The sequence below is a fragment of the Sceloporus occidentalis genome, unplaced genomic scaffold, assembly GCF_023333645.1.
Source record: "Sceloporus occidentalis isolate IW3139 unplaced genomic scaffold, rSceOcc1.0.p SCAF_2, whole genome shotgun sequence".
Taxonomy (NCBI): domain Eukaryota; kingdom Metazoa; phylum Chordata; class Lepidosauria; order Squamata; family Phrynosomatidae; genus Sceloporus; species Sceloporus occidentalis.
In genome coordinates, this window is record NW_028316982.1 from 224,001,488 (window position 1) to 224,073,576 (window position 72,089).

Consider the following 72,089-nt stretch of genomic DNA (forward strand, 5'->3'; position numbering starts at 1 on the left):
ATTTGAATTAAAATTACCATATTGAAATCAAATCTGATGTTTTTTAAATTTTTATTTGGTGTGCGTTGGAAGAGGGGTAGTCTTATACGGTGAGTATATCCCAAACTCTATATTTTAACTGGAAAAGTTGGGGGTCGTCTTATATGCCCAGTCGTCTTATATGCCGGAAAATACGGTACCTTTTTTATTGGACATGTGCTTGCATGAGTCCCAGGATAGTCCCTAATTTTAGTCATGGCACATATAAAGTAATTTTTTGAAGAAAGAAAGTCTTCTGATAATGCACAGAACATATTCCCGCTCTGTTTGGAATTTAGGGTCAGATAGTCCAGAACAATGAACGTGGCTATTATGCATTTTCCTCTCATTTCCCCCTATTTTATTCAAGATAATTCAGGTTTTAGGTTTTTTGTTTTTTTTGGTTTTTTGTTTCCAGTTTTGCTTTCTTTTTCTTTTAAAAAAATATCAACCATTTCCTTCTCTTTGTAACTTTTTAAGAGTTAAAGAAATCAACACTAACACAGAATTGTGAACATATATCAAAAATAAGTGCTGGTAAATGTAGCTGTGTTATCTTAATAATCTAAGTGGTTGATTGACATTTCTGTTTCCTGCATGTCTATTTCTGTATCATTCCTTTTCTAAGAACTTCTCCAAATATACTTAAAACTTAGAACTTAATTCATCTTTAAATCTGTTCTAACTCTTAATTTCCTCCATTTTAATTCCTTCATTTACTAACCAATGTTCTGACTCATTTCCTCTTTTTGAGGCAATAAGTGCCCTGTTACAGTCCTTAGCGTTTCTCATGCCTCATCTGTGTGAATTCACAATGAACCAGAAAATGCATACTTGGAATTAATTTAATTTAATTATTTGCAGCTCATCTCATGTTATCACCATTAGAAGCATTTCATAAAAGAAATACTGTATGCTTCTGGGGGATTGTGTACTCTAACAAGCCAGTTTGCTCTGGGATAGGAGCTTCGGTTTACACACAGAGTTTTCCTGCCATAAAGACTTCCACATACATTTTTAAGGAAGCTCTCCAACTGTTGCTGCATTTCATTGTAAAAAGGGTTGCCGATGCACAACAAGACTCCATGGTCCAGATCAGGATTCTCTAGGACACTATTGTGTAGGATCAATAGTGAAATCCAAAGTTCCACAGAGACTTCATTCTGACAGATGGTTTAATGCTGTAGTTAAGAGAGTTTGATTGGGACTTGGGAGACCTAGAGTCTCTTATATCCTTATCACATGAAGCCACCAAAGCCCAATAGCCCTAGGATAATTTTGGTTGGTGTCTCCAACATGACATTAGTGCTCTTTTGTGATTGTAGCATGAGAGATAATTTAAAAAACATATTTTTAACAAATTGAAAAAATCCATTAATAATAACCTGTCCTGCAACTATCTTGTGTGATTTGTAGTGTGAATCTTAAGCTTTTACGATGATTTTTGGATAATGGGTGTGCCAAATGACCCCCCCCCCCAAGCTTGTCAGCAGCCAAAACTTTGCTCTCTACTCCCCATGTGCATGCACACGCACACACACACACACACAGAGTAAAGAAAGCAAAAATAGACTTGCAGTTTAATAAAATAATTTATTGTCTCTTCCTTGCTGTTTCTGTTCATTCAATCATATTCACCATTGTATTGGGTTAGATCATATAGGCGGTTTACAAACCGCCACTTGGGACGTCCTCAGGAAGTCCCAGTTTAAAAAAGGGGCGTCTCTTCCAGACACCCCTATTCCTGTTACGGACTCTGTCCGTAACAAATGGTGGCGGTCGTTCCACACGGCCACCGCCATCTTGACGTAACGGACGCCGTGCGTCCGCACGTCGCGTGGTGCTAATGATGTCGTGAGTGCGCCATTGGCGCCTCGCTGTGTCATTAGCGCGCCACCAGAAGAAGCTCGATTTTGAAGCTTCTTTTTTGCTCTGTAAGGGAGCCGCACGGTTTGGCTGCGGCGGCTCCCTCGTGGAGCAAACAGCAGCGCCGAGAGACCGCCGCAAAGCGGCGGTTTGTAACGCCTTAGCTCTTTAGCTGCTGACTTTCATCTATTGTCAGTTAGTGAGGTCTGATGTACCTGAACTATGGGGGAGATGAATACACACACACACACACACACACACACGCAAATGTAGTGGGGGGGAAATCCCTTTTAAAGGCAATATGACCTATTATGATTTATATTTGGGGCGAGGGTCGGTGTGCATGCAAGTTACTGTCAAAAAGCTGAGAAGTATTGCAAATGTGTGATGTGGAAGAAAGCTTTTCTGTTTGCATCACACCTTCTAAAACAGTACTATTTACCAGGAGAATAGGCCAGTGTGATAAAGCCTGTAGTTTGAAAACAGATTACAACTCATTGAGTTTTCAGGGGCATCATTTGATGTCCTAGGTTATCCCAGGTAAAAATGGGAACAAAGCCCATATGTTTCCTCCTTGAACTCCTTGGAGGAAAGACACAATATATACTTGTAGCAAATATTTTTCTTTAACCATAAGAGCTGGGCAGAGATATTAACAATGACCTATAAACACTTTCTTCCTTACCTCCCCTTGGGATATGAATTGCTTAGTAAAGAGTAGAGCTATTTGGAAGAAACCAGCTTTGAAAAAAGTCTGTCCTAGCAAAACTGAAGCCCCACTGAAGTTGTGACTTGTCAAAGAGGCCTTCATCCAACCTCCTTCCGAGATATACTGTATCTTCTCCATCACCACCCAAGTTGTACTCAATGACTGGATAGGAAGGATGTGCTAAGAGGATCTCATCAATGTAGGGAAGGGAACTGGTTTTAAGCAAGTCATGGCTGCTACATCCAGGGCTATGTTGTTTTGTAATCATGGCTCCCTCGATTGCAAAACAGAGGCCTAAACCCTATTGTGGTCCTTACTAAAGTTGAATCCTTGAATTGATTGTGTGTTAAAAGGCCTTGGATCAAGGGTAGTTGATAATTCAGAAAGATGTGGTTCCCATAATAACATAACCTGTCTGCTTAAAATCCAAAACTCTTCTACACTCTGCAGCAAAAGAAGGCAAAGTGTGACTATTGACTACAGGTGTCCCTGGACCCCACTTTTGCAACCCTTAAAGTTTTGTGCCCAGACCCCAAAGGCTCTAAACATCTTCATTTTTATTCAAATGAAGGGACTTTCAGGTGAAAATTTCCTGAAAAGTGTGCCCAAAGCCCCCAAGTGTAAGCAAAAATAAAATAAAAACTTCCCAGCCCCCAAGTCCTCATCACCTGTTAAATACATTGTTTAACTTCTATTCCCCCCTCCAAAATAGCAAAAGGAAATGCCACATTAGCTGCCATTGCCATTTTGGAGAGGAAACAGATGGAAAGTAAGGTATTTTGATGTGTTCTGGGGGCAAAGCTTGAAGAGGGGTTTGGGAGAAATGACATGAGCTTCTGGAAACTATATATTATAAAAATATTTTTCTTTTTCTTTTTTTCCTCTTTCTTTCTTTCTTTTTTGTAGCAACCCCCATCCCTCCGTTTACTGGTACACTATGCAAAACTTTTTAAAACATTTTTAAAAAGAGTTTTATTAAACATATAAAAGGGTATACATATAAACATATAAAAAGGAAAACAAACAAACCATAGAAGCCATTATAATACATACTTCATCATATATACATACATAACAAACTCCTTATATCTTAAAAAAAACCCCATCAATGATACTAATACTGATCTCTCTCTCTCACTTCACATTCTTATCTTCTTTCCATATTTCTAGTTGCATCTCTTTCTTTAACCGTCCACACTTTCATCTTCTTTTCGTTTTTCTTCCCTTTTCCTTTGTTTTCATTTTCATTACTTTCTTTTCTTAGTCTTCTTGGACCTTCACTTTATCACTTCCACACACCATCATACAACTTAATCTTTCCCTTCCACTTCCGTTCCATCAGTACCAGTCATATTTATTTCTCTTATTGGCATCTTTATACAGAACTAGTATATGTTCACACTATGCAAATCTTGTGTAAGTGTGACCTACACACTTCCCTTGAATTGCTTCCTCTTTTCTCCCAACCCCACCAATAAGCAGCAACAACCTCCCCTCCCTGGGTTTGGAAACCTTTGTGGTGTTGAGAAGACCATAAGTGTGTGGGCTGAACATTATGTTCCAACTACTTTAGGTAGAATCTCAGCCAATTTTAGCTAAAACAACAACAACAAACAAACAGCCGCCCTGTTTCCAGGGATAGACAAAGTGTGGCACTGGGATTTCATCGATCCCTGCCCAGCTATTTTGCTGCTTTTGACCCTCCATTCACCATAGGCCACACTTTCAATGAACTCTAAAGGGATGAATTGTCTCTCAGAAATTCTCAAGACTGATCATTCATCTTTTAACTGAATATAGAAATAAACACCTCACGCACACTGCTTAACATTGAGAATACCCAATTTTTAAAAGCAGAAACACACTTCTGTCTGCTTCTGTTTTCTTCTTCATTTTTGGACATTTTGGCAGTCCATGAAGCTTCTAGAAGTTCTCTTGGGCACCCAAATCCACTGCTGATGCCCAGCCCTGATTTACCACATTACTACACTACACTCTTATAGTGCTGCTATTCCACTAAAGTGGAATAGCAGTGCTATAAGGGTGTAGTGCTATAATCTACTTAGAGATTCACAATGTACCCTCCATTCTGGTAGTCAAGGTCTGCTGTCCCAGCCTATGATTTCCACTGCCCCTTCCTAGATTCGTCCCATTTCACTTGCTACCTCTCACTCCTGGAACCTTCTTCCCCCACAAACAAGGATCATCACTTCTTTAACCAGTTTCAAAACTAAGTTGAAGACTATATTGTTCAGGGAAGCATTCCCAAGCATTGTGTGACTATAGTTTTTTGTGGGTTTTTCGGGCTATGTGGCCATGTTCCAGAAAAGTTTCTTCCTGATGTTTTGCCAGCATCTGTGGCTGGCATCTTCAGAGAATGTTTTGCTTGGAAAAAGTTGGGTGTATATATACTGTGTGAGCCTGGGAATGCAGGAGTGGTTTGCATGTGTATTGTTCTGTGCTGATGGCCGGCCTCAGGCTGGGAGGCTAATGCAAAAGAGGATTAATGTCTGCTAACTGTGTGACTGTTTATCTGATTGTTATCTGATATTTGATTTGGTATTTGATGTTTGATGTTTTTAATTTGTTGCCTGCTTATTTTATCTAATTCTATGTTGTATTATTATCTATTGTTTTATTTGTATTTTGTAGAATGTACGCCATTGGCAGGTTTCATTTTTATCAATTTTATTGTTTGTATGTAAAGCGTTGTGTAAATCTACAGATGTATATACATATAATAATAATAATAATAATAATAATAATAACAATAACAATAAAACGACCACATACCCAATGTCATGATCCCTCCACCATTTTCAAATGTGGAATTGTGTTTGGAGAGAGTGGCTTGCTTCTACATCAAGCTGTGGTTTTATGAAAAAAATAAAGAGACTTTCTGGATCAGACAAAATGCCCAGTCTACTATTCTGTTCCTTCAGGCCAACCAGACACTTCAGAGAAACTGATAAACCAGCAGTGTCCTCCCACTCATGTTTGCTAGCAATCAGTGCTTAGAGGCATATTACCACTGATAGAGGAGGTACTATATAGCCATCATGTCTAGTAACCATTGACAGCCTTATCCAATAAATATTTTACGATATCCCTTGTTAAAGCTGCCCAGGTTGGTGGCCATCTCTCAGATTACATAACTGGGTTTCATAGTTGAAGTATATACTGAGTGAACAAACATTTATGTCCTGAAGTTATTCCGAAAGAGGAAGAAAGCCTTCTCGCGATATGCTTTATTCATACTGTGTATAATTTTATAACACTTTATCATGTTCTTCTTACTCTCCTTCCTCCTAGACTTTAAGGATTTAAGTGCTGTAATCTTTCTTCACAGGGGAGTTGGTCCAATCTTTTGAATATTTTGGGTGCCCTTTTCTTCATCTTTTCTACCATTGCAATCTCTTTTTTGACATGCAGTGAATAAAATTGTACCCATTATTCAACGTGTGGCTGCATAGATTTCTATAAAGACATTATGATATTGTCAGCTTTATTTTCAGTTCCTTTCTTAGTGTGTCCCAACTTGGAAATTGGCTTTTTCACAATGTATGTTGGAGTTCTGAAAGGGTAGGGGGCACATATAAAGGATTCTGAGACATTTGTTTTCAGAACACAGAAGATATATTCAAAAAATTTCCATTGCAAGTGAAAAGCCCATCTTCCCTTACCTTAATGTGCATTAAATCCAAAGCAAAAAGTTTACCCAATCTCAGTTGTTTGAAATACACAGTGGAAAATGAGGAGAAATATAGGAAAACTGACTGGCTTTATGTTCTAACGTTAGGTGGAAGAGAGGTTTTCCTCCACTCAATTGTCATTCATTTCTGTTTGCATACTTCATTTTATTCATTGAATTCAGATAATTAATCAATAAGACATGACAAGACATGAATTGTTCTGTATTAATTTGTGTCTCCTGGGACATTCACAGCATGTATCTAGTTTGTTGACAGCAGAGCTAAAAGTGAATAAATGTAAAATGGCCTAGTATAATTCATTGCAATGAAATAGTGTGCCTTATGATGTAGCTTGTTGTATATAGATACCTCTTTTTGTCATCCAAATGTCTCTGTGTGTAATAACTACTGACAGACACAAAGCTGTAACCAATATTCATCGTTCAAGAGTGCAATATTATGGGGTAATGGTTTTATTTGCTATGACTGATAATGTTCTGATGTAAAAGTAATTCTAAATCTAGGGTGGATGACTGCTTTTGGTCGAGGAACTACTTTTGCCTTTCCTTGAACTTTGTGGATCCTACTCTCAAAGGCTATCTGGTGGCAGCTATGAGCCATAGACATGAGCCATACTGAACCATTGAAGCTGAGGCTGAAGAGATTATCAGATGGGGGAAAGCAGGGAAGAAAAAGGCTCCCAGCAAAGTGACGTGATGATGCTGAAGATTTTCAGATGATGTTATGCTTATTCAGGACTTAACCCATGAAGATCCAGGAATGCTCCAGCAACAAACAATTCCCAGGACTTCCTCATGATTGGTTTGTTGCTGGAGCATTTCTAGATCTTAATGGGTTAAACCCTGGATAAGCGCAATGAATCTGAAAATCTTCAGCATGATCATACGACTTTGCTGGGAGTAGTATTTTACTCCCACTCCCCCCCCCCCATCTGATAATGTCCTGAGAGTACTTCCAGAAGAAACATTTTCCCCTCCCCAGATCCCTCCAATGCTGGGCACAACGTAGGATCCTTAGTTGAAACAGGGATGCTGTTGTATGTACTAGAAATCATTAATCCCTGTATGTGAAGGATTACCACATGGGCACATTTTTATGCCCTCCATATGTAGTGTGAAACTGATTTGATCTATCTAGATCTGTAACTTCAAAGATTTTAAGCAACATTTGTGTATGCTCATTTTACTGTCTGATTTATTGTTTAAACCACCTTGAAAAACCAGAGGTTTAAAATGTCAGGGGTTAAAGTCAGCACATTGGGAATTGCTTAGATGTGTGTGTGTCTGACCATGAGCATCCAGCACTGGAAGGACAAAGCTGATCAAGCACAACTGATGCTCATAGCCTCAACGACACTCTGGTGCCTGTGTGCACCTATGCCAGGATGATGAAACATCTAGCTGGATTGTACAGGGGGACATTTTAGAATGGAACACAGGAAGTCACTGGGTTTGGGAGACCGCATGGTCTGAAGGCTATATAAACTCAGGAGCTTCCAGTGATTGCTTTGTAGGTTGTAGTAGGAGTTGGTATTCGTTTGTGATCTGTATTATAGCACTGTAAATAAAGCACTTTGGGAGACTTGGCTTGTCTGGTCATTTATCAGCTGAAGCCTGGCATCGGTTGCTGAGAGTCCCCGGGAGGTTCCTGCATTTCTTCAGTTCCAGGAAGATATCCAGCTGCTGTTATCTCAACTGAGGACTGAGAACCACGTGTCTGAATTTGCCAGTTTACTCTGCCGTATGCCAGTATTGGCTACAGGGCTCAGTTGAGTTGCTGACATAAAAGGAATGCCATAAATACGACTAATAAAATAATAATGGGATGGCTTTTTAAAAAATAATAAAGCAAGTTTTTAAAATAGAAATTACATAAGATCCTAATTAGAGAGTTCTCTGAAGTTGTGTCTTCACAGTGATCAGACTCCATATAGACAAAAGATGTTCAAAAAGGGTAGCTTAGCAGTGAATAAATGAAGGAAAGCAGTAAGAATAAAACAGGGGGCAATGGAAATGGAGTAGGAAATTATTATTATTATTATTATTATTATTAACCTTTATTTATATAGCGCTGTAAATTTATGGTTCGTTTCTGAGCTAGGGGAAATTGTTTGTTTGTTTGTTTATAATATCTGCATACAGGTTTTTAGTCAAAGCCTCCCCAGGGCAATTCACGAAACTTTTAAACAATGAAAACCAAGTAATTAAAACAACATTTGAAATGACTACAACAATTAAATTAAAGCAAAAAGTGAGATATGTGTGAGAAAAAGTGTGCCCATTTAAAGCAGGCAGAGAGTGAACAGTGCATAAATCCTGGATCTGATAATAAAAATCATTAAATCAAAGATCATCGAGTTCAGCATCTTGCCGGTGGAAGAATCAACAGCTAAAGCATCCATAGGAAGTGCCCATGTAACATCTATTAAAAATACTCCAAGAAAGAGAATACACAGCATGCTGAAATAGTCTCTTCAACTGTTAAATATCTCTTATTGATCAGGAATCCCCCACCCCCAATTTGAATCCATTGGTTTAGGATACCTTGCCATTTCAATTGTTCCTTATTAGATTTGACTTCTAGATTGTTTACCATTTTATTGTTCTTTAATTAGATTCAATTGTGTCAGTTCTTAAATTGTGGTGTGAAGAAAAAAATAGTACTCCAGGTGATATCTGACTAAAGCAGAATAGAGTAACACTCCCCATATTTATGCAGCTTACAACTGCATTGTCACCTCACACTCTGGATTCGTAGTTTACCTTGTGATCTACTAAGACTTCTGGAGCTTTTGCACATATAGTAAGTAAGTAAGTAAGTAAGTAAGTAAGTAAGTAAGTAAGTAAATAATGCAGTCAAAAGAGGTGTCACTTGTCCAACATTTGCTTGTCTGAATTTTCCTGCCTAGAGGTTAAACCTTCCATTTTAAATACATTTTGTTTCTTTTGGCCCAGTTTGTCAATCTGTTAAAGTCATCTTGAATCCTAATTCTGTCTTCTGTGGTATCAGCCACTCTTCCAAGTTTGGTGTCATCTGTAAATTATAGGTTCATGTTCTGTATCGTATCATCCAAGTTATTTAGAAAAATGTTGAACAACACCAGAGTGAGGATAAAACCTTGTGGCATTCCTTATTTCATTTCTCTTCAAGATGACAATAAACATTTAGTATTCTTTGGGTTCAGCATGTCAACTGGATACATATCTACCTAAGAGCAGCATTGACTAGCTGATATTTTAACAAGCTTGTCTTCAAGAATATCATGTCAAAAGTCTCACTAAAGTCAGGATAAACTAACTCTGATCTACCAAGCTCTACCAAAAGTGAGAGAACAATTATGCTAACATAACATGTTCTGAAAGAGCCGTGCTGACTCTACCACAGGATTGTTTTCCAAATGTTGTTGTTGTTGTTATTAAACTTTATTTATATAGCACTGTACATACAATAAAAATCGATAAAAATGAAACCTGCCAATGGCGTACATTCGACACGACAATAACAAAATACATATAAAACAATAGATAATGATACAAGATAGCATTAGATGAAATAAGAAAGCAACAAATTAAAAACATTGAATATCCCATATCAAAGCAAATATCAACTAACAATCAGATAACAATCACACAATGCCTGGGTGATGTTCACAGGCATTCCAGCTATATTGTGATGAACACAAATGTTCACAGACTGACTATGTAATGATCTGATCTAAAAACTTAATGATTCCATAAGTGTAGGATAACCATAAAGAAGACTCAGAGGGTGTCTCCATAAAGGAAGTGAGTAGAAAGATAATGTATGTTTAAATTAGGTTGGCATTAAGATCTGAACTATACTGACTAGCAGGGTTTGTGCTTTGGATTTGTGAAGATGGTACACAATGAGGCCAATTGCATAATACTTATATTTGGAAGATTCAGTGCCTGTCAAGCATTTTGTCTGAGGCTGATGTCAGAGGTGTACATGCAATAGCACTTTTTTAGTTGTGAATGTGCATTGACACTGGAGGTTTTGTAGCAGCATTTTATTACTGCAAACCTATGTACTATACATAAGGGCAACATTTAAAATCAGGCTGAGATCAACAATATGATATTTGAAATATGAATTTTAGACTCCATCTTATAAGGTAGTATGATGTTTGATATAATTAAGGATAAACAAAATATCTCTGTTTTCCCCTTTTTCCACTACTAAGTTGTTTTGGCCTAAACTTTTTTTTATTTGAGTGTGTGTGTTAATCCTCACATGATAATTTTATATGGAAAGAGACCTTGTAGCACCTTTGAGACCACTGAAAGAATTTTATTTATTTATATATTTCCAGGATTTATATCCTGCCTTTCTCCACAATGGGATTCAAGAAAGAAGTTGGTAGCATGAGTTTTCGTAGACTTAAAAGCCTACTTCTTCAGATGCATGCATAACTCCTGGGCTGGCTATATATGGAATTGAGAAGCAGGGTTATCTTAACCCATTGGTTATTTTAACCCATTCTGTTCATTGTTGCTGTTGTTAATAGTAGAAGTAGTAGTAGTAGTATACAACCAACAGATTTAAAAAACATCATTATTTAATTATTATTTATTATTTAATACACAGGGCTTTAAATCTACCATCCCCTTAGTGTAGTGTAAATATCTATATGTAAACATATGCAATCACTCCTTCACATTTGTGAGGTTAGGGGCCAAGGACTTCCATGAAAGTGAAAAAACTGTATGTTAGCCAACCCCCAACATGAATGATAAAGAGTCCTTTCCCACCAAGAGCATCACCCATAACTCTCTTTGCAACCTTGAAACACATAGCATCCTTCAGATATCCAAAGTGCTTCCACTTTCAATCTGATATTAGCAGCTCCAGCTCCAAAGGATCCAACTTGTCTCCTCCTCCTCTTTCTCTCCCTATCTCCCTTCCAGCTATACAAAAGCAACACTGTATTTTCCTCACATTGACAAACTTTGTATTGTCTCCATGTCCAAATCCTTTCCAGTCTAAATCTGATGTTTGCAGCTTTCCTCACAAAGGGAAGGTATGGTGTTGGTTTTGTCTGGCCAGGAGAGAGAAGGAAAGAGGGGAGGGGAGAGAAATTGGATCTTCCCTGGGATGGGATTCAAAGGGACGGTCTGTGGAAATGAGGAGGGTGCAAAGTTTGGCAAAGCAGGGAAATGAACAGTGTTGATTTTGTCTGGCTGGGGGGAAGAATGGTGATGAGGGGGAGGGTGAAGCATCAGCTACAAAGTCACAGATCTGAAACTCATTAATGTGGAGGGATGACTGTACTATGCTGAGCAACATACCTTTTCCAACTTATTTATTAGTACCTGATGTGGGCATGGCCACTCTGTACAGTGAGCAGCCAGGTTGCAAGGAGCATCTGGTTACACCCACATAGCCAGACAAGGCATGATTTACAGAAGGACTCCAGTCGGTCTCAACTCTGGCATTCCTGGGGGATTCCAGCAATCTCAACATGGTTACGAGGGATGTAGCTAGAAACTTCTCCAAGCCTGTCTGCTCAACATAAAGCATAGAATGGCCATATGGGGTGGAACCACAGGCTTATCAGTAGGTCGGGGAAGGGCTTTGGACACTGCATAGGGATTGAGGAAATACCAAACTCAACACACCCTGAAAAAGGATGACAGTATGAGTAAGGGAAACTTACACATCTTGATGTTCCTACCAGTATTCCAGACACTGAGTTTTAACTGAACTGTGTCAAGGTTTATCTGATCCACCCAGCTCTTCTTTTCATTTCCTTCCCTAATGAACTTGTGGCAATAGTGATGGCAGACTGAGCAGTTTCAAACCAAAAAATATCAACAAGCAATCACTGTGCTAAATTCCTATTGCCTCTTTTGCAGCAAGAAATATTTGGATGGCCTCCATTCTGGGTGACAGTTTTGTGATGATTTTAACCATAATAAAATGAACCTTTCTAGCCCACCTAAATCAAGATTTGTGAACCAGATGAAATTCTGTCTGGAATATGACTCAACATATACAGTACTTCATCAAACTGCTAAGTTGCTGAATACAATGACATCAAGGAGACCATTGTTCTTTATCCTGTCCAATAGACTATAAACTCCCAATTTATGCTATCCATCAAAGGTGCTGATGCCATCCCTGGCAAGGGAGTCATTTTCAATCACAAGAGCAGCTCTTCTGAGGCTTTCAATATACTGTGTTTTCTTTCTGGAAGTTCCTCTCTGACTTAACATTCTGTGGAAAATTATGGCTTAAATCCAATTCTTGATCTCAACTAGAGTACACCAAGTGCATCAATAGAACTTACATAGGTGTTGACTTATCGGGTTTTCATGGATTGAGGGGTTTACTCAACTTAGAATTAAATGGATTAAGGCTTATTATTATTATTATTATTATTATTAAACTTTATTTATAAAATGCTGTAGGTTTACACAGCACTGTACATAAAATAAAATGAACCTGCAAGTGGCATGCATTCTAGAAAATGGAATATAATACAAAATTGATACACAATATCATTCAACAAAAATATACAACCAACAGATTAAAAAAACATCAAATAATCAATTAATGTCTGGGAATGCTTCCCTGAACAGAATGGTCTTTAACTCAGTTTTAAAGCTGGGTAATGAGGAGATGAACCATGCTAGAGAGGGAAGAAGGTTCCAAGAGTGAGTAGCAGCCAAAGAAAAGGAGTGGATCCAAGCTGGAGAAGTAAAAAATCTTGGCTGGGACAACAATCCTTGGTAGCCAGAATGAAGGGCGTGAGTGGGAAGATACGGGGAAAGAAGATGCTATAAGTAAGGAGATGACAGCCCATGCAGAACTTTAAAAGTCATCAACAAGAGTTTATTACGAATATTGAGAGGGAGAGGGAGCCAGTGGAGGGATGACAACAAAGGAGAGATATGATCGTAATGGTGAGCTGACATAATGATATGTACATCTGAATGCTGGACAGAAATCAAAGGATGGAGATAAGAAAGAGAAAGCCTCACCAGAAGAAGGCTGCAGAAATCCAAACACGAGACTACTAAAGCATGGACTAGAATCTTGGTAGAGGAGGCCGAATGAAATTGTCAAATTTTAGCGATGTTAGAAAGAAAAAATCTACATGTTTTAGCTATAGCTTCAATCTGGGTGATACAGGAGAAGGAGGAATAAAAAAAATGAAACCAAGACTGCAGGTTTCCTGCACAGGGCAAATAAAGATTTTGTTGTTTGGAGGAAAAACAAAAAGCTCAGTGCCACATCCAATGAGAAACACCGTCAAGACAAGAAGATACTTGCTATTCAAGACCTGAGGAAAGATCACGGGTGGAAAGATACAGTAGTTTTATTATTGTTAATTCACATCAAGTTAATTTTGACTTATGGTGAACTTATGAAGGTGAAACCTCCAAGTTCACCCTGCTCAGGTCTTGCAAATTCATGGCTGTGGATTCCTTGATTGAGTCTATTCACCTATAATGTGGTGTTCCTCTTTTCCTACTGCCTCCCACCTGCCTTTTCTAATGAGCAATATCTGCCCATGATTGTCCAAAGTACGACAGTCTCAATTTATTTATCTTGACTTCTAGGGACAGTTCAGATTTGATTTTTTGGGTGGATTTATCTGTTTATGTAGCCCATGGTATCTGTAGAACTCTGTTATAGTACGACATTTCAAATGCATTTTCTGCCTATAGGATTTCTTCACTGTTCCATTTTCACAAACATACATAGAAATCAGAAATAGTAATGGCATGAAAAAGCCTGACTTTAGTATTCTGTGATATATCTTTGCACGTCAGGATTTTCAGCAGTCTATCCTGACAGGAAAATCTGGATTGCCTTCGGGTTACCATGATCTGCAGCAGCCACATTCTTGTCTTCAAAATTGCCTTACATGCCAAGGTGAGTTCAGGAGCACTGGCCCTCAGAAGCACTGCCCCCCTCCCCAAACAGATATAGCAGGAGCCAACACTTGAACCATGTAATATTCTTCATCATTAAGAGGGACCACAGTGTTTCCCTCATAATCACAATCACACTGCAAAAGGAATGAAGCTATCCCTCATTAAATTGCACTCATAATATAGGAGATTATCACACAGAGGCTTAAAACATAGCTAAATAGTTCATAAAGTGCGATGATGTGATCGCCAGTTGTGCTTGTTTCCTGTTATTATCATCCCATCAACCTTTATTAGGCATCTCAATAGACAATATACAACAAACAATACAATACAAATTAAACTAAAATAGTTTACATGAATACTTTAAAAATTTATAAAAATTTTATCGTCCTTAAAATCATCTAACACTAAACTCTAACCATTAATTAATTTGTGCCAGATTTTTGTTGCCTCCATTAGAAAACTGGCCATCAATCGTGTAATCTGTACATTACAATCCTCAAAAAAATGTACTAGAGTTATATCCGTTAAGCAGTAATTCATTTCCAATAGTTTCTTTAACAATTTCGCTCTCGGTTTTTGATACAGCGGGCATAGAAATATAATATGTTGGAGAGTATCTGGAGATAGTACATATACATATTCGATTTGCAAAAGGGATCCTCAAATATCTACCCCTGGTGACACAGGAAGGGTGAATGTTCAGCCTTGCATAGAGGAAAGCTTTCCTCGAAGCCTGGAGGGACAATGAATGAAAGTACTTTGGCGTCTCGCCACAATGGGGGGGGGGGATGCCAAAAACAGAAGGGGAGCACACTCTTGGGGGAGTGGAATAAGTCATCCTATAGTCCCAACTCAATAAACAATCCTTAATTGTCCTGTTATTAAATCGTAATAGAGGCGCCCAGCTCATTACCCATAATCAAAATGTTCACAGAGCAGTCATTTCTTCAATAACGGGAACTTCCGTTATTGGAGAAATGGCCACTGTGAATGTTTTGATGATGGGAGAGGAGCAGGACACCTCCATTATGATTTAATAATGGGAAACAAGTGCGACCAGTTATCACACCAGCACACTTTATGAACGATTTATCCATGTTTTAGCCATGGTAAGCCTCTGTGTGATATTCTCCATAGTGTTGTAGTTCTACCATAATTTATTAGCAAAATGAACTAATTACAAGTAAGTAATTAAAACTAGTCACTTCTAAATTCTGCTAACATGATGTCCTGTGCCCAAAAAGTGAATAGAAGAATAATCTACTGATTCAAATATGTGAGTCATGAAAAAGACCAAATGAGAGTACTGTGCCCCAGGGTCTTCAAATATCTGGCTATAGATTAGACTTGATTAAATTAGATTAGATAGATCTGTGTATAAAATTTCCATCAAATTAAGTGAAGTTCTAGTCTTTCTTTCAGTATTATGAAGCACTTTATATATTATGATGTATTGAAATCTTTCAGCCTTTATTTAAGCATTTTCCCTCAAGCAAAACTGATTTGTGTCAATAATATGCAAAACTTTAAAAGGTTGTCATGGGATTTGGATTTCTATAAACTACCCTTGTTATGTGAATTACTTATTTAATTTATGTGTACTTGTGTACTTAACAGTGTGCATGCATGCATGCACACACACATTACTGATTTACATTATTGCTCAAGGGAATCCTATTTGGCAGGTTGTACAAGAATCTGTTTGTATTTATGACAATCCTTTGCTGTTGTCAGTTTGCCAGTCAATCTAACTCACCAATATGGTGCCAGATTTTTTTTTACCTTAATCACAAGCTTTCAATATAATAATTAGCAAGTGCTTCTCAAGTAATTAAGATAGATTATGTCTCCAGATTTTCCTTTCCTCTGCTAAGTTAGTTCTATAAAAACTCTTAGGCTGAGGTGAAACACATTTCTATGGAAAACTGTAGCAGCTAAGCAGAGAAAGAGTTCAAACTCTCATTCTGGAGGACAAAATTAGATAAGTTTCTGAACCAAAGGGAGAGAAAGACAAACAGTCTCTATGTCCTTCAAATTCTCATTTATCTTAAATATACAAAAAAAAAATCACAATAATTGCAGGTCATTGTTTGATTTCTTGATGGGGCTGGGCTGGAATTTATATTTGTATTCAGAGTCTTCTAATATTTGTATGTGAATTTATATTCCTGAATACCAATGCGCTGTAATTTTATGCTACCTTTGTTCTCTGAGCTTCATGCTCAGCTGCATCTGGGCCTTTCAAATGTACGCCAGAGTTTGACATCTTGCGTCCTAGATTTGTGGATGTATTTCTTCACTGGCAGCCAGGATGCCCACATGCACATCTTTATTACTGAAGAGAAAGCACTATGGAATCATGTAGCCAAGCCCTGAAACAACTATGAATGAAATACATTCAGACTGTCAAAAAGCACAAAGGATTGATTTTTCACTAATTATTACAATTTCAGATGATTTTACTACACATGTGGTGTGCATACACACACAGAGTATTATTTTAGTTTGCCTTTAAAAAATGAACCAACTCACTGTTAAGGATTCAATGCAAATATGGTTTCAGCTTTTAAAGATAAGTATAATAGATGGAAACTGGTGTTCACTAAGCTATGTACATGAATATAAAACAGATCATAGCCTAATACTGAGAGAAAAGTTCCAACTAAAATTTATACAGGAGAACAGAAGACTGGTGTTGAAATCTATATGCATAAATGTCATTTGAATTAAAAATGGCACGATCGCTATGATCTACCCAGACAGTGTTCATTTCTAAACCTGTGAAGTAAAATGATGAAATGTCATTATAATAAAACACATATATACTTTAATACTTCATGAATTCAACTCAGAACCTTTGAATGTAGGAGTCCCAGACGTCAGTGTCTGTTCCTGAGTCTCCCTGGGCATGAGAGTAAGGAGAGAAATATCAGAGGAAGAGCTTGGGTAGCATTTAAAAAAATAAATAAAAATAATGGTGTGCTACTGACTCTCATTCTGCAAACTCCTTTGAAATGACACTGTAGACTCCCTCAGGGGTCTGCTGGTTTACATATTGCCCTCCATCAAAATTTTTCCATCACTACATAGTGTCCATCACTATGGCTTGATGGGAGGAATATTCTGATTTCATTAAAGAGGCTTTCTCACCTCTTTCTATGTATCTTAATCATTATATCATAATTATATTAATTAATCAATTAATCAATCAGTCAATTAATTAATTATCACCAGGAAGAATGCTTTCCTAGTGTCCCATTGAGCAGTGGAAAACAAATCTCCCTTTCTGCAATCTCACTGAAGTAAATGCTATACTGTACCAAAAGTTACACATCATGCAAGAATACACAGCTGGAATCCCATTAGTCCAAACTAAAGTAGACCATACTCTACCATACTCAAGATAATAGGATTTACACCCATGTCCACCCTTCTGTAATTCCACTTATGCAACCATGAACTGATACAACCATGACCATCTGTTGACCAAAAAAAGCCCAACTGCAACTTTATACCAGTGTATGACATCAACAGGATGATTCATAACTTCATCTTTTTCATACAATTTATTCTGGCTAACTCTATTCTCCATTGCCATTGGTAAGATTCTTCCTCTTTTGTACTGCTAGATTTTTCTTAAATTTGCATATCTTGCACATCATTTGCATGTCACCCTGACCAATGCTCAGAAGCTAGTGTTACCAAGTAGCTGTCCTTTTCAGTAAATGCACTAACTCAGAAGAAAGTAAAATCATTATATGGAAGAAGAGGGAAGAAAGGGAGAAAAAAGGTCTTACAAAGTCATAGTAATTTCATAAAACTGAAACATCTCACAAACTACAGAAATGTATTCACTTACTTATCAGTCATATGACATCTGCGACTTAAAATCATCCTGGCCTTTGGCCTCAGGATTACTGTGTTGTAGATGATTCCTGAGCAGATGATACAAAACTTTTTGAATGTATCATTATTTCCCATTTTTTTGCTGTTATAGACACTTTTCTCTAGAGCATCCAGTTATTTGATTCATTTTGTATAAAGTTCTGCTCTTTACAGATACCAACAATTCTCCACAACTGAAAATGCTTATGAAATCCTATGGACTGATGCTTTCAGTGCACTGAGTGATGTTAGTAAAATAATGTAATTTGGCAACAAAAGCAGGTCAAAGAGTTAATCTGAAGTGCTGTGAAATAATATGCGCAGAAATGTGAATGCATTCCAGTGAATGATTATAGTCAGCCTGCCATTTCCATGGATTCTTCACCCACAAATTCAACTATCTACATCTTGAAAATATTTTTTTTAAAATATAAATTCCCAAAAGCCTTGATTTTGTCATTTTATACAAGGATCACCATTTTATTTTGCTGTTGAGTTTAGTGGGACTTGAACATCCAGGGATTTTGGTATCTATGGCAGTCCTGGAATCAATCCCCAGTGGATACCAAGGGCTCACTGTGTAAGAAGGGTATGAAGAGAATCTTGCTGGTGTAGGTAGGAATAAAATGGTACATTATGTAGCCATCTGCTCTTTAGAAAATCCCATAGCAGTGAAGAAAAATTTGTATATAGATATGCCTGGTTTTTACCTCTGATTGCTTCTGACTGTAAAAGGAAGTATTTACTGGAACATTTTCATTACTTTTTTAAAAATGCAAAATTATTTAAAATTAAAATGGTGAATTATTAATTTAAGATTCACATTGCTTTGGTACTTACTTTTTTCTGGAAAATTTCATTTGTATCTTCTTGATTTTGATATACAGTTGAGCCTTCATATTGACAGGGGTTCTGTTCTGGACTCCCTGCAGATGCTATAAACCATGGTACATCAAGTCCCATGATTATTAATGGTGGTGCTCTGTGTGTGTGGATACACTGCTATGGCATGCATTTGTTGCCATTAGGGACCTGCTCAAATCTGCAGGTGGCAAGCCCACATTTAAGGCAAGTGGACTGTAGGTACCCCCCCTCCCCGAATTCTCTTATGAAAGTGACTGGAAAAGACCCTGTTGCCCCAAGTATCTCCTGTGTAAAATGAGTGCTTGTGGAGGCTTTCTTTCTCTCATAGGTAAAACAATGAATAGCATCTTGACTTGAAGTGAATGGTAGAGGTCATAGTGTTTTCTGGCCAAGATTTGTTCAGAGGGCGTTTGCCTTTGCCTTTTTCTGAGGCTGAGAGAATATGACTTGCCCAAGGACACCCAGTGAGTTTCCATTTCTGAGTGGGGATTCAGATCCTGGTCTCCAGAGTCATAGTCCAATACTTAAACCAATATACCATAGTTACACAGTTACACAGGCTACAGTTAAAACCATTAGATTAGAGAAGCAGTATTTCATATGAGATCAAAATATCACATAGACAATTATAAGAATTTTTTTTAAACTGGGATTAACTCATCTAGATTAGTTTTAAATCATAGTCATTTAATCCAAATTAGACATGAACTAGACTCCAAAACAATTATTTATTGTCCTTTACATTACATGAATGGGCATAGCATATATGTAGTCCTGTTCTAATTGCATGGTATAATATAAATGTAAACTTGCAGTCCATGTTACTTATGGCAACATCATGGTTTATTAAGACAATAACCAATGTGACTGAAAATAAAATAAATGTAACTTAGCCAAAACTCTTATTGATTGTGAAGTCGAAGGCTTTCATGATTGTTTTAACCTAAGTCAAGTGTAATTAAGGTCACAACTTAATTGGCTAATCCTCTGGACATTTTGCCAATTAACTAAATAAAAACAGATACATTCACTATTTATATTAAGCAAACATGTCAATTCAAGATGGTGTTATAGCAAATGAGCATCAGTGGGACTCCTAGGCATAATATGACAAGATGTAGAATAATTGCAAACCTGTTGGAATGACACACAAAAATTGTAGTCATATTATGGATAAAGAACTGTAGATGACTGACCAATAAGGCCCACATGACATGTGACAAATATGCATATATTTTCTTGTTGGGGGCCTAAATATTTTAAAGATATCCAATCTCATTTAATATCAGAAGTTAAGCAGGATCAGCTTTGGTTAATACATGGATGGGACATTGCCAATAAATACCGGATGATGTAGGTTATATATCAGAGAAATGAACTAGCAAAACCAACTCTGAATATTCCTTGAGTAAGGACCAAAACAGACCAAAACAGACAGCCCTGAAGGGGTGACTTGACACTGCCCCTTTGATCATCAGATTGGGGCCATGGCAACCACATGCTGCAGCCCCAATCCATCTTTTTGTTAGCTCAAAAAGAAGTGGCAGAAAACTGCTCCTTTTTTAGCAGTTTTGCGGTGCTCCTGTGGCATGCGGCATATAAACCCCACACTGTTGGAGCACCGTAAAGCTGCCCACCATACTGAAAGGTGGGTGGCTTCACGGCAGCAACCTACCAGCTTGGGGGCATGCGTCATCTAAATGACATGCCCCCAAGCTGCCAGAAAGCCACTGCAAAGGGGCCATCTGTATTGCCCCTAAGAAAACCTTATGGAATTCATGGGATCCCCATAAATTGACAGATTACTTGTTGTTAGTCCTGAAAAGAATAAACAATAGAAAACAACTAGATGAATAGTTCTATTATAGGAGATAATTGCACCGCTCTTTCCTCTCACACTAGATGTGGGATGACTGGATCAGGTATGAAATACTTCTTGCCTGGGCATGGGTGTGTTTACATCTTGCATATAGCATGGGAGGAAAGGGCGGTGTGATAATCTCCATAGTTGTGGACTAACATCAACGTGACACTGCTGGGAGAAGTCATCTGGAGTGTCGGGATATGGTCCATCAATATGTGGATGACATATAACTCTACTATTCTTTCCCACTCCAATCAAAGGAGAATTGTCTTGGTCCTAAACGAATATGAGACATCAATAATAGACTAGAGGAAGGCATACAAATTGAAACTTAACCCAAACAAAACAGAAATGTTCCTAATCAGTTGAATCAGGAATCAGGGTTTTAGACTGTGTTAGCTGATGTTACACTCCCCTTGAAGGTTTAGGTCCACAGTTGGGAAACAATCCTGCTCCTAACTTTGAACCTAGAGGCTCAGGTTTTTGCTTATGGCCAAGAGTGCTTTTGCATGTTTAAAGCTTGTATTTCTGCTGTGCCTGCTCCTTGAGATTTTGGATCTGGCCACAGTGGTACAAGATTCTGGAACTCCCTTCCTTTCTTTCTCTTCCCTTTCAACTGTCATTTCCTCACTAGGCAAATACCTTTCTATTAGGGCAGGCTTTTAAAACAGATTTTTTAAAAATAAAAAGATGGCCTAAGAGTGCTTTAGTTTAGACAGGGCGCCACCATTTTTCACTCCCAGTACATACTAGGCTTAGCCTATTACATACTAGGGTTAGGGAGCATGTGAATTGTGCGCGCTCCCTAACCCTACTGCCGCCGCCGCCGCCACGCTACAAAATGGAGGTATGTATCCCGCCTTAATCACTTTTTTCTTTTAATGGTATTTTATCTTTTTAAGTGTTGTTTTACATAATTTTAATATTTTCATTAGTTTAATCCCATTTTAATGATCACTTTCTTGTGGGTTTTTTTAAATAGACATACAGTGGTTTTTAAAAATTTGTAAGGTGCCTTGTGTCTCAATTTTTGAAGACAGATGGCATATAAATAATATAGCAAGAACAGCTGCTACTACTACTACTACCACTACTATTACACCTGCCAGTATTTTTCTGTTCTTCCAAGGAATAAATTGTTGTTGTTAACTGCCCTCAAGTTAACCCCAACTCATAGAGATCCTGTGGATGAGACATCTCCAAACCCTGTTATCCTCTACTGCTCTGCTCAGATCCTGTAAATTCAGGCCTTGACTGAGTCTATCCATCTGGCATGTGGTCTTTCTGTTTCTGCTGTCCTCTACCTAGCATTATTGTATTTTCTAATGAGTTATGCCTTCTCATTATGTAATTAAGGTACAGCAGCCTCAATTTGCTCATCATGGCTTCCAGATTGACTTCTGACCTGATATGTTCAAGGACCCATTTGTTTGTCTTTTTGAATGTCCATAGTACTTATAGTATTCTTCTCCAGCACCACATCTCAAATGAGTTGATTTTCCTCTTATTGGTTTTCCACACTATCCAGCTCTTACATCTATACATGGTGATGGGAAATACAATGACTTGGATAATTCTGACTTTAGTGTCCATTGAATATCTCATTTTAAAAAAAGACCAATACTGAACTTTACAGATATCTAGCACAAACATCCCTATACCTATATATGACTAAATACTTTTCCTTGTCTCCTAAAGGGCTAATATACTTGCAAGCATTGTCTAAAGAATACAAAGATTGTAGCAATTGCTATATTTCCAGGGATGGTCAGTAGGAAGAATGGTTTGGGACTGAGGTGAAAAGGGCTGCATATGAACTGATCCGTACTGAAACATGTTATATTAAAAGTGTTGAATTAGGGTCAAACCAATTTTTGTTGTCAATTCACATCTCTATTTCAATAAACAACAAAAAGAAACATTCACAACTCCACTTCTTTTTTAAAAAAAAACATTGAGATACACATGACATAATATAAAAATATTCATCATGACATGTTAAATTATGCATGTAAAAATAATATCAAATTAAGAAACCTGGTTTTTAAGCTTGTATATTATGTTCCAAAATTTGATACAATCAATTATAAAAATTGTGGAGCAAATTTAAAATGTGCACATTGATTTTTAATGGATGTAGCCCACATTAATTGAGTGAATAAATAAAGATTAATGAGGCATAGTAATTAAGGTAATTATGATCATAGGATGAAATTGCCTTTTGATGAAACCACCATAAAACTTGTTTATGGACTGTCAGAAGAATACTCTGATCAGTGCTGTGATGAATTTTATTTCTATAATCTGCAGCATATGTTTCCCTGTAAATTAACATGACAGATAAACCCATTTTGATAGTTTCTGCATTGTTTTCATGTAAATGAAAATGTATTTTCAATCAACATACTGATAATCCTCAATTATTCTTGTAATTCAGCATTCTTTTCATAAATATGAATTTACTACACCACATAGCTTCCCATTTCATCTCATAATTGATGCTTGGCTTATTATTATTATTTGGCTTGTACACAGGCATACACAGTCTTTCATATTTTTATGGAATTTTTGGGCTGTGTGGCTGTCTTTCATTTGCTTGTACAAAGTAATGCCTGTATTAAAAAGCAAGACCGTTCTCCTTCAGATCACCTGGGGAAAGTGTCACTCACTGAAATAGATTCCGTTGGTTTGGTATTCCAAATCCCTAAAGGACTCTTGAGTCAATCTTAGCTTAGATATGTGTATGTATTTGTCTGTGTTGAAGGTGCGTGGGGGAAACTTGTCTTTGGGAGACCCTTATCATATGTAAACTATTTCTTGTTCATTTGTTTGCCCTCTCTCTCCAGATCCAATACATATCACTTCCCAAAAGGAAAGGGCAAGACCAGTTGATACTGATAGTCCATATTTATGCTCCCATTCTTGTGGTGGGCATGATCACTGATAAAGATGTAAGAATACCACTGAGGAAGAGGAAGTATGGGATTGGCATTAGGAGTTAGCATTAAGATCCTTTATAGGGCATGGCTGTCAGAAGATGGAAAATGGCATCAGTCTTGCCCTAAACTGGCATGAAGATGAAATGGTGTCAGTCTTATTCTGAAGTGGCATCATGATGAAAAAAGTCTACCAGACAGAGCTTCTTCAGTAACTCCAAGAAATCTGAAGGCCAGAAACTGGAGAGCTGAGAGAATGCAACTAGTTTCCTGTTTCCGTATTTACATGGTTTTTCCATCCTCTATCTGTGATCTTAAGAGAATCAGTGTGGTGTTGTGGTTCGAGTCTTGGATTAGGACTCTAGGAGCTCAGGGTTCTAATCCCTGCTCAGCCATGACATCCTGTGGTGTGACTCTGAGTAAATCACACTTTCTCAGCTCCAGGGGGAGGCAATGGCAGATTAGCTCTGAAGAAATCCCTAGAACAGAGTCACTACATGTTGGAACTGATTCAAAGCACCTAACAAGAAGAAACTGTGCTCTTATTATTTCTAGTATTATTTTGGGGATTTCAGGAATCACAACATCTGTAAAAAATAAGATGGGACAAGTGTGGTCCTATTAAAGCACGCAACAGGCAGAGCAGGTATGTCAACTAGGACAGATTTGTTTACCCAAGAGCCACCAAAGGGTTGTGAATGCCTTGTTTCCTTTCATGTAAGGAAACTCAAGGAATTTGTATTGGAAAAACAGCAGAAAAGGACAATTTAAAAATAATGATTTTCAACAAATTGCTACTCACAGACACACTGAAGAGGGAGGTAATCTTCAAAGGGAAAATGTGGAATGGAGCAACATCATAGCTAAGGGTGTTGTTAACAGCTGTAGCAATGTTCTTGAATGGATAGTGATGTTAAAGACATTAAAAGCAGAGTGTTGAATGGCAATCTGGAAATGACTTAGCTGTCACTATATCAATCAGTTGCATGTGGCTATAAGCAATAGTAAATAAGCTGGAGTTTTAACTTTTTATGCTTACTTGCTTTTAGAATTGTTCTTTTAAGTGTTACAATAGTCAGTTCTATAATGCAGCCTTCTGTTATGTTGTCATAAGAGCTCTCTGTGGAATTGTTATTGGCCGTTGTGTAGCTCATTTGCTGAATAATAATAATAAATAGTTGCTTCAAAATAGCTGTCATGGTATCCAAGAGCTGTTAATGAAATAATGGTAGCATGCTGTGTGGATTAGTGTAATTAACCAACATGTCAGAATGAATTGGGAATTGCTGAAAGAGTACTTGGAAGTTATGAGTGGCCAGCAGTGTGAGGTCTTTTTCCCAAAACCACACTGTGACTGAAAACACAAAAATTTGGATTTATTGCCTTTTATTACTGGCATCAATTAATATGTTCTAACAATGAAAAGTATCACTCTGGCATACCAAGAATGACTGCATTCCAGTTCTGTCTTTTTCACTCCATGGACAAATACTCCCAAGAAACAAAGCAGGAGCCTGAAATATCAGCAGAGAATTCTTGGTCAAATTACAGTCAGCCTTCCTTATCCATGGTTTATTTTTTATCCATGGATTTAAGCATCCATGATTTGAAAATATCTTTAAAATATAAAAATGTCAAAAAAGCAAACTATTTTATACAAGGGACATCATCTTACTATGGAATTGTACTTAATATACTTAATGGTATTGGAGTATACATATATTTTGTATCCATGGGAGGTCCTGGAACCAAACCCCCAGCAGATTCCCTAGGGCCCACTGTACTGCACCTAAATCTAAGGTCTTAAATTGTCCCAACCTAGCTGTCTTATGTTCATTTTAGCCTCAGAATCTGCTTGCATTGCATTTTCCATAGTACTTTTTTGTTCAGGTGTTGCCCTGAACCCACTTTGCAGTCCCTCACCTGCTCATGCTGAGCAGGAAGGTCTGAAGGAGTGCACCTTTTGACCACTAGTAGAACATTCTATAGGACTGGAGAACTTGACTGCCATAGAATGCTCTACTTGTGTTCAAGAGAATGCAAATAGAGCACCCCTTCAAACAACATCAGCATGGAAAGTCAGCAAGGAAGGGCACAGGAGAAAACAAATGAATGTGGGTTCTGTCTTAGTTCCCTTCTAGATCAGAGCTCATCTGACTGTGACTGCCTCCCATATCATACAGAATCCTTAGTAAATAATAATAATAATAATAATGTACATAATCCATGTGGTTAAAATGAAAATGTGTTAGGATGTGATATTTTTACGAACATATAAAAAGAATTTTAAAAATTAAAATATTTTTAATGAATGTTTAACATTTGAAATTTATTAAAAAAATACTGGGGGCTCTCCTTTGTCTTCCCACTGAGCCTCACTCCACTCACACCTTCTCTTCAGCATTTTAAAGGGACACTGGCAAATGTCACAGCCCATTTCTGCCAAAAGACAGATGTTTGGAAAGAGCACCATGTCACCTCCCTTTTGGGTATCACCTGTTGAAATAAGCACTCCCTGCACCCCACTAGTGACATTCATGAGTGGAACAGTGATTCATATTATCAAATTGTTTTTTAGGCACACATGATATTTCACTAATTACAACTATAATTTTTCTTAATGTTGTTTTTGGTTCTTAATTATAATTTAAACTTTTAAATATCACGTAGCTATGGAAGAATTTCATTGCAAAATGAGTAGAAAATGGTAGAAAATAGTAGAAATTAGTAATCTACCACCAGAATGAAATATATGACTGACATCTGTTAAACAGTTTTATAAAGTTCATTGACAATTTGAACATGGATAAATAACACCTCTCCTAATTAGAAAATTTAGTCCAATACAGTGCGCCCGCGCCATACGCGGGCACGCCATACGCGGCCTTGAGCATACGCGCTCAAGCCGCGGGGCGCGCGCAGGGCAGAAGGGGTGGCGCGTCCCATTCAATTGAATGGGCGCGCACGCCCGTTGTGCCCCGTGTGCTCCTGTGCCGCCGCGCCGCCGCGCACGAGCCCCATTGTTTCCAATGGGGCTCGAGCATAGGCGGAATTTGCCTTACGCGGCGGGATCCGGAACGGATCCCCCGCGTAAGGCAAGGACGGACTGTACTTTTTAATTAATTATGCCTTTTAGAATGTTGTTCAGTTTCAATAAAATCATATTTCCTTCCACATAACTTTTCACCCTGTTGTAAAGTCATTGCATAGTTATAAGATCCTAAACAGATGCAAGAAATATACTTCTGACTATACTGGCACATTTAACTTTCTCAGTTTTAGCCAAATGTGGGCCACCATAAGGCAGAATACAATGACTGCTAATGGCATCAGATGTTGGTTGCCAGGAAAGAGTAAACGAGTTTGTTATTTAACAACGTGCTATTCTATTTTTACTACCAGATATATGGAGAGGTGTATGTGGCATTTTTTGCCTGATGTGCCAAAAGAATGTGTCTCTCTTTAGCTAGCAGTCTAAATTCAGTTCCTAGCTCCTCACCAACCCATTGGAAATATGAGTTTTATATAACCATTGATCTGCCATTCAGGAACTGATTCAATTGATTTAGCAATTGATTTGAATTGGGCTAGCACTTGAATATCTGTCACTATGGTCCTATAGTTAAGAGTGTCAACATGGTGCAATGGTTTGAGTCTTGGAATTGGACACTGGGAGACCAGATTTCACATCCCTATTTGGCCATGGAAACCTACTGAGTGATCCTGGATAAGTCACATTTTCCAAGTCTCAAAGGTAGGCAAGGGCAAAACCCCTCTGAACATATTCTGTCAAAACACACACACAGAAAACAACAACAACCCTGTGACAGGTTTGCCTTAGCATCACCATTATTTAGAAATGACTTGAAGCCACACAACCACAACTATAGCAACAATGGTACTCACATTTGTGGATGGGGGTGTTCCATTCACTGCTCTGCTTGGACAGTAAAATGTTTTGGGTGGATCCTGGGCAGTGTTGCCAGATTTTAGGGACTGATTATAGTTTTGCTCTTCATTTTTATGGGTCATCTCTAAGCTTAGTTTTTATAGGGGGGAAAAGGAGAAGGTTGTGTGCAAAACTCCTGCTAGCTACTAGAGCATCATTTAGTTACACTTTGCAAGATTTTATTTTCTGCTGCAACTTGCAAAGACTCCCCAGGACATTTACTTAGCTAGTTTCCTCTTTTCTTCACAGTCATTGTGGTGCCAGGACCTTCATTGCCATAGCAGTACCAGAGAGGTCTAGAGTGCCTTCATGCTGCTCTACAACCAACTTCTGCATTCACATTAAATCTAGCAAGAAGGTCAGATTAAATGTTCTTTATGCTGTCTCTTTAGGTAAGTGAGAAAGAACAATCTCTCCAATTCATCTTGACCTATTAACAGCTACTTTAGATACCTGAATTTCCAAACACGTTCTCTTATTCTGTGTGTGTGTGTGTGTGTGTGTTTGAATGACAATATGTGAGCAACTCTATTTGGTAGTTAAAGTATAACACTTAATGACATCACCAGAACCCATCCCTAGAGCTCTGGTTTTGGCGTGGAAACCCCAGGGCCTGGAATAATCCTGAAGTGGCAAACCTAGTTATATCCATGCTCATCAACTATGGCCCAGTAAATACCTCTTGGTAAGTGCAAGCTGGCATTGGCCTAATTTCCTTCGCAAGGAAGCTGCAGCCGCCAAACCGCGAGGGTTCACTGTGGAAGAAAAAGAACCTGGAAAAAATGGATTCTTTCTCTGCCGCCATAGTTACATCATGAGTGCGACAGTGGCGCGCTCGTGGCGTAAATGGTGTGGCGCGATGTGTGTGGACACTATGTGTCCGTTACGTCACAATGGTGGTGCCTGTGTACATGGTGCGTCACCATTGTAACACCGCCGGCACGTATTAGACTTAGGGACCATGCGGTTGCCATGCAGCCCCTAACCCTAAAATCAGCACAGGCACGTGCTTGTTGGCACTATGTACTGCACCTATATTTCCCATCTCCCTGTTTAACCTGTCCATTTTCTATAGGATCACAGAGTTGGGGTGACTATGCTAACAATCTAGTTCATTCACCCACCATGTAGGAATAAGCATCTAAAGCACTTCTGAGAGATTGCCATCAAACCTCTCTTTAAACAGTCCACCAGCTTCTGAGGTAGTCCTTTCTACTATTGAACATATCCTTACTTTTGGAAAGTTCTTCCTAATGTTCAGGTGAAAACCTTTCTCTTGTAACATGACTGGAATAATTATCTCTCTATTCATCACCCTTTTTTCTCTTGGAAATCCATCCTTTTTTTTAACAAAGTTTTTCACTGGTCACCTAAGCTTCATCTCACATCATTTCCTGTTTTGGAAAAAAAATCCAATTCAAGCCTTAAAAAAGCCCAAGGATGCCACCTGAAGCTTGATGTTATTAGCCTTACAAATGTTTTAACCCTCCAAATATGTGGGCTGAGGGTTCAGCAAAACTTGTGTGACTACCAAATGTATAACACTTAATAATGGTGGGGCTGCATTTTCCCTGCCTCCTCCTCACATAGCCCAATGGACTATCCCTGATTTCTATTTTTGTTACCATTCTTTCACGTTCTCTCACATTTTTTGCTTAAGCTTCAGAGCCTCAGAATGCTGAAACATATATGATGTAACATTTCACTACTAAACCAATTTCACACAGTGTACAACACATTATGTTTCCTTCAGCCTGAATCATACATACCTTTGAACTTGGAAATGGAGCTAAAGATTGACTTCCTGAAGGAGCTACCTACATCTTTGTAAGTTGTCTCCTATTTTTACTATATCCACATTTTCCATTTTTAAAGTGTATAGCTCAATAATGCTATAGTCCTGGTGGCACAGTGGTTAAATGCCTTTATTGCAGCCACTAACTCCCAAGCCACAAGGTTATGAGTTCAATACCAGCCAGGGGCTCAGGGTCAACTCAGCCATGCATCCTTCCAAGGTCACTAAAATGAGTACCCAGCTTGTTTGGGGCAATTGGCTTACACCTTGTAATCCACTTAGGGAGTCCTTAGGTGTACTGATAAGTGGTATAGAAATATATTTGCTATTCCTATTGCTACGTATAAAGAACTGATAAAGTTAAATTATCCTTAGACTAATTCCAGTCACAAATGTAGGTACTTTATAGAGGATGAATAATTGACAACAGCAATAAATAAACATGACAAATATAATGATTAGTTTTTGGTTATTAGTTATTAAATATCAAATAATATGGTTCAGTTCTGTACTTCATCTACTGGACTCCTGCATTATATTTTCAGAGTAATTGTTATTGTAGAAGCATGTGTCTTTGGCAGACATTTCTTCACTTTTAGTTCTCCATGGAAGAAGGTCTATTCTGAGTGGAAAACACAGCTGTTAAGTGCCTTTAACTAACTCAGAGTTATTGAAGGCTACAGCTTTTGTCTAATTAGCTGTAGTAATTGGATTTTTAACCCAGAAAGGAGATTTCTTACATAAAGTGTCATTGACAAAATGCAGCTAAGTGTTGAGTTGATATCAGAGTTTAGAATGTTCTTAACCATCCAGATAATTGCAGCTAATGAACAGAGGACCAATTCAAAGAGTAGAAAGCTTTCATTCTTTTTTGAAGAGACATCCAAACTGGCACCTTTTGTGAGAGGTAATGTGGGGGCGGGGAGCATATCGCAGGGCATCATGCACTTTGTTACATGTCAAAAGGGAATTAAAAAGAGCTGTGCTGTACTGGACGAAAGATCCACCTAGTAAAGTGTCTTGTTTCCAAAATAATCAAACATGATATCTCACAGTACATAATAGTAGTCGGAGTTCCCTGTCATTTCCCCTGTTTCTCACAGGTGAGAATAGATAATTTTACCCCTTTGTCTCTTTGCTGTGTTAAAGTTGTCAGGAACTGTACACTATTCAAAGACTATTAATAGTTTAGTACTTATTCTGTGTAAAAAAGAGTGCACATGGAGTTATTTTCCATATACAATTGCATTTTCTGCACAGAACACAGCATTCCTGCACAGAAAACAAGTTTCTTGCACAAAATTTTGTGCGGCATCAATCCTGAACTATGAAGATTATCACTCATCTAGGATTCTCCTCCTCTATAAGATTAACTGATACTCAAGAACCTCATTTTTTCTACCATTTTCAAATATTTTTAAATTTTTCTTCTATGTCTAGTAAGTACTAAAGGTATTGCCTTCTAGGGCATGAAACAGACGGGCTAAAAGGGCTGCCATCAGGTTGTGTTGGGAGTGTGGCGTTTACATGAAGCATGTCCCGAATGCTGCCCAAAGCCACACAGAGCCAGCCCCAATCTTGAAGGGTTGGGCCAAAAAGGAGTGGGGAAAAACTGCTCCTTTTTAGCGCTTGGTTCAGGACCATGGTGCCAGCCTGGATCAGGACCAGCATCAGGTGTGTGGGGCTCCTGTAGTCCCACAGCAATTGGGGCTGTCTTCTCGAGGCCTAAGCAGGCCTAAACTGATGAAAAGAAGGAGATGCTATATATTGTAAATGTAACAGATGCCCCTAAGAATAGCAGAATAATATAAACAAATATTTTGTAGCATGTTTGAGACTAATTGTGCAAAAGATGTTGTAGAATAAGCTTTTATAGACTTGGTCTACTCCCTCGGATGCATCTGTGGAAGTAGACCAGTGATTGGTCCTACAGGTGTTTTGGACTTCAGCTCACAGACGCCCTAGCCAGTTTGGCCAGCAGCCAGGAATTCTGAAAGCTGAAGTCCAAATCATCTGGAGGACCAAAGTTTGGGAACCACTAAAATATACTAAGTCTATGGAAGCTTATGCTACAATGTCTTTTGCACAGTTAGTATCAAAGATTCTACAAGATTTTTTTGCATACTGATATTCCAGACTAACATGGCTATGTCTCTAAGCAAATACATTATCATCTTATGACTTTTTCCATTCCACTAGAAAGGCGGGTTCTTTCTATTCTTCTAAGTTGTTTAACTCCAGGGAAAGAGATTGATAGAATAGAACGTGAAGAAGCCTTAAAGAAGTCCAACAGGCTGGTGTTATGAGCTTAGCTGCACACATAAACTTAAAATACTTTGAATGTTGCACTTTAATGGCTCTTTAGATTGTAGTACCAGTGAGATTTCTTCCCCAAACAAAATGACTTTCTGAGTGCTGTAGTAAATAGGCACTCACTCTTTGACTGTCTTCTCATTGAATAATCTGTTTTCAATATTTGCTCATGCATTGGCATAAGGGCTGATATAGTTAGGAATGCTGCCAATATGTTGTACTCTGGAGTGAGATTTCTCTTTGGAGCAACAAGGCCATGTTTTGTGACTGGAATAGAAATAAGACTGTTGTCTCCCTCCTCATAGTTCTTTACTGCTTTTGAGTCTATACATAAAGAGGTTAAGATCAGAGGTTTGTACCCATTCTGTGTTGAGAATATCAAAAACAACAGGATCAGAGATAGCATGAAGCCATTTTAAAGTTTAAATAACAATTACTTATTTCTAATTAATGGTTAAAGCGGAAACTGTTCTTTTCCAGGAGGAGATTTTCATATATTATTTAATATCATTTACCTAGCTCAAAGGCCATGGCACAGTTCAGCTGCAGCATAACAAAAGCAATTATGATTAACAATGACAATTGATTGAGCCTCTAAGAAGTATGGATAAAAAGAAGCAAATAGCTAGAGAGTACTATGAACAACAGTTTCAGGTTGGACAATCGTTTTCTCCCAGCTTGTTTTGATATTTGGGTTATTATGTGTCAGTAGTCAACAGAGCAAGATGGTTTGGCAGAATTCAATATGTTAGTGAAGATCAAACATCTTAATTTCACCAACAAATGTTACCTATAGAGCACCTGGGGAACCTTTCCCCTAAAGGTATTTTGAATTACAACTTCCAAAAATGGTTTGGAGCCAGGATATCTGAACCTTCTCCCATATGAGCCTGGCTGAAATCTAAGATGTGTCCACAACTTCATGATGATAGGCTGCTAGGTGCATGTGATAGGCCTTTCTCTCTAGGAGCACCCTTTGGAACCCTATGTAATTTCTTCTCAAAGGAAAACAGGCTGGTTCAATCTCTTCTGAATTTCTACTAGACAGTGAAGAGCGTTGTTTTACATTGCTCTTAACAAGTGTACATACCTCATTGTTATTTCAATTTTCAATGATATAATTGATTTACATTTTAACAGTAATATTTTCCATGTTTTATATTGTATTTTTAATTTGGTAGACTATCTTGCTTTTTGGCTGAAGGGGGGCAGGACTGGGAAATAAATCCATCTATCATAACCATCAGCATCAATTTTTTAAAATCCTTGAACATGAAGTATGTTTTTGCCTTTTTAAAGAACCAGGCATCAATACAAACTCTTTTCATATTTCACTTTATAATTATAACAAAATGTCTATTAAGTTACATGCTTCGATTTAAAGATGCAAAATATATGCAGAAAGATACTTACATTTGTTTTTTGTGTTCTCTCTACTTCCTCATTCCTCCTGAAATTATCCTCCTTCCTACAATCATCTACTGTACATTCTTTCCCTCTGCTATTCCTGGGGGTCTTTCAACTGTTAGAAGAGATGCAAGTCCTACAGAGCAAAGCAAGAACCAAGGAAGTCCTGTACCTTATAGAGAACTTTGACTATGGCAGTGGAAGTTTGCTCCAGGCTAAAGCAATTGAATTATTTCATAATGAAAGGACATCATTTGATTCAGGTCCTTGCCCAAACCTCAGTTCTTTACAAAATGCATTTATTTTCATAGTATGTATGTTTTCCTTTCTTCCTCTTTCCTGTGGTCCTAGAAAGAGCCCATTCTAGATTGTTCTGTAGTGCTTAATCTACTGAACTACAGCCGTGCTCATAGAGTTCTTGGTAGATGGATAGGGGCTGAAACCAACTAAGATGTAATTGGCTGAATCGATAGAATTAATACAAGTGTTATAATTACTATTTTACCGTTGATTAAATGGATTTACTCTAGCTGAGAAAAACAACAGAAGTCAGGCCTAAATAGCCTGAATTATTCTATTCATGCCTGTATTGTTCTGCACCTTCAAGTTGATGCCAACCTATTGAAACCATATTTTTGGGCTTTCCTGGCAAATTTGGTTCAGAAGAGGTTTGTCATCATCTTCCTCTTAACTTGAAAGAGTGTGACACACCCAAAATCACCTAGTGGGTTTCCATGGTGGAGTGGAGATTGGGCCCAACACTCAAGCTACTACAGCATGCTGCTGTTTTTGCAGCCCTCAACCTTTCCAGACTTCCTAGACTGGCTTTTTTATACCACCTCTCAATCAGTGAATTATCTCTCTTGGAAGCATCTTAGCCAGCCTTTACATATGCTGCAAGCTCCCTCTGCAATATTCAACATTGAAAATTCCAGCTTTTCAAAAATGAAAGTGAACTTTCAGCCATTTCTGGCTCTGGACTTCTTCAACATGTTTGGTCATTTTGGGCTATCTTGGCAGCTGTCAAATGGTCCCAGGAGCTAAAAAATTGTCTTCCATAGTCACCACAGTGGCCCGTGTCTGAGCTAAAAAAAAAAAAAGGGAAGCTAGGATCCTAAGATACAAGAGGCCACATGGACATTCCTTTCCATGGGTTTGTCATTTAGATGTTCCTCTGTCAAGAGTGGGTTTTAATTTTTGATAGAGAGAGTTTAGGTCTGAATTTTATTTCAGCTAGTTTCTGGAAGTGGGGAACATTGAGATATAAAAAGTCATAACCAAACCTGCAATTAATTGAAACTGATAAATTCTTCCATCCAAGCTGAGTTTTAGTGCTCAGTCTTAAATGTCTAGATTTTAATCCATGTCCAGCTATGTTAGTGCTGAATTTTGACATTCCCCAGAGGGCTATTAAATCTATTACCAAATGGAATGAACGCAGCTCAGCTGTGAGTCGACCTCATTTGAGGACACTCTCCACCAATACTCAATAAGTCAGCTATTGCTGAAACAAACCCATATCAAAGTTCATTTGGATTTTGGGGAAAGGCATGTAGAAAACACAGCAAACACGTGGATAAATATTCTCTAGTCTATAGAGACCAAAATAGATGTGTTCAGTCATGTTTCAAAATGCTACCTATAGTGTAAAGCCAACAATGTTCATTCCCTGAGAACAGTATGTCCACATTAAAGCATGGTTGTTGGTGGCAGCATCATATTGTGGTGATGCTTTTTTTCCTTCTTGATAGGAACAGGGAAAATGATCAGCATTGGAGGTAAAAAAAAATATGGAGCCAAATACAGGGAAGATTCTAGAGAAAAACCTGTTTTGGTCTGTATGGTACCTGCGGCTGGGACAGACATTCACCTTCCAGCAAGACAATCAAATCAAGATAATCAAAATAATAATAAAATGTCTGAAAAACAAGAGCATGAATTACCTAAAATGGCCCAGACTTTAATCCAACTGAGAATCTGCAGCAAGCCCTGAAAGTTGCTTTTCATCAGCAGTTCTCATTCATGCTGATTAAACTGGAGCAATTTTGCCACGAAGAATGGGAAATGTTACTAGATGCACATGTGCAAAACTGATAGACTCTTACCAAAGGAGACGCGCAGTTATAATTGCTGCCAAGGATGTTTCTATCAGACATTGGCTCAGGGCAGGGAGGGGATAAATATTTTTGCAAACAGCAAGTGCCAGTTTTTTAATGATACTTTTGTACCACAAGTTTTTGTTTTTGATTTTGCACCTGTACATCAAGTATAACAATTCCAATTAAATCTATCTCAGTTTCAGGTTGTAACACACCAAAATATCCAAAAGTCAAAGGTGGTGGATACTTACTGTTTCAAGGCACAGTTGTAGTAAACTAAAAGCAAACTAAAACAGCCTTCCAAACATGTTTCCTTATTTTTAGCCATTACTGAATAAATTTGGCCAATTCTGATTAATCACCTAAACATATGGTCGATTAATCTGTCAGTTACTAATTTAAATGATGCAGCCCAATTAACTATTGTCATAGAACCTCAGATAAATTATCTAGAGTGCAATCAAACTAGAATATCTCTGCCTGGAAAAGACTATATGTGATCCTTCTTAGCTTGAAATACCAATACCTGTAGCTTGTCATCTTTTGTGGATAACTGAAGACTAAGCTGCATGCATGTTTTATCTTTATTTAATGAAAGGGTAGCCTAATAAGTAATAGGCTTAATTTTACTCAAATTGAAGTAATTCAGAAGGAGAATGCTACACTTTAGGTCTGCTCTTAATTTTTACCATGGAGGTTTCCAAAACAAAAGTGATTTTCAAGGGGTTCGGAAAGCACTCTCTCACACAAAACCCTCATCACTTTGCTTTTCTTTCAGTCTGGGTTAAATTGTGCTTCTCCAAAACTGCTGTTGTTTCCATGCCATTCCTAACAGGGCATTTCCTTTGCTTTGATGTCACAGAAATGATCTAATTTGGCAATGTAGTGATACCTGGGAGGCAAGTCAATTAACATTACTCTTCCTCTCTGTAAGACTGATTCAGCTTCTCTTGTGTAGAACAAGTATTTCAGTGTGCATTGGGATATTAATTCAAGTGCTCATTTCATGGGGAGCAATGAAATGTGTGGTTATGATGTGGAGTCAAATGGATATTCCATTATACAACATTGGGGAGTGAATCCCACAGTTGGGAAGTAATACGTTAATAATAATAATAATAATAATAATAATAATAAGTTTTATTTATAAACCGCTATTCCATGTTGATCATAGTGGTGTACAGGTAAAAATTGCAATATCAAATACAAAATACAAGATAAAAATTGCAATACATAAGTTAAAGTAAATAGACACTGGTAATGGGTTACAGAGATAAGGAAGGTGTAACAAAACTATATTTCAAAAGTAATACTTTTCAGTTAGTTATTAAAGTGACTATTTTAGGAATTTTTAGACATTATGTTCAGAACTTTTCAAATTTTATGTCATTTGCTTATTAATCTTAAGGATTTTCTTTTTTAAAAAATAAAAAGTAACAAAAACGCAAAAAGGCAAAAAGTAATGCAATTAATATTTCAGTGAGTTACTTTTTGGCTGTCATATATAACAACAACAAATCATTCAAACATGATAATAAGTAAAGGGAATGAATTACATTTTTTGAAAAAAAGTAACTTTCCAAGTTCTTATGCATTTCAGTTTGTCTTCAGATACATACATGCAAAATAGTTTCCTGGTTTGCTGTGTTTTTGGTGGCTATGGTACAGAATGGAAAGAACATCACTCCAGTGGCCAAAGCAGTGGAGAATGCTTTTCTTTCTTGAAAACCATTCTCAAAATGCCTTTCAAAAAATTATGGAAACTCAAGGATTCTTTTTGAGTGGCACAAAAATGCCTAAGACACTTTTAATCCCCTCCCTGGATCAGCCTTGACCAACTGCAGTGCTACTTAAAAAACAAAACAAAAAACTAGACACTTACATCTCAAGGTTCCTGTGACACTGAAGCTCAGGTAAACTGTTGTCTTACAGCAACCAAAATGAATAGGCTGCTGGCTTATATACAATTACTGTAGACAAGTGACAGTATTTCTAGTTCTCTTTGCTGAATTTTGGCTGAGCACAATGCACTTTGTTGCACCTTGACCATTCCTTTATTGGAGAATGCCATTCATTTGGGGGGGGGGGGGGGTAATGACGAGCTTTCATGGTAGGAATCAATGACAAATTGCTATCATTACAACTTAACCAACCAGTCCATCATTGGTTGTAATTTGTGAGTATATGTGTGTTTGTGGAAGACTAGGATGCAGGAAAAGTATGTCATCAGGGCCACCACAGAATTATTTTGTAAAGGACAACCCTTTGGAGTGCAATGTATGCAGACTGTGTTTTTTTAAAGCCATGTGGTGATCACATATATTGAAATGCAAATGAGAATTGCCTGGACATGCTTTGACAGATAAAGTGAAATAGGAACAGTGGGAACTCAGCATTATTTGTGCCATTTTCCTCTATTTAAAATACATTTGTTGTTGGTGATTACTTATATCTATAACTATTTTATTCGAGTTTTGGCAGCATCCTTTGGAATGAGAGGAAAAGTAAAAAATAATAGAGCATGGGCTTGAGGAGAGGGTAAGAAGTGATACTTGTATATACACTATGCTACCTTACCCAGTGAATATACCTATAACTGAATCACTTTTGTGGCTTCTTTATTCTATTACTCATATCCAAGATTAGTCTTACCAAAATATCCAAGGTCAGCCTTACCATTAGAGAGATAGGCAGTTGCTGGGGGCCAGAATCATCTTGGTGATTTACATTAGTAAATCCATAGTAACTATGGATTACAGAATGAATGGTGTTATGTTAGTTAAAAATATGAAAGAAAATAACATAACACCATTGGAGATGATCATCAAAAAGATGTTAAATGAAGGCAAAGGTATTATTGGATTTATATAGAGAGTAATATTAGAGCATCAGTTTAAAATTGTAGACATTTTGAAAGGAGTTTGGGAAAGAGATCTAAATTTAACAAGCGAAGATATACAATTGTGGATACAAGAGGTTAAGAGAAACAAGCACACTAGAATAAAAGAGCAACAGATTAAATTAATAGGGCAATGGTACAGGACTCCTTCTCAATTAGCACTTTTCAATAAAAATCAATCAGCTAAATGTTGACACTGCAGTGGGTCCAAGAGTTTTTACATGCATATGTGTGGGATTGTCCGTGTGTTCAGAAGTTTTGGGGTGAAGTGATAAGAGAGATTAATAAAATTATAGGCAAGGATGTTTATTTGAGCAAAGAGAATTGTATAACTTTAAATCTGAAGAACAAGACTGAAGAACAATGAAGAGAAAGCAATAAAGAATATATTAAAAGCAACACAGGCTGTGATAGCATCAGGATGGAAAGAAGATAAAAATTGGAACTTCACCAAGGTAAATAAGTATTTGGCAGATAACCTGTTGTTTGATATTATTAGAGATAGAAGATTAAAATATACTGGAGAAAGGAAAATAGAAGCTTGGAATTTGGGTTGGGAAATCCTGCTTGAGAAAGTTAAAGGGAATACGGAGTACTGAAGTCAATAATGTAATTAAATCCCACATATTGAATGTTAAGTATTAATTGTAAACAGTATATAGATCCTAAACTCTTTCAAGCCGTGCAGGAGGGGAAGGGGGGGAGTAGGGAATGGGTTATATGCAACATTGTATATATGTTAAAATAATTTAATAAAGGTTTATTTTTTTAAAAAAAACAACTATGGATTACAGAATGATAAATACTTTTACTGACTGTGCAAGTTGATATCCAGTAGCCCCTTGCACAACCATTTCTCTTCAAGCTGAACAATGAGAACTGGATACCCTGTGGACAGCTACCATTTGACTGCCAAGAGTGCTGGAAAATCTCCCTCTACATTGCCACCTGGCTGGCAGCCATTGACTTCCTCAGACTTCACATAAATACACTGTTGTTGTGTGCCTTCAAGTCACGACTGACTAATGGTGACCCAAAGGTAAACCTATCACTGGGATTTCTTGGCAAGATTTGTTTAGAGGGGGCTTGCCTTTGCCTTCCTCTGAGTCTAAGAGAGTTTGTCTTGCTCAAGTTCACCCAGTGGGTTCCCATGGCTTAGTATGCATTTGAACCCTGGTCTCCCACTGCCCTAGTCCAACACTCAAACCACTATACCGCACTGGTTATCTATAAATGAACTAATAGAAGTTTATCATTGGCCAGAGTCGAATTGGATTTCCATCTCAGAGGATAGACTTGGGGTGTCATGGAAGGGCAACAAATGGCTAGTTATTGAATTTCTTATAATTGTATTTTTATTGCTAGGTACAAGGTGGGGGTGCTTATGGTATTTTTGTTTTGTTTTGTTTTGTTTTGTTTTGTGCTGAAGGTGCCAAGGTAATTTGGCTTGCTTTGGGTACTTTGCATCTTGACATGGGTAGTCTGCATGTGGATATGCACATGCCATTTCTTGCTCTTTTTAAGGGGAAAAATGATTTGGGGTAGCCCTGAAAATATCTCCATTCAGTGGCAGCCGATGGGTCCAAAATTAATGGGATAATGAATCTTCTGTGAGTTTTAATTTAAACTTTATTAGAGGTGCTGAATCTATTTGAAAATGCACTTCAGCAACTTGGATCTATCAGACTAAATTCCAGACACAATTCACCACCCCACAACACTGGTCACCTCTGTGTATATAACCTCTGCACTTAGTTTTGGCTAGCCACACCCTGGAGATAAAAACAAGCTTTGTCTCTTCAGGATTCCATCAAACTACCAGAACATCCAACAAGATTTGGCAATGAGTTTGCAAATGAGAAACCCTGCTTGATATAGCAGCAATTTTAGCCTGCCTTGAGCAGAATGTCAATCATGATGCATAGTATTTTTCCATGAAATATGTGTTTGTGATGTGAATAAATATGCACCAAACCTTTGAGCAAGACTGACAAAGTGAGGATATTCATAATTTCTTGGGTGTAGCCACTGAAATGACTATACAGCATTGCCAAAGTTTTCTGTTAACTGCTTCTAATTCAGAGGATGAGGATGTGGCCATATGTCAGGTTCTTTACTGTTATGAAGCTGACAGGTTATGCTGCATTACTTCTAGCCATTTTACAAGCTGGGGGAAACCAACTCCATTTTGACTTTGCATTTTAAGTCTGGTTTTTGCTCCAAAATTCTAACCCCTGGCAATGACATTACAGTCTGACATGACATTTGCAGATAAACGACTTGTCAGAGTTCATTTATGTTTTGAAACATTTGGCAAAGAGTGACAGCTGCACAAAGCTTCTAATTTGACAATGTTTTATCTCAATGAAATAAAGTCACTTCCCAGAGGGGGAAATATTCCAAATTAAACCTTAGGCAGTCAGATAAGTTTTTCCTACCTGAAAAATAAAATCCTGATTTAAAATATGATTGCGCACCAAATAAGAGGATTAGTTCCAGAAGTCAGATAATGCCAGAGGAAAGGAGATTCTGAGGCCTGTCCCCTCTGAGCCAAAGAAGAATTCTAGATGTGTATCTGAGGCTCTGCTACAGAAAATGCTTTCTTTGGAAAGGAAAGGAGACCAGATTGTGATCACTTTTACATTTATATCATTAAGCTCATAGCTGGATTGTGTCCTGCTTGTATAACAAAGATGTTCCCCAAACATGTGATGAATGTTCCCCATAGGTGTTCTTAAACTGACACCTCAGAATAAAACATAAAAATAAAAGGGGCACAAAATAAAAGTAGGAAATTCATCTACTCAAAGAAATGAAAGAAACGTGAAACTAAAGAAATATAGTTATGGTTGTTGTGGTTGAAAAATAGGTGCCCAGACCTGGGGAAAGTTTTTCTTTCGTAACATATCCTCTATTTAACATGGCAATTCTGGATGCTGTAGGTTTCAAAGTATTTTTTCTAAGTGCTCCAAATGCCATGGCTGATCCTCACCCCCCTACACAAGCACTAAAATCTATTTTGAGTCAATAGTGTGCAAGGCATGAATAGAAATTTTGAAAGCAAGCACTTTGGAGATATTAAGATAGGAAAATATGAGCAGGAGCTGGCTGCCTTTCCAGGCCTCTCCAAGATTTTTTGGGGTATCAAAACCCAACACTCACCACTGCTATAGACTAAGCTTCATTGCTGGTAAATGATACAGCAGGAGCTCTAGAGCAAAGTTTCAGAGACTTTAGCTGCTAGGGTCCAGTACTATCTTGCAGCAAATGGTAGAACTGGGCCCCTGAGCAACAAATTGTACCTTGGCTGTCCCAGATTCTGTCCTCTCAATCTCTGTGGCAGGATAATGTAACCCTTGGGTTAATGTGCACTGGTGAAATAATGGATAGGAATGGAGGAGGGGGGCGCAAAGGGAATTCAACTGTGAAAGCATGACCTATTTCCTATCCTAATAGCTATGAGAACAGTACAAACATGTTGCTAAAAGGAACATATACCCCCTTGGTATGTTCCTAGCAAATGATATATTCCAATCTTTGAAATACCAAGCTTAAGTTAAAGTATTAAACTTTTAAACATAAATTAACCTATTCAAGTGCTACAGGACAGGTATTAAAACATGGCCATCATGCTGAAACTAATCTGCAAGGTAGCAGGAACCATACATAATATAACAGGAATGGGATAGTATGGACCCTGGGCCCCACTTTTGTGGCCCCTGTAATTTCCCACCAGTTCACTAAAGTCTCACAACATCCTCTTTTTAAAAAGGTTTGGAGTGATTTTGGGGCAATTTTGCCCCAAAATATCAGAGAAACTCCCAACCCAATGGCATCAAACCATTTTAAAAATACACTCACGCCACTCCCACAAGCACTCCAGAACTCTGTAATTCCTCAAATACCTCCATTTTCTTCTGCAGCCACTCTCAAAATGGTATCAGGAAGAGACAAACCTTCACACCCTTTCACCATTTTGGAAGGTCTGCAGAGGCACTACCTCCATGTTTCTCTGCATTACTGCTCAAAATGATGAGAATTGCTGCAGATTAAAACTGAGTCATTTAGGCTTGACAGTGCTTGTGGAGGGGGGTGCAGCCCACAAGGGGGGTCTTGGGGGGAAATGTCCCCGGGTCCTCATGCAGTTACCCATCCCTACACTACAGAGATGTGAAAGGCATGCCCTCACTTTCAGGGGCATCAGCGGGGAAGTGCAGATCTCATTGGGTGACACTTCCAGGGGGGAGTGAACATCCAGTGGGGTGGTCACTCCTGAGACCCCCCCCCCTGGCTTCCCCCTCTACCATGGTGGAGGTGGGATAGTGCTGTTATTCAGCTGGTCCTTCCAGTTCTGGCCAAATGGAAAAAAGGATGCTTCTTCTTTGTCCCACTCAAATGTGTCTGCATGTCAGATTCTTCCATTTTGAATATTTGCCATATCTGCCATATTTGCCATTTTGAATATTTGACATTCTATTAGGAATGTCTAACATTCACTTGTGATGCATCAAGCATGGAATAATCAAATAATGAGAAAAGGGTAATGTAGTTGCATGTATGAATGGGCTAAAAATGTGGCAGGGAGAGGGGGAGGCAAGCCTTCTCATGAATTATGGTGTAGGCTGCAGGAGTGGGCTTCAGCCCAATCTACATAAATTTTGGTTATAACTCCAGCAGAAAAATCTCACACATAGAACTGTACATGTGGTGGACATTGGTGGCCGGTGATTCTACTCCAGTTTTTAATTTGAACTTCCCACAAGCCATCCAAGGGGTAAATATTAAAGGTAAGGCTAACACCAAGAAAAGATTCACTACACAATGAAAGGGCATTACCAGTTATCATCAGTAATGGAGGTTTTTTGCCACCTGAGCAGAATTCTTACTTTTCGGACCATATAGCAAAGGCTACATTTTAAAAGAAGCTGTAATGAATGTTTATAGGTCCAGATTACTACAACATCCTCCGTAGTACCTCAATGGATTTGGACATCTGAAAGGAACTGGTAAAATAATCAGGCATAACCTGGGATTCAGAGACATATGTCCAAAGAAACTGGATATGTGAACTGGTCATGTCTTTATAATTTGTATTTTGCCGAGGTACACATTGGGAAGGGGCTTCATCTTCTAGCTGCTTCTAGATATGCCTCTTAAGAAGGCAAAGAAAGGAGAGCTTCATGGCAGATATTATTATGATTCTGATTACCAAGATTTCATCCCTAATGCTATTAATTTGCCAGAAGAATTCTGTAATTATGTATATTCATCAGCTCAATTCATGAAGGACAATATGTGACATACAGAAATTAGGCAGCAAACTCCCCCAACCTAGTGACTGTGTAATTAAAAGTGCTCATTTAGCAGCAGAGTTCTCAATTATCCATTAAGAGCAAGTATTTTAAATGAGATATGGTCCCTTTTCTAGTGTGACTAAACATACTTTAAGTTAAGAGTACACAGTGACATGTTAGCAGTGGGAGTAACACCAACATCCCTGATGCTGATATTTGCAGTCAGGAAAACTTTCTGTGTAGCAATAATTCTTTTTAATGAAGAATTTATTAAAAGTACAATACTTTTTCATTTTATAATATCAACAAAGTGAGTATCGCCAAGGCTTCATTGATGTTGATTTTTGTATTTCAAGTCAATCCAGCAAGATTTTCATCATCACTAATGGGCAGCAGAAACAATGATAAAATGCACTGGTGGCTTCCACATTTCTAGGGAAGTGGGTTTGCTCTAAATTTTAGCCTGAATTTTGAATAAGATATCCGTCAAGTGGATTCACTACCCCACTGTCATGGAAGCCAACAGCTATCTTTGAAAGAAAATGTGTCTATAGGACTTACTAGAGATATTAGTTAGATATCTTCCTCTTCAGAGCCGATCATTTGTTAGGCAGAAATGATGGTATAAGTAAGGCTTATGGCCTTGTAACTGTTTGGTATTCACATTTACAATTGTGGAAGCATTACCATAAATGTACATGCCCCCAAAATCCACCTTAAATTCCAGGGAGTTACACTGAGAGAAAAAGGTCTATGGTGCAGATAAGCGAAGCACTGAAGAATGGCAAATGCAATCTTTTTCCATCAGGAAATGGTGAGGCAAGTAAAAGTTGTGAGAGGACACTACAAGATTCCCTGTTTCTGCTCAACACACCACCAGTCACCGTTGGGAGGGACATGGATGTGCCGTCCTTCAGTGCCTTGCTTGCCAGCACCACAGAACTCTGTTTCTAAGTTTGGCTGCCTGGATGTTAAGGTTTAAAGATTGGATCAGGAAATGGACCATGGCCACAACATTATGACTACATATCTAATGCAGGATTTCAGCCTAAGTGTGTAATGGCATTGTAGATAAAGATGAAGATTGAGTGCAGTAATCCGACTCAACCTTTCTTCCTGCTTCTAACCATGAACCATGTTGCTGGGGTAAGAAATGAATAGGGACGAGAAAAACTGTCATTTTCACTTTCTCATGTATACCTTAAAAGCAAGCAAACAAAGGTTTATACTTCAAAATTTAACTTATTTATGCTACTTATGTCTTGCCTCTGTCCAAACATGAGACCCAAGATGGCTCATAGCATAGACTAACATAAAGTACAGAAGGAAAAAAACCCACCACCATCAAAACAACACCCCAGAGTAGTATATGATATGATCAATTTAAACATGATCAGTTTAAAACAATGTAAACATTAAAAGAGATTTTAGAAGGCTAAACACATATCAATCAATTTAAGAAGTTCAAAAAAGTTGGATGCAATTCAGTTTATATACCACTTAAGCTAAAAATTCAAATTCAAAATCAATTAAAATAAAAACCAAATAAAAACCATTTAAAAGTAGTTAAGCCTCCAAAGGCTTTTGTTCTGATTTAGCACTAAAGTGACAACAATGTAAGCACCAATCAGGCCTCTGTGCAGAGGATATTCCTTAACTGGTGTGCCACCTCAGAGAAATGTGTGATGTGATGACCACAAAAGCCACTAAAATGCTTATTGCATCCATTCTGGGCACCACAGTTCAAGGAGGCTGTTGACAATCTGGAATATGTTTAGAAGAGCTTGACCAAGATGGTAAAAAATCTGGTAACCAGGTCTTATTGGAGAAACTGATGGTAACAGCATCTAGTGTAATGATATCATAATGAGTTTTGGCACTGGCTGTGCAAGCTCATCTTCAAGGATGAGAGCAGGGTTTCCAGTCCACAAATGGTTAAAGCTTTTTACAAGCTGAATTGCATTCAACTCTTTATATTAAACATTCTGTACCATTTTATTTGTATTGTTATAATATAAAACTAGGGTGACTAAAATGAGGCTGCCAACTTTGACCACAGCATGAGAAGGCATGACTCATCAGAAAAAGCAATAATGCTAGGAAAGGTGGAAGGCAGTAGAAGAAAGGAAGGCCACAGATCAGATGGTTAGACTGAATTGGGGTGGGGGTGGGGGTGGGGGCATAGGCCTGAATATGCAGGATCTGAGCAGAGTGATTGAAGATAGGGGTTCCTGGAGATGTCTCTTTCACAGGGTTGCCATGAATCAAAGTTGACTGAAAGGCAATTAACAACAAACAACAATATTGCTCATGCCAATCATCTTTTTTCCCTTCTCTTGATGAAAGTTAAATATAAATTCTTAAGATTAATTCCATTCATAATTTGTTTCCAGCAGATCCATGGGGCTGCCTCTTATGGCTGTTTCCAAGGCTGTGCAACATACCTTAGAATGCAGGTCAAAAGGGAATACTAGTCCTCCCTAGAAAATAGGTTATGGTTCAGCTATGTTAATGTTGGCTATGTTCTTTATAAGATAAAATATATATTTCTCAACTATGTGAGGTTTATGTGGTATGTTGAAACTCTTTGTGGAATGTAGAAATGCTCCACTGATGTAATAAAGAAAACTGATACATATAAAATGTTTAGATATGAATGTGAAATCTATATGATTTTGGACAATGACAGTGTAACATTTATCGAAGAATGTACATTGATGTTTTAAAGCCTGTATAAGAATGTGCCTAGACAATGGGAGCAAGATGAATGAATACAATGAAAGTCTTTGTTTAATAAATAGCAAAAAGGATTACAAAGCTATCTTCTTATTCTCACATCATAAAACATCATGAAATTTAAACTATTAAGAGAGTATTGTAGGGAGTTCTGATATTAACCTGCCTGCCATATAATACTGCTGTTTACAAATTTGGCAGCCAAGATGTCCAAAATGACAAACAAGAAGAAACTTAACTTGATATTGAGTGGCTCACAGATAAAATAGTTTTATAAAGTTTTTATGATAAAATTTTTAAAACAATTAAAACCAACATGCTAAAACCATATAAAATCACACACAACATAAAAACATACAAAGTGCACACACTCCATATAAAAAAAATCCTGACAATTATTATTTGTTAAAAGCCTGCTTGAATAAAAATGTCTTTGCCTACTAGGGAAAGAACAACAGGGAGGAGGCCAACCTAGCCTCCATGGAAGCTTAGAGGGTGGGAGCAACAAATCCATAGCTGGATTCAAAAAATTCTGACTTATAAGTTTAAAATGGAACCTGAAATGTACCTATTAAATATGGTCAATGAAGAAGCATTAGAAAGAATACATGGGAAATTACTATTTTACTTGATTATAACTGCAAGAATAATATTTGCAGCGAATTGGAAAGGGAATACTCCAATTGATTTTGATAAATGGTGGCTAAAAATTTTAGATATTTCAGAAATGGATAAACTAACCTGCCTAACGGGTGGGAATTCATGGGAAGTTTGTAAAAAGATATGGGAACCTTTGATTGTTTTTTTTTTTCGTGAAGAAAAAAACATAGAATTGAATTTGGATTGAATTTTTTAAATCATAATATAAAATTAATCAAAAGTATCTAACCCTTCTATTGTAAATGTTCTTTAATTTTCAACTCTATCATGGAGTAGAGCTTAACTTAAGAATAATTATAACACAATGAAAATCGTAAAGATCTCAATCAAATATGTACTTGGAAAATAATTGTTTATTTTTTTTCTTTTAAAGGGAACACCTCAAAATGAGGATGGAAAATGAAGGGGATTCTAATGAGGATGTATTGCTTTGTATGTAAATGAATTTATTTGAATGAAGGTATGATGATCTAAGTAGTAAGCTTTTCATTTCATAAGGTTATTTTGTTTCGACAATATAACAAATTAAAGAGCTGCAAGTAAGTTGCAACAGAAAGACAACTTGAACTAAGTGAATAGTGTTTATTTTTTTAAGAAAGGAAGTATCAGGAGCTCAGGAAGCACAAATAACTTGTTTTTAATACAATGTTTGTTTGTTTGTTTGTTATTGTGATATATGTCGATATGTTACTGTTGCATGTTTTATGTGATGTTGTTTGTTTTACTGGAAAATTCAATAAAGATTTAAATATATATATAAAAAAAGATTATATAGATGTGGATGTTAAAAAATATATGCCTAAGGCTTTGTCAGTCAGAGTAGGCATTTCTGGACATGATGGACAAACAGTCTGATTCAAATATACTTACACACCCCAGTGGATAATCATCTACTGTTACTTTTGCTCAAAGTCCTTGTACATTGAGGCCAGTGCCCCAAACATATTTAAACATCCTAAAGCCCATTGGTTTTTCTCTATTAGACTGTGACTTCAGTCTTCAGATGAATGTTATTTATTCCAAGTGCATTTCATGATTTAAAGTAGTGCTTCCCATACACAACTTGTCAAGAAAAACAGATGTTAGTTCTGTGGTCATATCGTCATTGAAGAGAATATGCTGCAAATGTGTTTGTCATAAAAGAAAATACTCCGAAGACTCTTAGGAGATTACTGCACTGCGTTCTGAGAACGTTCTCAGAACGTGATGAGAACGGAACACATTTAAGAATACCGCACGTATGTGTTCAAATCGGGTTCTCAGAACGCTCTAAATATGTTCTACATGTGTTCCAGGAGGGGATGGATTGAATGTGTTCCCAGCGAGCTGAAACGTGATGAGAACGTTCCAACAGAGATCTGTGCGGTATTCTTAACCGCTCTCAAATCCGTTCTCTCATTCCTCCGTCTCCTGATTGGCTGAAAGAATGACAGGCAGGGAGGCAGGGAGGCAGGCAGGCGAGCGACTGCAGTGAGGGAAGGTGTGTGCATGTGTGTGTGTGTGAGAGAGGGGGGAAAGAAGGAGGGAGGGAAGGGAGGGAAGTTGGGACAAGGGAGAGAAGAGGAAAGGAGGGAAAGAGAGAGAAAGAGAGAGAAAGAGAGAGGGAAACAGGGGGCCAGGGCAGAGAGCAAGAGGGAGAGGGTCTGGCTGCTTATGTGGGGGAGGCTCTGGTGTCATGTCCAGCGGGGCTCCTGTGCTGGCAGCCTGCAGGAAACAGGGATGGCAGGGATGCCCAGGACCTTCTCCTTCTTCCCTCCAGGAAGGAGCCCACAAAAGCTCCTCTGTTTGGAGCACCACACAAAAGCAAGCAAACGACTCCCAGAATTCCATAGCAAAGAGCCAGACAAGAATTAAAGCGGGGAGGGAAGCTCACAGGCCCCACCTGGAATACTGTGTCCAGTTCTGGGCACCACAATTCAAAAAGGACATTGAGAAACTGGAGCGTGTCCAAAGGAGGGCGACTAAAATGGTGAAAGGTCTGGAAACCATGCCCTACAAGGAACGACTTAGGGAGCTGGGGATGTTTAGCCTGGAGAAGAGAAGATTAAGAGGTGATATGATAGCCCTGTTTAAATATTTGAAGGGATGTCATATTGAGGAGGGAGCAAGCTTGTTTTCTGCTGCTCCAGAGACTAGGACCCAGAGCAATGGATGCAAGCTACAGGAAAAAAGATTCCAGCTCAACATTAGGAGGAACTTCCTGACAGTAAGGGCTGTTTGACAGTGGAATACATTCCCTCAGAGTGTAGTGGATTCTCCTTCCTTGGAGGTCTTCAAACGGAGGCTGGATGGCCATCTGTTGGGGATGCTTTGATTGTGATTTCCTGCATGGCAGAATGGGGTTGGACTGGATGGCTCTTGTGGTCTCTTCCAACTCTATGATTCTATGATTCTATGAAGGCACACATTACATGCGCACACACACAGGAGACAAAAGGGTGACAAGCAGCCAAAAAGGGGAATTGGGATGACAGCAGAGGACTCTTCTTTTCTAACCGGTTTAAAGAGCTGCTATGGCTGCTGGGGCTCTGCCATTGGCCCAGTCCCCTCCCTGGAAACTTGCTTTCCTTCGGCTTGAAGAGACCTGCATGGAGCTCCTCCTTCTTCCCAGCCTTGCAAAGGAGGTTTGGGATGCAACTTGCAAGGCTCATCTCTCCCCATTTCTCTTTCTTCCTGCCTTCCTCCCGATCCCTCCTTCTTCCCTCCCTTCCCTCCCTCCTTCTTTCCCCCCCCTCACACACACACCTTCCCTCACTGCAGTCGCTCACCTGCCTGCCTCCCTGCCTCCCTGCCTGTCATTCTTTCAGCCAATCAGGAGACGAAGGAATGAGAGAATCGATTTCTCTCGGCATTGGTGGAATATGTTCTCGGAACGGTTTCAAGAAAAAGGAAGCGCTGTGCGGTAAAATGTGTTCTCATCACGTTCTGATCACGTTCTAGTTTGCTAATGTGGTAATATCTGTTCCAGGAACGTTATCATCACGTTATGACACGGAACGTTGTCAGAACGCAGTGCGGTAATCTCCTCTGTTTTATGTGCCTCTTCACTTTTTCCTGAAACTAAATCACATTGCTATTCTTCCCTAAATACAATATATGGTGCATTGCATGTATGGAAAATCTCCACTGGATAGAATATAATTTTTAACACAATGCTGAGATTTAGGTTTGGTGCTTTTCAAAATTACCTTTCATCTTGCTGAGAATGTGTTCTTAGAAAACATGCATTTTTATATAAATCTCTCTCCTTTTTGGGAAAATTTATTGGTTTAAAATAGGATAATCAACTATTTTTATCATTAGCATTCATTTTATGTGAACTTTTCTTTCCACCAAGTGCCTTTTAAGTCTTTACAAAGAACAATCAGAGCCGTCCTTGTTATGAAAAACATGTAGGACTAGTTCTTTAAAATGTGGTGTTAGTTTTCAATGGAATATTCCACATCATTTAAACAATATAATATAAAACAAGTAGTTTGATTTGGACACTAGACACATATGCTCTATTACTCTTAATGTTGTTAATTTAGAGAAAGAAAATAATTATATTTATTTCCATTTCCTGTTCTGTATTTTAAAATAGCTCTCTGCATGTATCATATATTGCTGCATTCTTTAACTTCTAAAGCAGGTCAGTGCCTTACTGAGAAGGATGAAACATCAAATATTTTTAAGTTCTAGGTGTGAGGCATGGACCAGTTACTGCAGTCTAGGGAGAAATTAGGCCGGGACATTCAATTTTCAAGACTTTGGTTACTTCAGTCATTGATATTTCTACATTGATGGTATATTCAGTTTCTGCAGTACCAGCTAGCTAATTTTGCATTAGCAGAGCAGCATATATCCTTAGCAAGATATTTACTGCCTCATATATGGATGTGTTCTGTGTTGGTTCATGTTATCTTTGGCACCTAATGTTTAGGGTTTGTCTTATGCATGACCAAACCACATTTGCCCTTAACAGCCAAAAGGACTAAATTGTTTCCCACTTGCTGAACTAGTAATTCAATGAAGCTCTGTGTCACAAGGTCTTCCCGACCATGCTTTGAGGCCACCTCTTTACCTCCGAAACATTCAAAGACTCTTCGTGACTGACACTGGCCCAACATCCACCCTTAATACACCTTCCCTAAATGTTTAAGAATTAGGATCTCCTGTGGTGTTCTCTTATAAATCTTTAAATCTGTTTGGTAGTATGTTCTCTGTGCTTTTATTGTTATTAATTCATTCAGTCAGAAGCTTGTCTTGAAACAAACAAACAAACCCAATTTTATTTACAGGCATTTAGTAAGACAAGATAGGAAGAAAATCAATTCATTTGAGATATGGTGCTGGAGAAGAGTGCTGATAATTCCATGGACAGCAAAAAAGACAAATACTGTAAATGGGTCCTGGAGCAGATTGAGCTAGAAAACTTCCTGGAAGCGAAGATGACAAAGCTTAGGCTGTCATACTGTAGACACATCATGAGAAGGCACGACTCACTGGAAAAAACAATAATGCTAGGAAAGGTGGAAGGAAATAAAAGAGAGGAAGGCTGCATGCTAGATAAATGGACTCTATTACAGGGGTTGCAAATATGAATGCACAGGAACTAAGCAGAGTAGTGAAAAATAGGGAGTCTTGGAGACCTCTCATCCACAGGGTTACCATGGGTTGAAATTGACTCAACAGCAGTTAACAACAAAAACAAAGTAAGAATATAGCTTATTCAATATAGTTTCATAGATGGCATGTCACAATAGTGACTTCGGCGGGTTACAAACCGCCAAAAAATACGTATTGAATACGTATTAGGGTTAGGAAGGGGCGGTGCTTCCACACCCCCCTAACCCTAATACGTAGTCGATATGTACAATATGGCGGTGGCCGTTCCACACATATTGACATAGCGGATGCTGTGCGTCCGCACATCGCACGGCACTTATGACGTCACGAGGGCGCCATTGGAAGAAGCTCTATAAGTGCGCCGCAGGAAGAAGCTCCATTTTGGAGCTTCTTTTTTGCTCCGCGAGGGAGTCACGCGGTTTGGCTGCTGCAGCTCCCTCGCAGAGCAAACAGCAGCGCCGTCAGACCACCGCAAAGCGGCGGTCTGTAAAGCACCAATAAATCATCAGTTACAAGTATTTCTCTATTCAGTTGCTTTTCACTCTTAACTCTCTAAACTTAAATGGTTCCCTTCTTCCTTTAATCTAACCTCTTCTGCATATTAGCTCTTTACTCCTGTAATGGAACTCTGAATTCTGCTAAAGGATTATGCACTGAAACCTCAGTTTGATCTCATGTCTCTTCATCTCACTCTCTTCCTGACTCAGACTGTCACTTCACTGGCTGCTTCACTCTGACAACTGACTGATTCCTCCCTTGTATAGCCATTCCTCTCACAGCAGCCAGGATTGGCTGTTGGGAATCAGGTCTGCTTATTGACTTCCTTCGGGGTCTTTGGGTCTTTGGGAATCAATTAACTTAATATCGCATGGAAGATCATATTCACATATATATCACATCATATATTTACTGGATAGTAAAGAGATCTCTTCTAACAGAGTTAGGAAAAGCTCCTTTTTGGACAGTGGCCATGGACAGTGCCCATGCTGGTTGGAAGATTCTGGGAGATGTAGGCCCCCCTCCAAAGTTCTTTCCCAAAACTCTTCCTGTTAATGTACACAAAAGCCTGAAAGTAGGCTTTTGTATACAGGTTGTGTCTCCCTCATTCAAAATGCTTGCAAAGGGAACTGTTTTGGATTTTGGGGAATCTTGGAATGCTGGTATTTGCATATACACACGTAATGAGATATCTTGGAGGTGGGAACCAAGTCTAAACACAAAATTTATGTTTCATATACACCTTATATACATAGCCTGAAGGTAATTTTATATAATATTTTAATAACTTGTGTATGAAACAAAATTTGTATATAATGAACTATCAGAAAGCAAAGGTGTCACTATCTCAGCCAGCCATGAAAAAAGTTTGGGGTTTTGGACTATTTTAAATTTCAGAATTCCAAATAAGGGATATTCAGTCTGTGCTAGGCAATGATCTGCCTGTATAACCAAAAACCCTCTAACTTAATGAACAACCATACACATTCATTGATTCCAGTAGAGACATGTCTCATAAAGGTTCACATTCAAAGCTGTTCACCTTGGAGATCTGAGAATGCCATTTTCTCCATCACTTTTCCCAGCCATATGATCAAGCACATAATCACATAATACTTCCCCATTAGTAGCATTTCTTTTCCCCTAGATAATCAAAAGTTTCAAATTAATGCCTATGGTTCATTGAACATGGAAGAAGGTATGCAGATTTTCTTTCTTAGAAAAAAAAATTAAAAATTAAAATCCTGCAATCTGCCAGTACCATGCACCCTAAAGACCCAAGCTTATCTGTGGAAACCTCCATACAATTGTTGCATAATGAAATCCAACCAGTTCATTAAAAGAGAAAATCACCACAGAGACCGTTTAAGGCTAATCGTGCATGCTGTATAGTTCATTGTAAGTACAGTGTAACCTGAGCAGGCAGATAAGGGCTTGTCTCAGTAGCAATCTTTTATTATTGTTCAAAGTTTTAAATAAAACATAGGTTGATGAATATTAAATTTGTAAGCAGAATTGGGCTACCCAAGCTGATGGAGCCTTCTCAAATTCCACTTAAAGTAACTTGAAACATTCATATTTTTGCCATTATTTCTTTGTTCATTTAAATTCAGAAGAAAGTTCAGCTGTTGAAATGCACAGCACTTCACCCAGATAGAAATGATTCTCAAAGAAACTTTGTCACAAATTATGCTGTACATAGACTATCCTTTTATTACTTCTTACAGCAACCCCAGTATTATTTGCATATCTGCATCCTCAATGGGAATCGTGTCCACTTTTTGAAAATAAAAACAAAAAGAAATATGAATTTCAACAGTTACCAACAATAACATTAAAAAAAATCTGAGGTTTTGAAACACTATTTTCCAAAGTATTTTTATCCCTTGTGTTGGAGTTACTTGAGCTTGGGAGCAGGAGTAAAAATTAAATCTGCCAGGAAAAAATTAACTGAATAATTAAACTTATAAGGTTGCTGAAATGTGCACTGCTTAGAAAATAGTGAATAGCTTACACACAGCTGGCCATCGCTTGTTTGCAAGAAGATTTCCTAGAAGAACTCTCCATGAGTCCTATGATTTTAAGTGGAAGTATCAGGTCTACCCTAATGGTAGTCTCCTTCTCAGTAACAGGTTCTGCAATAAAGGATAAATCTGGAGATGTCCCATTCACCTTTTAGGTGTCTATTAGCATTCACTGTCAGCTCCAACATCTCTCTTTTCCCCACCTTACTACATGCCAAATGACTAATTATTTTTAACACATCATCACCTGGCTCCAATTGTCTCATAGTCCCATATAGGTTTCATGTAGGGATGGGTAGGTGAATCCCCCTTTCTTTGTAATGTGGTTGAAAGAAGCAAAATTTCTACTGATTCCTATGGCACTGGCTTACATGTCAATGAAGTGGGTTGAACCAAAAATCCAAGAGGAAGCTATGTGAGGTAATGTTTGCAGAACAGGTTGTTACCACTGCCCAGTAAATGGCAGAGGTTTTTCAGTTAGGTTCCCATGGGAACCTGAATAGCCACAAAGTAGAGGAAAGAGCTGAGCTTTGAGCCCTCTGCTTTGGCAATTGGATCTAACGTTTCCTTTCTCTCCCTGCCCCCAATTTTGGTATAAAAGCACATTTTGTTCATTTGCCTCATATTCTGTTCCACAGATCCCACCCCCACCTCCATATTCTGCCAGTGCTTTTGTTTCTGGTATTTTTTAGTCAGGTCAAGCTAGTGTGCCTTGTTTATCTAATTTTTTTTTGTTTTGTCCTTTGGTATTATTCCCAAGAGACCCACAATGGTATAATGGTTTGAGCACTGGACTAAGACTCTGGATACCAGGGTTCAAATTCCCACCCAACCATAGAAACCCACTGGGTGACCTTGGACAAATCATAGTGTCTCAGTCTCAGAGGAAGGCAAAGGCAAACTCCCTCTGAACAAAACTTGCCAGGAAAAACCCATGATAGGTTTAGTTTATGTCGCCACAAGTTGGAAATGACTTGAAGGCACCCGACAACAAATTCTCATATAGTTACTCTTGATTTCTGTGTAGCTATCCTTTCTCCATCCATACATTTTAATTTGATTGTGTGCGTATTACTCTAGAAACTGTATTTGTCTTGTTAATGTTTTCAGATTTTGGCCTAATGCTGTGGAATAGAGGTTCCTGACTTGACCCCTTGGATTCTAGTGTCTTAGAAATGGTATGTATTGGGTTGAGTTCCCTCATTCTAGCTAGAGTGGACAGTATGGGAATGGTCTCCATCTTACCTTGCTGTTTGGGCTAGCCTTTTTGGTCATGTATTTCCTCTTGCGTAAAAGTTGTAGCTGTAGCACATGAGAGAGGTGTATATAGTTCCACAGTGACACCCTCCCAACCTGGTTTGGAGATATCCATTGCCAATAGTTACTGTTTAAGCAGTTGCTTACCCATAAGGCACCCTCTTCTTTTTTCTTATGTCAGCTATGCTCTGGAATCTTACTATGGGAGTTCTTAAAAGCTTTTTGAAAAATATTAAACAAAGTATACTGGATCACTGCTATTCATATGTTTGTTGATATACTCTAAGAAGTCTAAAAGTGACTCAGGATTTGCCTTTATAGAAGTCAATTCCTCTATTTATAAATCTTTTATCAAGCTTTATCAGTAATTCACTTGAATTGTTAATATAGTCCAAACCACAATGCAGAAACAATCCAGTTGGAGACTGCTTTAACTGCCCAACCTCAGTGCTAGGGAATCCTGGGAATTGTAGTTTATCATGGAACCAGAGCTCTCTGACAGAGAAAACTAATTGTCTCACAAAACTACGGTGCCCAGAATTCCCTAGCATTGAGCCAAGGCAGTTAAAGCAGTCTCAAACTGGATTATTTCTACAGTGTGTTTTGGACCCTCATCTTTTAGTTACTGTACCAGTGCAGTAGAATACAAATGTTTAGCATACATAAAATATCTATTGATGAACTCTCCCTCCTCTGTTTTTTATAGGAATAATTCCTTAACAACATTAAAAACTCTTGCTTTCCTTTAGGATGTGTTGATGGTAGCAGAACTAATCACCAGACTTCAGTGGACCCTTGGTGAAAATCTTACCTAGCACTGGTGGTGTACAGACCACCCCTTTGGGGCGGCCTGCACCGGCCCCTTTCCCCGACGGATCGGGGCCTCAGCTGCCACAGCAGCAGCCCTGAGGCCCTGATTCGCTGCTTTTCCAGACCATGGGGAAGTGATAAAAGGCTGCTTCCTCACAGCCTGGAAAGGGGTGTCCTTGGGGTTTCTTGCCCCAAGGACACCCTGACAGCTGTGGGGAAAGGGAGAAAGGTCCAGTGCTCAGCCCCTTTCTTCTTTGTGTCTCTGGCACAGCCATCTAAAGGCTGCGCCAGCGACACAAACAAAGGAAGGAGCTCCGTTTCGGAGCTCCTTCTGGTGCTGCTGAAAGAGCACCACAGGTGCCCTTAAGCAGCGCCAAGACATCACATCCGTGCTGCCCCATTCGGAGGCGGAGCAGCCGTGATGTCGTAATGGTGGCGCACATGTAGAAATGGCGCCACCATTACAACATACTAGTGTTGCAGGGCGTCTGGAAAGGACGCCCCGAAGCAACCCTAGTATGTGTGCAGGCCAGCGCAAAGCGCCGGTCTATACAGCGCCAATGAGACCTTTGATTCATGGATTACATCTTTGACCCATGTTGATGCATGTTAAATTAATCCAGGAGAAACCAAGAAAGGAGTACATGACATTTCATTGTCTTTTAATGTGATGAGTTGCTGTATGAAACAGCCCAAACTCCATAAAAGCAAAGCATTAAAGAATGCTGGGGTTTTTTTTTTGTGTGTGTGTGTGTTTTGTTTTGTTTAGTAAAGTCAGTTTTCTTCTTCTGAATTACACATAATGACATAAATTTCTACAATGAGGGTTGTTTTCACTAGTCATAGCAATTTTAGAATAATTTGTTTGCCTAACTAACCTGGTGGAATGTACATATCCTTTCTATGTTTCAATGAGCCATTTCAGAATTATAACCCATATCAGAAGAGGGGAAAGCTTTTCATATATAGTATTCACAAATCAGCATAGCAGGTGACAAAAAGTCATTTGCAAAACTGAATTTGTGTATACAATGTCTGTAATTGCTGTATGTGAGCCAGTTCAACTCTGTTTAGCTACCTAATAGCCTGCTTTAACTCTCTGCCTACCTATTATCTACCTTACTAATTATTTACATTTCACCCTATGGTAAACTAAGAAATCCTTTGTGCATTTGCCTGAGCTGTGTGCAGCTGGTGAAACAGAGATTAAGTTGCACATATACTAAATGGAGTGATTGATGGGCATAGTTTCATCTAGCAAAGTGCTGTTTTGTTACATAATTATAAGAACTATATGCAGCACTAAATCTAGTTCTTGACTATAAATTGAAGGGTTGTTCTGACTGAATTATGAAAGAAATTATAAACTAATTTGTGGAAAAAACATCTGTTGTACATTGGCAAGAAAACCAAGTAAGTAAGAAAGAAATTCTCTATGTTTCACGGCTATTGTAAGACAAAAAGGAAAATCCAGAGCATTGTAGCCTGAAGTACTTGGCTAAAACACATTTTTTTTGATTTTGCTTCCTGGAAAGCAAATCTTGAATTAGATGCAAAATAATAATGATATTAACTTATAATATGCCTTCTCACATCATGGTAGTGCGTTCATAACTCAGCTCTATCAGCATAAAGATCAAAATAATGTTACTACCAGCATGTCATCAGAGCGCTCTTTACAAGATTATATTGATACCATTGTCCTGATGCCATTATTTCTTCTACCTTTCATCATAGCAGTAGGTATCTTTTAACTTAGCCATCTTCCTATAGCATAGAAGCAAGAAAGAAGTTTATAACTGGAGGGGACAAATGTGCAGGCAAGGATGTCAGATCACATGGATCCAATTTTTCCAGAACTGGAGGTGACAGGTCAGCATTTCCTGTTTGCGTTTTGACCAATTTGCCAGCTGATTTTTGTATCTGGGGTTTTAAGAAGCATGAGGAGGTTATAAGGCAGAGAGAAGCAAAACTGCCACATCGGGGGGGGGGCATTTTTGTAAGGTGTTGTGGTGTTGATGTTGAGAAACTGGAAGTGTTTGGGGGTCATCATGGATGACTTGAGGGGGAATGAAACACCTAAACATCCTGAGGCACATTTGTTTTCTTTTTAGATCAGCTCGGATCAGCTGTATGTGGGACACTGGTGCCACTCCCCCTCCCTTGCATCCTTGTTTTATAGCCTGATTCTACGATGTGCATTTATGATAGGATTGGTTTGAATATGAAGATTCCAACAAAATCTGATTTGATACTAATGGCATCAATATAATTTTTATATAATTTACTGTTTAAAGTCTAGCAAATGTAAAAAGGAGCAATAAGAGGGAAGGGATTAATTTCAGGTTCTCAAGCTCACATGGTGCCCAATGGTGACAATTTAGATGCAGGAACCTATACATTCTGATATAGTTTCACTTAAGGTACCTTCATAGGATGTAGAAAAGTGAATGTTGTAAATGACATACATCTGTATTTTTTTGTTTTTTTTTGTTTGTTTTTTTTATTAATGGGTGCCTAGAATGAGTGAAATGTGCCCTGTTTTGAAATAATGCATTTCTGTATTAGCTAAGATGTGAGATGTATCATGTTTCATAATGTTCTAAAAGTGCATGGAATTTGAAAAGCCATTTTGTGATGCTTTGCAAAGTTTACACTGCTGCTAAATTCATGGGCATATGGCAGCTGCATACAAGAGAATGAGATGTGAGGTCCAAAAAGAAAAAGAAAAAAAGAAAAGAAAACCCTGATATCTTCTGCATTTAGTTCAATTCATGGATCTCTCTCAAACCCCCCTCCCCCCTTAATATGTTTTAAAACTGATTTAGTTTTTGAGCTTTGCAAGAGTGTTGGAATATATAGCACGAGCTTCACTAAAGAAAGAAATAAGCATTTTGTACTGGATAATTTTCAGATTAGACTACTGTAATGTTTTATGTGAGAGCCAGCATGGTGTAGTGGTTTGAGCAATGAACTATAACTCTGGAGACCAGGGTTTGAATCCTCACTTGGCCATGGAAACCCATCCAGTGACCTTGGGAAAGTCATACTCTCTCAACCTCAGAGGAAGGCAAAGGCACCCCGCCCAAAACAAATATTGCTAAGAAACGCCAGTGATAGGTTCATCTTAGGGCTGCCATAAGTTAACAATGACTTGAAGGCACACAACAACAATGTTTTCTGTCTGGAGCTGCCTCTACAGACAGCTTGAAAACCTCTTTTTTTCACCAGCTGGGGAAATGCACTATGGGAGGATGTGGTAGAGGGCCTTTTCTGCTGTGATGTTATGGTAGCAGAAAACTCTCTCCTTAGAGGTCCAATTGCCATTCTGGTGCCAAGCAAAACACTGGTTTTTATTTTTAAAATGAATTTCATTCACATCTGCACATATAAAATACTTTTATTTAAAAAAAGTTCTAACTGATGTTTACTGTCTTATTTTATCAAATTGTCTTATAAAGTTTTAATTTGTTTAAATCTTTTCTTATTGGTGTATATACTTTAAACTCATTTTAATCTATGCTACCTTGAGATTGTATAATACAGGGAAGGATATATATATTTTCATAAAATCCAGAGTGTGGTGTGTGTGTGTGTGTGTGTGTGTACACACACACATTATTTCTATTTCCTCTCCTCCCTCTCTTTAATACAACACAGGTAAAACTATTCTCACTCCAGTTGCATGCAGTCTAAGTCCTGTTGCACCCTATGAAATGTACTTCTAAACCAGTGAAATCAGGTGGTACATTTCTACAATGCATTCACAATTTTCTGTAGCATTCTTATTCCTGGAAAAACAGATTCTGGTCTATTGTCATATGATAGATCCTCTCTTTCTAGTTCTGTGAGTATTTTAGTTTTAACACATTACATCTGTTCCTGTCTAAATTACCCAGCTGGGATGCAAAATTCTAAATGAAGCCTTACTGGTGTATGTATCCATCTATTTACTGGGAATGAAACACGTAAAACATCCTGAGGCACATTTGTTTTCTTTGTAGATCAGCTGGGATCTTTTTCCTTCGCTGCCATTTCTGGCTGATGAGTCCCCATAAGACAACAAATGTGTTTATTGCTGATTTCCCAGGTGAATGACATTACATGCTGTGTTATTAAATTTTATCCTGTATTCTTGATTACAGCAGGACATTTTTGGTTTACAAGCGACACATCACCTGTTAGGGAGGGAGAGGCATGGGAGCCACAAACCTAGTGATGCAGTAAAAGGATGGTATGGTATTATGAGTGCTTTTTTAAAAAAAAAATAAAGAGAGATAATATCAATCCAGCTTTTAGAAGCTCTCAGTGAATAAATGATTTTCACTTGTCATTGCAGGAACTTTCCTTTCACGCCACAATGTCATAACTGAAGACATTATGTCTGCATGATTGGTCAGTCTAACACCTCAAGAACTAGTCTTCTGGATCTGAAAAATCATCTGTCCAGCAGAGTTCCATATTTTGTCTTCAGTAAAAGACCAAACAGAAACCCCTGAGAATGTCATAGACATGGCAAAATTCAAAGATGTAGCCATCTTTGTCTGTAGAATCAGTATGTAGAGAGATCTTGTAGCACCTTTGTCAGTTAGTCTCAAAGGTATTATACGATTTATTAATATAGGCAGGACAGTCTATAATGACCAAATCTTGAATCATTCCCATGTAGTGTAAACCTGTACTTGAGTTGATACATGGTGATGGCTCTAAACCATCTTTCTGCTGAATACTGCATTATGCAGCCAATTGTGTATCTGCCAATGTGCCCACTTAATGCCCTGTTTTGCAATGGGGAATGCATAGTGTCTGTTTCTGCAATCCCAGGGAAGAAAGTAAGATGATGATGATGATGATGATGATATAATAATAATAATAATAATAATAATAATAATAATAATTTATTTATATACCGCCCTGTGGCAAACCAATCCGGGCGGTTTACAACATTAAAATAACATGTAGAAGAAATAAAACATGTATGTGAAAGTCACTATGACTAAGCAAAAGCAATTAAGAAGCCACACAGGTGATAAAGCCAATGTAATTTAGCAGTCCTGAGTGTCAAGGACAGAAATGTAGAATGTACAATTGAAAACACCTGAGATTCATTAAGTGTACAAGGTGAAATGATGAAATCCTTAAGTATGGGTTGAACTATGTGAACCAATCAAAATGAGTGTACACGCCCACTGGGTGGAAACTGACTAAGTGGGTGGTGTTTAACAATGGCTATAATAATTGCTATGTTTGCCAATGTATTTTGTGGGTAGTTGTGGAGTTGTGTGGATAGTTTGGAGATTGTAGAGATTGTGATTTGTAGGGCATATAGTATTTGTATATAGTAGAATAATGTAGATCTTTTATATAAGACTACTGAGTTGTCTGGTGTCTTGATAAGTGAAGATACAAGAGCCAGCAGGATCCTGGAGAAGTGTGAAGACTTCTGAGGAAGAAGAGTGAGAAGGCTTGGAGAGTTTGTCAGGGTCTTCAGCCTATTCTCTGAAACTCTGCTGCTTTGGAGAAAAGCATTAACCACTGGCCAAAACTGGTCAGCGTCGCTGCATAACAAGGTGGTGAGTTAGAGCCAGAGGTGAAGAGCTACAACTCCCATCATCCCTGACATAACATACAGCATAAAAACAATATATTTCCCTCCCCCCTTAAAAAGTTATTAAACAACATATCTAATTTAAAACCACAATAACTAGTTAAAATAACAATAAATTAAACAAAATAATACCAACCAACAAACCACTGCAACTTCAGTTCTAAAGAAAATAAAATGGGGCTTTGGAGACATTACTGAGGAGGGGGGAGATCCTGAGATGATGATGATGATGATGATTGTTTCTATTATGTTTTTATACTCCATCTGTTCCCAAAACTGAGGCTCAAAGTGGCTTACATATTAAAATATAATAAAGTTATAACATACAAAAGATCGATATTAGAATGGAATTAAATTATCAACAGCATAGACACAACTGGGAATAGTAATTCAGCCCGCATTATATGAGATTACAGTCCCTTTGAAAATCTAGGTTCGCAGTTTGTGAGTACTCGTGGATTCAGCTCTGAACCAGGAATTTCAGGTTTCAGCAATTATTAGGAGTGCTTGTGCACAGTTAGAGCTAGTGCTTCCATTGTGCCCAACCTTGGAGTGGTTGACTCTGGCCAAGGTGGTACATACCTTGGTTGCATCCTGTTTGGATTAGTGTAATGTGTTCTACATGGGATTGCCTTCAGATTTAAGAATGAATTTAGAGGTGCACTAAAATTAGAAAATAGCATGCCACTTTCATGGAATCATAGGTGCGTTACAGACCGCCCTAAAGCGGGCGGCCTGCTGCCGCTGCCACTAGGTGCAGCAGGAAGCCCCAGCAGCCAGACCGCAAGGCTTCCAGCCGCAGTGAAAAAGGAGCGCCGAAATGGCATTCCTTTTTGGCCCCCGGAAGTGGCGCCGTGAAGTGCGAGGCGCGAACTCGTGGCATAACTTCCGGTGCGCCATGTCTGGATGCTGTGCATCCAAGACGTAAAAATGGCAGCGCCCATGTGGATGGGCGCTGTCATTTAGGACGCGCTCCGCGCGTGTTGGGAACAGGGCCAGTTAGGAAGGGGCAACCCTTCCTAACCCTAGGATGCACGGAGTGCATCCAAAATGGCGGTCTGTAACCCGCCATAGAATCATAAAGTTGGAAGGGATCACAAGGGCCATCCAGTTCAACGCCCTGCAATGCAAGAAACCAAAATCAAAGCACCCTGGGCAGATTGCCATCCAGCCTCTGTTTAAAGACCTTCAAAGAAGGAGACTCCCCCACACTCCAAGAGAGTGTGTTCCACTGTTGAACAGTTCTCGCTGTCAGGAACTTCCTCCTAAAGTTGAGCTGGAAACTCTTTTCTTGTAGTTTGCATCCATTGTTCCAGACAGATCCTATCTTTGGAGCAGCAGAAAACAAGCTTGCTCCATCCTCAATATGACATCCCTTCAAATATTTAAATAAGGCTTTCATATCACCTCTTCACCTTCTCTTCTCCAGGCTAATCTAAACCCAACTCAAATCTAAACCACGTTTTTTTAGCTCTGTTGAATGTCCCAAAGCCTTTGGTGGAATTTTATCAAACATTATTCATGCATTGCTAAATCTACCCTTGAAACATTAAAGATCAGAAAATGATTGCAACATGCTGAATTTAAGATTGTCTGGATGTTAAGTTCTTTGCACAATATCAGATTTGACATGCATTTAGAGCTACTGCAGAAAAGTAAAAAAGTGGAGATTGGGGATGGTAAATTGGGTTGGACTGAAGCATGAGAGAAATAATGAAAAGAGCCCATGGGTGGGTCTATATTTATCAGAATTCTCTGGGATTCTGGAGTATTCTGGCCCTTAAGCTGCTCTGAATCCCTCTCTACCTTACCTGGGCATTCTGCAGGGATGAAGGTAACTGCTGTGCCACTTAGTACTACTGACACTGGTGCAAGTTAGTCCTGTGAGATAAACAATAAAGCACCCAGCAGTGATCATCTGGGTGGCCACCTCCTTCGGACCTCAGAGGGAGTGACTTACACCAATGGTGGTAGTGCTGGGTAGGACAGCATATAATCAGCTGCCTGGTGCTACTGCTCCAGGTTTTCCTCGAAAATCTGGAGCAAAAGGAAAGTTTTTAAAATTTCATTTAAGGAGAGATGGCCAGATTCAATGAAGAACTGGTCTTCACACATGAAGACAGTCCATAGTTGAATTAGGGTTTAGCCCTGCATCTTCTGCACAAGGCTACATAGAGACTAAGGGAAACCAGTGTAAATGACCCATGTAGATACAGTGTGCCCCAAGAGAGCCAGTCTGATGTAGTGGTTTGGGTGCTGGACTAGGACTATGGAGACCAGGGTTCAAAACCCTACTCAGCCATGCAAATTCATTGGATGGGCTTGGGCAAATTGCACTCTGCCTTTGAGGCTAAGGCAGGCAATGGAAAACCTGAAATTAATCTTGCTATGAAAGCTCCGTGATAGTGTTGCTATAAGTCAGAAATGACCCTAAGGTACACAGCAACAACAATGAAAGTCCAAAAATGCAAGCACCTTTGATTATCAGTATCAACACTCCAGTCATAGCACTTTTCAATTCCACCAGGAGCAAGTCTTTAAAATAATAATAATAATAATAATAATAATAATAATAATAATTTATTTCTATTTCCCGCCTCTCCCTACGTATCAAGGTGGGATCACAACAAAATCACATACAATCATACAAGTATCAAACATAAAAATTATCTTAAAATAACCCTCCTATAACATAATAATACAGTGTAATACAATACAATTTAAAACAATACACTTGCTGAACCAGTTAGGATTCAGATTCATCTCTTATACAGTTGGGAGTAGAGAGAAGGATGAGCATGTTGCTCAAGTTGACTCTGGTGGGAAAGCCCAATAAAAATTAATAGGTCTTAAAGGTCCAAGCACAACAAAGAATCAGCAAATATGTTGCATGTCAACAAAATCTGCTCAGAACTGGTAGTGGAAAAATCTAACTCTTCCTCAAACTGGCTCTGTGAATAGTTTTTTGTGGGTTTTGGGGGCTATGTGACCATGTTCTAGAAGAGTTTCTTCCTGATGTTTCACCAGCATCTGTGGATGGCATCTTCAGATAATGTTTGCCTGGAAAGGAAGAAACTCTTCTAGAACATGGCCACATAGCCCGAAAAACCCACAAAAAACTATGGATGCCAGCCATGAAAGCCTTCGATTTCACATTGGTTCTGTGAAGATTACAGGAAGCTCAAAGGGTACGTGAAAGCTTGGTAATGCTAACAGATGATGTCATTTCCCCTGCAAATCAGAAAATCTCATGACTTCAACTGAGAGATTCCTGGATCCTCAACGTTACTGTTTACATAAAAGCAAATAACTGTGTATTTTTGGGGAGACCAATGAGATGGAGACAAAGCACTCTAGCTGTTCAGGCCAACCCTGATCCTCTTTGTATAACCCTTCCCAAATTGTTTCTGGCAAGTGAATTATATAGTGCAGGTTCCCATAATATATTTGATTAATTATAACACACACATTTGATTATTCATACCAACCAAGGCAAAATGCATCCCTCCCTCCCAATGAATTTTCTCTATGGCTCTTCACTTTATGATATTCATATTTCTTCTTCTAATAGCCAGCCCTTACCTTATTATTTATAAACATGCTTTATAGACTTGTTACATTTTAGAGAGAAACATCTGCAGTGTAAAGCACCTGCTGGATTTTAGTACGTTAACAATGGAGGGAAAGAGAGAGATCATAAAATGGAACACTCATTTTTGGGCAACGTTCTCTTGCCCCAAAAATGCTATTATAATCTCACTTTATGAACCATAGCTCTGTATAATTTATTTCTGCTCCTTTTCCTCCAAAACATAATTACTGTTTCAAGTGTCAATAGGCAGGAGAAGAAGAGGCACAGTGTAGGAAAGAATGGGAAATTGGTTGATGCTATGCATATGTGGGCAAGATTTACTTCTGCAAATTTCATTTTCAGGTAAGAAGGCCTGGAATGACAATTTGAAATGGGATACCAGTTGAGGCTGTGCTGGTATTACAATGCTTCATAAAAACAATCTTTCTTTCTTTCTTTCTTTCCTCTTTGCTCCCTCCCTCCCTCTCTTTCTAATCTATTAAGGTCATTTTGAATTTTGATCCTGTCTTCTGGGGTATTAGCTATTCCTCTTAATTTGATGTCATCTACAAATTTGATGAGCATGCCCCCTATTCTTTCATCTAACTCACTGATAAAGATGTTGACTAGCACTGGGCCTAGGACAGAACTCTATGGCACTGCACTGGTCACTTCTCTAGTAAAGGTTTGTGAGAGTTTGCACCAAAGTATTTGCAGAGCCAAGTTTTCCTATCCTATGATATAAATGATGCATTACTCTGACAATATGGTGCCTAGCTTGTCCTCTTACAACTCAATACCATGTAGTTTTCTTTTCCCCATATCATTGTCTACACATGGAAAGATTTTGGTTCATGTTGTTTATGTACCACACATGTTGCTAACCTCCTGAGGGGCCAAGTGTCAGTTGGTCAGGACAAATATGCACATGCACATACATACATGTCAACAACCTCAAAGAGGTCCCATCCATATGAGAGAAAGTACAAATACTTTTCCATCTCAGACCTCAAAACAGCAGTCCTTGAACAAAAGAACTACAAAGGTATATTGGAAAGAGAAACAATAGAATTGAAGTTCATCCACAAACTCTGTCCCTCAGCAATGGGTTGAACAAAGATAATGGCTTTCTGGCTCACTACACATTTCAACATATTTCTGACCTTATCCTCACGGGGGTGTCTTACACTCATTTATTATGGTCACCACAGGCTAGTTCCATTGCCAGACTGGATTTGCCATTTCATCTCCATGCACAAAGGCTAGTTCCCAATGCCTTTGTTCACAAGTGACCATAGTTAAAACTGGACTTGCTGTTTCATTTCCATATACAATGTTGACATTCTAGTGGCATATATATGTCTGCCCCTGGCTTCCACTCCACCAAATGCATCTGAGGAAGTAGACTGAGGTCTATAAAAGCTCATGCTGCCAATTTCTTTATTTCAGTTATTCTCAAAGATGCTACCAGATCTCTCTATATACTGATTCCACAGAATAACACAACTATCTCTTTGAATTCTTCCTATCTGTTATCAGAACCACAGTGGGGAAAATAATTGTCAGTCCAGTGGTGATGAATGCACTGGGAGCAATTCCAAATGGACCAACAAAGAAAGCATTTGAATCACAATAGTACAGTTACAAAAAAAGTTACACGATTTTTAAGAGCCTACATTATTCAGCTGTATTTCATTGATATCTAGAATCTTCCATAGACCCTGAATCACCGATAGTTAAAACTCTTCTCATTAACATCTAATGAACTGTGAAGTTGAGGTCATCATCCATCATCATCATCTTCGTTATTGTCTTTTAAACAAGCATTCCCTAGGACTTGGAAAAGTTTAGGGTGGGTTTGGGGGGTTTTGTTTGGCTTTTGGGCCACATCCCTTAACTGGACAATTACTGACCCTGTTGAATAGAAGATTATGGAACACATGATCCATTAAGGTACTTTCCCCAGACTCTGCAACTAACCATGATTCAGGTGTTGTCTGAAGCATTAAAGAAATGGTCAACATTTTAGTTGCTCATTTAGTGTAAACTGACCTGAGCATGCTTTCCTGGGATTTTTGTTGTTTTCCTTCCCTACACTTTACACTCGGAAAATTGGATGAATAAATATAATTTGAAGGCAACAAACTATGGCTACCTCTAACTGTGATTAAATATCATGTTTGATTTGAACCATATGTGGTGTGCTTTAGAATCTTTGGCATAATGACTATAAGCAGGGATTGGATGAAATTTCATTGGATGCAACTGCCTGAATGGAAGTAGCATTTTCACACTTGATGGTGTGAAACTCCTATAAGAAATAGTGCCTCTCACCTTCAGTATTTGTATGTTTGTGAGGCTTGCAGGGTGTTTCCAAGAAATAAAGTATACACAAAGACAAGCATGCTTTTTAAAATTTAACTAACATTAATTTAAATGGTTGAAAAAGACTCATAGGTCAATGAAGAAATGTGCAAATTGTGCAAGTAAATGTACTGGTTAGTAAAAATGCATTGAACTTGTGAGAATGGCAGCTGGCAAAGAAAACAGAAGACATGACACAAAATAAGGAAAGGAAGAAATGAAGGTGGGATTCAAAGAAACTCGATGAAATTAGGACTGAGAAATGTTAAAACCCCTACTATGACAATTGGTAGTCAGGGGATATCAACTTTCTGTGTTGGTTAAGGATCCAAATTATATTTGGCGTAAAAAGCTGATAGATCATACTTCTAATAATCTCTTTGCTGGGTTCAACAATAGTGATGTGAATGCGAACAGCTCATATTGTACTGGTAATTCCCTCAACCATCTATTTCCCTCCTACATGTCAAAGCTATGTCCCATTAGAGTTGTTTGTTCTCTTATTTCATAAATCTTTAATGATTGCTCAATATTTTTTTCCTGAATATATATATAATGCTTACTGTTTTAATAGACATTGAATTATATGGCAGCCAGATTTTGCTTAGGGGAAAAATAACTAAGGTATTGTTGCATACTACATTTTGTTTTATACATGATTTCCCTCTGGTAATTGGGGGAAATTAATGTTTGGTAAACTTGTATTTATATGACAGATATTCATCAACACATAATAATTGTGAATAAATATCATAGTACAAGTTGTCACAATGTAAATGAGGTTCTGTCACCTTGTATTTTCTCAAAACAGATTTCATTCAGTTTAAGTGAAAGCTATTTGCAGCATTTATAGTTTATGAAAAATCTGTATGAGTGTTGGGATGGCTTCCCTGGCTTCTTTTAGTGTAGTGCTTCTGTATTTTTTTTCTTATTCAGTACTATTTTTTAGGATATGGTACCTTAGTATAATTTCAGGATGACTGAAGGCTTATATTTGTTATTGGTTCTGTTTAACACATTCAAACAAGGCTTAAGCAACTAAACTCTAAAATTATTGTGAAGGTGGAGTAGTCACTGCCCAAGACTACTACTAAGAGGGGTGCAAAATGCCTGGATGTTTAGTCTGACAATGCATGGGAATGTCCATCTTCATATTAGGCAGTCTTGTCTACCATATCACCACCAACAATGGACAGGTGTGAAGTATGTTTTTCTTTATATTTATAAGCACTTGGTATAGGTTTGTGCTGAAAGGGAATATACAACCTTAGGAAAACTAGTTCCACCAAGTCTCTGTGGAGCAAAGTAAGAAGTGGGAGGGAGGAGGCCAAGCTTGGCCAGAACAGAACAAATGGGCCATATTTCCAAGTTGTAGGGGGTGGGGGACAGAGCCATTTCCATGTCTGAAGGAACTCTGGTGCCTCTCATCTGGTGGTGTTAGCTGGCTGTGGTGGCAACACTGTGGAATACCCTTCAGACTTGACTAGCCAACCTCTATGTGATTCACTGGAAAGGACAATAATAGCCGGCAAAGTGAAATGGTGTAAGAAGAAGAAGACAACATTATGGATAGATTGATTCAGTCGAAGAAGCTGCAGCCCAGAGTTTGCAAGACCTGAGCTAGGTAGTCAATGATCAGGACTCTTGTACATCCCTCATGCATAGGATTGGCAACAGTCCGGCCAGAGAGAGGAGAAGGAGAGGAGCTGCTTGGCAGCCATTTTGAGACAGTGTGCTTGTTGCTGAAGGGGCGGAGCTTCTGTGAGTCACATCTGTGAGTCACAAGGGGGCGGAGCTAGCAGACTAGCTTTATATACCAACTTCCAGAGCCTTCCAGAACAGTCCGGCCAGAGAGAGGAGAAGGAGAGGAGCTGCTTGGCAGCCATTTTGAGACTGTGTGCTCGAGACCGTGTGCTCGTTGCTGAAGGGGCGGAGCTTCTGTGAGTCACATCTGTGAGTCACAAGGGGGCGGAGCTAGCAGACTAGCTTTATATACCAACTTCCAGAGCCTTCCAGAACAGTCCGGCCGGAGAGAGGAGAAGGAGAGGAGCTGCTTGGCAGCCATTTTGAGACCGTGTGCTCAAGACCGTGTGCTCGTTGCTGAATTTTCGTTTTCTTTAACTCAACAACTCTGCTCAAGTGGCATCAGGTTAGAATCAGATATTGAAACAGAACCTTCCCATTAAGTGTAAGATAGCAGCCAGTACTTACCTTTAAAGAAGTATTCCCAGTAGATTGACTGTTATATTTATTACTAAAGACTTTGCAGTATGGACAACGAGGGATCTGCCGCAGTCACCTGCAACTCTTGTGGGATGTTTCTCTTCTTGCCTACAGAAGTGGAGAACTTCACATGCACCAAGTGCAAGTTGGTAGCACTCTTGGAGGAGAAAGTGCAGCAGCTGGAGTCCAGAGTAGCTACACTTCAGCATATTAGGGAACAAGAGGATTTCCTGGGCTCAATAGAACTAACCATCTTGGATGTGTACCACGCAGAGGAAGATGCTAGGGTGGAAGAGGTCACTTGCCAAACAGAGGAGGCAGACAGCTGGAGGAATGTCACAAAGAGAAGTAAGCCAAGAAGGAATTCTTCGGGGAGCTTGCAGCTAGAGAATCGATTCGAAGCTCTTTCCCTTATCAAGGAGGATGAAGAAGAGCAGCCTGGACAGACTTCTGGGACAGAGCAGGGGAGCCTGAGAGTCCCACCCGAGAGAACAGTCGCTGCTAAGCCTCGGAGGAGGCGTGTGGTCGTAGTGGGGGACTCCTTGCTGAGGGGTACAGAAGCAGTGATTTGTAGGCCTGACAAGATGTATCGAGAGGTGTGTTGTCTTCCAGGTGCAAAGATCCGTGATGTGACAGAGAGGCTGACAAGACTGGTCAAGCCTACTGACCAATACCCCTTCCTTTTGGTCCACGTGGGAACTAATGATACTGCAAGACACAGCATTCAGAACATCAAAAGGGATTACGAGGCGCTTGGTAGGAAGCTGAAAGGAATGGATGTACAGATTGTCATCTCGTCTCTTCTGCCAGTTGAAGGGCATGGTCCAGGAAGGGAAAGGAAAATAGCAGATGTGAACAACTGGCTTCGCAGATGGTGCCGCCGAGAAGGATTTGGATTCTTCAATCATGGGCTGCGGTTCCATGAGGAGGGACTTCTTGCAACAGACGGGTTGCATCTCACGCCAGTTGGAAGAAATGTTTTTGCCAACAGTCTCAAGAACTTGATCAGGAGAGCTTTAAACTGAGTTTTGAGGGGAAGGGAGACAATACTAAGGAAGGCGAAAGGGATGGCGAAAATAGTCAAACTGACATAGAGGAAACAAGGCAAACAGTGCAAGGACCCAGCAGTGGGAGGCAAAAAAACTTGCACAGGCAGCAAGTAAAAGGGAACCATGGTCTGCGATGTCTCTACACGAATGCACAGAGCATGGGAAATAAGCAAGATGAACTCGAACTCCTAGTACAACAAAGCAAATATGATATAATAGGCATCACTGAAACCTGGTGGGATGAGTCTCATGATTGGAATGTGGAAATAGAGGGGTATAACCTTATTAAGAGAAATAGGCCAAACAGGAAAGGAGGAGGAATAGCACTATATGTCAGAGATATTTACACCAGTGAAGAGATCCTGGACATCAATCATGGAAGCCAGGTGGAGAGCATCTGGATAAGAATCAAAGGGGAGGGAAACAACAAGGGTGTTACGGTGGGAGTCTACTACAGACCCCCAAGTCAGACTGAGGAATTGGATGATATCTTTCTAGAACAGATGAACACACAGTCAGAAAAGAGAGATGTAGTAGTGATGGGCGACTTCAACTATCCTGATATTTGCTGGAAGTCAAACTCAGCAAAATCCTCAAGGTCTAGCAAATTCCTCACTTGCCTGGAAGACAATTTCATGGTCCAAAAGGTGGAAGAAGCAACAAGGGGGTCAGCTATTTTAGATCTGATCCTAACCAACAAGGATGACTTGGTTGATGGGGTGCAAGTAGTGGGATCCTTAGGTGGAAGCGACCATGTTCTCCTGGAGTTTGTTATACAATGGAGAGGAGAAGCCAGGCAGAGTCAGACATGCATCCTAGACTTTAGGAGAGCGGATTTCAGTAAACTTAGAGAAGTATTGAGGGCAATTCCATGGTCAGAAATACTAAAAGATAAAGGAGTTCAGGATGGATGGGACTTTCTCAAAAGGGAGATACTGAAGGCACAATTTCAAACAGTTCCAGTGAGAAAGAAAAACGGGAGGTGTCTCAAGAAACCAAGATGGATGACTAAGGAACTTTCAACCGAGCTAAGTTTGAAACGGAACATGTATAAGAAATGGAAAAAGGGGGAAATCACGAAAAAGGAATTCAAAGAAATAGCAGGCATGTGTAGGGGCAAAGTCAGAAAAGCTAAAGCGCAGAATGAACTCAGGCTTGCTAAA